General features: G+C 40.3%; 1 protein-coding gene across 1 annotated transcript; it reads left to right on the forward strand.

Moving 5' to 3' along the window:
- Positions 1-17,778: 17,778 nt before the first annotated feature.
- On the forward strand, positions 17,779-49,899 carry LOC129101183 (protein crumbs homolog 1-like). The gene is made up of 13 exons (XM_054610860.1): positions 17,779-17,848; positions 25,510-26,205; positions 27,923-28,118; positions 30,273-30,412; positions 32,457-32,642; positions 32,744-32,857; positions 37,228-38,184; positions 38,968-39,509; positions 40,813-40,978; positions 43,070-43,931; positions 45,772-45,888; positions 46,152-46,278; positions 46,959-49,899. The coding sequence occupies exons 1-13, from the start codon at positions 17,779-17,781 to the stop codon at positions 47,178-47,180; spliced, it is 4,395 nt and encodes a 1,464-aa protein (XP_054466835.1). The 3' UTR covers positions 47,181-49,899.
- The last annotated feature ends 22,190 nt before the right edge of the window (positions 49,900-72,089 follow it).

Consider the following 72,089-nt stretch of genomic DNA (forward strand, 5'->3'; position numbering starts at 1 on the left):
AACCTGTTGCCCCTGCGACCGGGCCCCGGATAAGCAGAAGATAATCTATGGAAATATTTTGCCAGCTCTGATGAGTCTCTATTATTGCTGTAACTTTCAGACGGTACGGTCAGAATTCTGCGTAAAGAACATTAAAGTATGGATCCATCCTGATTGTATAAATGGTTCAGACTGCTGCTGGTGATGGTTTAATGGCATGAAGGATATTATGTTGGTACATTTTGGGCCCCTTAGTACCAGTTGAGTATTGTTTAAATGCTACAGCCTATTTGAGTATTGTTGCTGACCATGTTCATCTTATATTGGCTACTTCCAGCACAATAACGCACCATGTCACAAAGCTCAAATCATCTAAAACTTGTTTCCTATTTCCTGAACATGACAATGAGTTCACTTTACTCAACAGTCACCAGATCTCAATCCTATAGAGTACCTTTTGGATGTGGTGCAAAGACTCTCAAAAGGTACTAAGGGGCCCAAAATGTGCCAAGAAATATGATGAATGAGCAGGATGGATCCATGCTGATACAAATTCTGACCCTACCAAATAAATGTTGCTGCAGGAATCAAGACTCATCAGACAAGGAAACGTTTTTCCAGACTTCTATTGTCCAAAATTGGAGATATTGTGCCAACTGTAGCCTTAGTTTTCTGATGCTGGCCTACAGGAGTAGATCAGCAGTTCCTAAAAATACTTAAACCAGCCCATGAGGCACTAACAACTATTCCATGTTCAAAGTCCTTTACATGTGTTAATTATTTGGCTGAGGTGTATAATCATTTGGATGATTGCATACGTGGAAAAATATGTTAATTCCATCAATCAATGTTAACACATTATCCCACTGGTCACTGGTTTTCTCTACTTTTCAATGATTAAAAAAAATAATGGTGTTAAATTAAAAGAGTTACTTAGTAAAAATTATGGGGAAAAATGGGATTAAATGGGTTAGTGGATGTGATATATTTTCTCAATTATGTAAAAAATTACCAAATATAGCTATGATATGTATCCGACAGGCTTTGAATTGGTGTTTGAGATGAGTGAGCATCTGTGGGGGCAGCTCTGATTAGCATAACAAAGACTACATTACCAGAAAAATGCTAGCTAGCTAGCTTGTTTAGTAAGGTACATATGTAATTCACGTTAACAACTGTGGTATAAATTCGAATGCTAACTTGGGCTTGGAATAATGTCACATCGATACTTGTAAAAAAGTGCCATCATTATATTACTTGTGTCATGCTGTCTTAATGTCAGTAAGGAGTCTATTAAGAGAAAATCATTAATCAACATTTTAAAGCTTAATAAATATAAAATGTTTATTATCCTAAATGCATTCATTTTCCTGATGATACTGCTTGTACCTGCACAGTTAAGCCCTCATTCATTCATATACAAAGTGTGAGGTTGTTGAAACTAATGTTAAACCCAGTGAGCTCCTCCAACACATAAGAATCTGACTTCCATGAATCCACAGGAAGTTCAAGGAGGCACCATGCCTTTCTATCTCCAGTTCCTGACTGTGCTGCTAAATATCTGTTAACTGCCTGGTTAGTTTTTCCATTGTGGCTGCAGTGAGACAAAATAACTATGTTATGCAACCTTTATTTACAGTGATCCACTTGAAATTAAGATATATTTTGCAAGAGAGACCTGAGTACAGCAGAAAAACAAACATAGCGAGACAAAACAAAATGACAAGTACATACAGAGATCATAACCAGCCAAACAAAAGCTTAGCATTAGAGACAATCATGGACATCTTTAAATAGGTTTGAACATTTAAAAGTGAAGCGCAAATTAAAGAATACAATCTAATTTCAGATTAGAGGGGGGGGCAAATGTAGTGTTTGTGACATTACCTATAGTTAATGGACAACTGAAAGTCTTAGTTAAGATTTGATTAGTGCATTTAGAAGATATTAAGCTTCTAAATTGTTGTAGAGAGACAAAGTCTCAGTATCCCACTAATAACACTGCCATTTAATTCCACAGCCAAGATCAAGAAATTTGGGTTCGAACAACACCCTAATACACATTTCCATGTTATAATGTCCTTGGCACACTCAGGACTTTTTCATCTCTGTTAAGTTTGACACTATTCTTTCTTGTTGTTTTTGCTTTCATACGTTACTGGACATGTAAATATCATGTTTGCAAGAGACAGTCTGACCAACACGTACAGTGTACACTGTTTTTTTTACATCAATGAACTCACAAGGCAGTCCCCATGAGCGTAGAAACAGAGTTCATAGAAAGGTCATTCAGTTAGAAGCCTTCAATGTCAATGTCTTCCCACTATTGGAATCAAAAACTACAACATGGAAAATTACAAAAATCTTGTAAAACATCAGGATGCTTACATTCAAGTTAAGCAATACATCTATACAAAGACTTACACCTTTACAAAATAAAAAATCATGTTTAAAGCTTGACTGACATAATTTGACACATTAAATAACCATTATTAAAAGTATATCTGGATTACTTTCTTCTTGCTGATACTTCCAGGTCTACAGGAGACAGAGGTGAGGACAAACCAGTTGCTGAGGCGTGTTTCTGTTGCCTATTACCAGGAATTGGAGTCCAAACTGCAGCCAGCATTCAGGCCTGTGTCTGCTTGATCAGACATGAGACATTGCAGAGAGACAAAGTCTCAGTATCCCACTAATAACACTGCCGTTTAATTCCACAGCCAAGATGAAGAAATTTGGGTTTGAACAACACCCTAATACATATTTCCATGTTATAATGTCCTTGGCACACTCAGGACTGAACAATTACCAAACAAGACCACAGCTGTAACCAGGATGTTAGAAATATTGAGGACCTTAGTCCAAATGGTCACCAGTACATCCCCATTCCCAAACTCATCACCATAAAAATAATACAAATAATTTCAGTTACTTATGAATGTACATTTGGGTAGTGTATTCATTGCATTATGTAATGGTCATGGCTTTTATTTGAAAAGCAATAGGTAACAATAGTTTCATAATTAACCTATATTAACCCACAAATTCCCAGATTATGACCTTGTGTCCTCAATACTAGCTTTTACTGGTCGTAACTAATTATGTAGCTGCTCAAGAAGCTGTTTTTTATCTTGACTTTATGTTAGTAAAGGAGCCAGTTTTAACAATATATTTAAAATACTTTATTTATATAGCACCTTTAAAGTGTGTCGTTCCACACTAACTCTCCAAGTTATATCATACTTGCCACTGAAGAAATAGTCCTTATGAAAACTGTTATGTTATTGTTATCCACAGTAATGACACTTTTTTGCTGGCTTTTTAACACGACAGGAGAGAGGGACTCTGCTGCTTTACTCAGACTGCTGGTGGTGAGATAACAGAAACTACAGCGCTAAAAACAAAAAACAACACCACTGCCTGTGTATGTGCCATGAGACTATGTGGCTCTGTGTGACTTTCAGCCCTGCCAGTTTGACTACTCACGCTTCTGCCCCAACATTACTGAAACACCATCAAGAGCACAGGTGAGATGAGATGACAGTGATGATGCATTGTCATAAACTTCACTGTAACTGGAACCAAATGATTACATGTTGCTAGCATTTTGGTAGAATATTTGAGTGTGTTGCAAATGGTGTGTGCCATGGGTTCAGTTAGAGTTCTAATACAGAGACTCACACTGAGTGATCTGGTAGGGACCGACTCCTTTCACTTTATCTTAAAGGAAAACTTCTACCAACCAGTTGAACTCGACAGATTCAATAAATGATACTTTTGACAGTCAACATTTCTCTCATAGAATAGGCCTACTAAGAGTACAGGGATTGCTAAGCACACACACGCACACATGCCTGTGCGCTGTACACACTTCAAACTGAAAAGAAAGTGTTAAGCTATGAAAAGTGTGTAAATTACAACACACACACACACACACACACACACACACACACACACACACACACACACACACACACACACACACACACACACACACACACACACACACACACACTGATGTTTTCTGAGAACCGCAGCACAGGAAAAGCAGGCAAATCAGATTAAGAACAATGCATAAACCTATGAATTCATAAACATATGGACCTCTGAGCTGCCAGTCAAGTGTTAAACTCCTACAGTGATCTGCTTTAATATAAGTGGGACATGTAAAGGTATTGTACCTAATTTCAGATCAGAGTACGTTTTCCCCCAATTTAGGAAAACAAAACTTCCTGGAGAAACAGAGAATGTGCTTAACTTAATTTATCGCAGAAGAAGAACACAGTACAGAGGTTATACATAAGTATAAGAATCCTCAATCAGATGTACAAATTTGAAATGTTTTCCAATAATTGTCCAAGTTTAGGTGTTCTCCTGCATCTGTTGGGGCCTCCAGCCCCCTCAGCATCCATCAAACACTGATCCTGTCCGGTGTCCAGTTCTCAATACAGAATTCAGAGCACATCCATCGCCTCAACATGCCTCTCAACTTAGCAACTGCTAAGCTGGCGGCTAGAAGCAAACAGTGCTAACATAAGCAACAATGCTGTCTGAGTGGGCACTGGAGGGTCGGGACAGGGTTATCAGCTGTAAACACTATATAAGCGCAGTGCAGACCGGCAGCCCTCGTGGAGGACGGCTAAAAGTTAAAATATTTCAAATTTGGACGGTTATGCTGTCTTTCGTTACCAATGCCAGTATTCTCTGCCAGCCTCACCTAATTTTACCGTCCTGCTCTCGTCCACTATCAGGACATCCAGGTTTGTGGTCTACTTGCTTCCTGATTCCATGTATATTCAGCATTACTCCATTATATCTTTTCATTGTGTAGCCAGCAGTGTGCGGCCTAGGACTTAAGTTCAGCTGTGATTAAGACCTCACATGCACTTCACTGCTCCACAAATATGTGTATGTGTGTGTGTGTGTGTGTGTGTGTGTGTGTGTGTGTGTGTGTGTGTGTGTGTGTGTGTGCAGCATGTGTTGGCCTGCTGCCGGGAAAACCAGACTAGATGGAAGAGCTTGAATGCAACAGACACAACACATAACCACCATCGCCATCTGGTGAGCAGCTCTGTGAGTCACAGCCTGGTGTCCTCTTGCATGGTTAGCGCCCTCCAGTGGAACAGCCAGGTTAAGGAGCTGCAGTCGGCTTCCAGCAGGATGAGAGCCGCAAGTCACATCTCTGTGCTGGTGACCGGTAGCCTGTACATGGTGGGAGGAGGTCTGAAACATCTGAAACATTCACTACACTCATAAAGGATCAAAAATCAACATCATTGTAATCTGTCCAAGAACATACTATGGTCTGTGTATCTGATATTTTCTCCTCTGTTGTTATCTATAATGGCCTTAAGTTACAGCAGTTACTTAATGTTATCATTTCTATAATATTCCTATCTGGAGATATCATCTGTTAACCTCAACAGTTCTTTTGTACTTTATGTATTGTTTATCCTCTGTGGTTTCACTTTATACAGTAGTAATATATTTAAAAAATGTATATATTTATCCATCATCATCATCATCATCATCAGCAGCAGCAGCAGCAGCAGCAGCATCATCATCATAATCATTAATAAAGTCTGTGCTCGAGTTCATCCCAAAGGTGTGTTGGATGGAGTTGGGGTCAGGGTTTTCTTGTCATCATTCACCCATTCACACCCATTCATACACTGATGACAGGCGACCATGCAAGGTGCCACCTGCCCATCAGGACTAAAAAACATTCATACCTATTCAAACAGCAGAGCCTGGGATCAAACTGCCGATCCTCTGTCCCTATCTCCGTTATATTTGTTTATTTTTCAACTTCTGAAAATAAACACAACTAAAACTTAACTAAACACTTTGTTCAGTCTGACCATGACCTAAATGTTGCAGCAGAGGCTGAGATATTCTGCCCTTTTAGTCCATGTTATAGGCTGAGCTCCAAAAACACTGGTTCCTACATTTCCCATAATGCCACTCAGTGTGATGGTCTCATTAGGATATTTTCCCCAGATATACTGAAGACATTACACTGTTCTTACAAGTGTTTTAACAGGCTGACTAATGCTCCCTGACAAGTAAATGGACCTTTACGTGTAAAATAAGCTGAGTTCTCCTTAAAGTTAAGATAAACTTTAGATACCTAATTTATTTGTCATTTATGTTCTGTTGCATTACATATAAACATATAGCACTGTCTTAAGACAGTATATAACAACTGCCACAAAGAGTATAATACAGTAAAATGGATGCAACTCTACAACAAAAACATGTCTGGTCTGTCCTCTGTCCCCTGCTGTGAATTCCTAGTAGTGATGTCTGAGCTAGGCTGAGAGACAGACACAATCTTAAAAACCACATGGAATGCAATGTTTTACTATTATATTTACCTTCCTAATATTACTGGAGGATGTCTGCTTTGATCCTTCCCAGCTTTGTTCAAATCCCTTTCATTACTTCAGCATTTGAGGGAGCATACTTCAGACCAGGTTTGGGTGATGAAGGGTTAACAGAGGATGTTTTCAAAGGTTGTGGGGCCCACCAGGGGGCCACTGCTGGGAGCAGCTGTCTTTCTGGCTTATTAGCCCCTTATCAAGATTACTACAGACAGGAGGCCAGAGAACAGGACAACAGATTGAGTCCTGACAATCTCGTAATATCATATAGAGAAAATATCATTATAGAAGAGTCAGCTGTTTGTCTGAACCACAGACATTCTCATGTTGAACCTGGAGGTTAAGCTCTACATATGCTTGTTTATTGGAAACAAGTAGATAGTACAGTAGATAGTTGCAGACTCCAGTCGAGCATGGATGACATCTTAATCAGAGCCAGAAGAGGACAAAGACCCCCACAAAGACAGGTAGTGCGAAAGGCCCCAGTTGGCGTGTAAATCACTTTATTGTGCTAATCAGGTATTAGAGACAGCCGGAGCAATTAGTGAGTCACAACAGAGATTTGTATTGGCGAGCCACTGTCAGGCAACAACATTACTCCCTCAATGAGAAACCTCAGGGATTTGGTCATGCATCTTGTGCCGTTACTCTTCAATATGCTTGAACAGGCCAGAATCCTCTTACCTCTTACTCCCACTATCCACACTAATTCTCAGTGGAGGACGTGGACTGCTGTGTTACAGTTATCACAGCCTCTTATCATGGCCTTAGCTGTCAGACTGCTGCATTGAAACTCTCCTTTATAAGTGACATTCATACGGTCACCTGCGGTATGCCGGTACATTTAGAGAAGAAAAAAAGATGGAAATAGGCCCATGAATTCAGTTTGCACATCTTTTTATTTGCAGAATATAATTAGGAACTATTAATGGCCTTAAAGAATCCCACGGCCTGATCTGGACATCTGTACTGCTCTGATTTCCATAGAATTTTGTACAGATATTCATGGACCCTCTCCTCTAGTGCCATAGGACCACATATAAATTCTGCCTTGTAAATACCTTTGCCTTTAACTTCCACAACCCCAGTTTGTAACACAGGCTTTCTGTAATTGATTTGTAGTCTCCAAGCCCATGCCATGCCAAGATAGCCTTGAAGACATCTCAGACTTGACTAAGCGCCTCCAAAGTCACAGAAGACATTATTAATATTGTTTATTGTTTAGCAATGTTTAGATGTATAATTGGTGAAATGCCCTTTTATTTCATGACACCGGTCTTGTGCCTGTAGGTTACTTATTAATCAGACATGAGACGTGTTGAGGGGGGGCTGGGCTAGGTTACTCTTCCTCAGCTGATGGATCTTGATGCCCAGTGGCGTGAGTTATTGGCAACTGGTGTGCTTGGTTGAAGGTATTCATATTTTCAACTCTCCACATGTATGATTTTGGGGTGCTGTGTGGCCTAACAACAACTCTTGGAGACCATGGTAGGTTGCCAGGATACTTTTGCATCCTCATCTTGTTTCCAGGTCACAAGGTGGGAAACAGGAATCTTGTTCTCTTGAAGTAGTGGTGTTTTTTTCTTGATGTGCTTCTATCCCACAGACGCTTGATGTGTTTAGGATTCCATGCGGTGGGGAAAGAAGTGCTTTAGCAGTTTGCAGTTTATTTTATGGTATTCTGCCCATGAGGAGCTGGGCTGGTCGCAGACCCACTGATTACAGGGTTAGGGTTATATATATATATATAAAACACCAAAAGAAAATCAATATATTTATACTTACACCTAAAACCTAATACCTACACACACAAACACAACTTTTTTGCATAGCGTCCAAACTACTCTAACCCTAACCCTATGCCAAAAAAGAAGGCGTTTGAAATCAGTACCAACTGAGGCTGAGTCGTAGTGTGGACAGGCGCAGAACCAGAGACCTTTGAAAACCATGACGTAGACACCAATGTTCGCTATTTGACTGGGTCACAACAGTCATGACGTGTCCTTCCCTGATTCATCCCGCCGCCTGAAGAAGACAGCCCTGACTAGCGATCGACTACCAGGTTAATTCAACATGGACAACAGATTACAAGCGTACGTGACCTTGTTGTTTATAAGACAGAACTCTTGTGATTTAAAATTGTCAATTGACACACAACAGCTGTTGTATTTGAGGAAGCAGGAGAACCAGTTTAAAACAGTGCCTTACAATCCGATGGTGTGATGGAGCCTTCTCATTGCAGCGTGTCATGTTCAGCAATCCTCAGCAGAATCTTCCTGACCTTTCTCTACATTTACCGAGTTTATTGCACGCTTCCTACTCACAGCCATCCAGTGGTTTGGTTTTTTTAAGGAGCATTCTGACCCTTTAGCTGGACAATACCCTGTGTTGTGTTGCCCAAATTGTACCACGATTTTGACAGAACTCTACCTTGCTATCCGATCAACGTGTCCCACCATCCTGAACACTGTTTGTCTGTGATGTCGGAGAGGGGACATAAGCAGGTCTGTTTGTATTGCCGGAACTGACATAATGATTTTGCATTGATCATATATACAACTACTCACTCAGAGGAAGACGCAACTAGTGCGCCGCATAACAATATGTTACATGGCCACCCTCAGATCTTAACATCTTTTCACCTGGTGTCTTCAAGTAAAGCAAAACTAAGTTTTTATGGCTTTATTACAATCAGGTGTTATAAACATTAACCTCTAGTGCAATGTGCTGTTTGTTTTTCAAGTCTGATGTGACACTTTTTTAATTAACTGTTCAGCATTTTTAAATAGGGACTATTTATTATTTACTACAACATCACTGCTGAGCACAAGTGTTTCTGGCCCAGTCAGCAGGAACAAATGTTGGTATTGTTCCTTTCTGCAGACCACAGATACATTAAATGTTGTTCTTTCTCCATTAGGTCAGAGCTAGTGGCATAGTATATCAAGTTATTTAGAGTATCGTGGTATGAAAGTTACATAACATTGTTATGTTATTATTTTAACATAAACCAACAACTTTTTTTCAAACGATAACCAACTAGTTTTGTTGCCCAAATCTAACCAATCGTTAACCATGTGTCAATGTGTGTTCTTTCAGGCGTGATACATAACTGATATGAAATGTATATATGGAATATATTTTTGGTTCAGAAATGTAGACTTTTGACGGATCCGTGGTTTGTTGAAACATACAATGCAAACATTTTTTCTGGCGACCGGGTTTAGTATTTCTCTTTGTCCACCTCAATTTATTTCAGGCTCAGCGTTTCAAACAGGCAACTTATTCAAATGCATCAAAATAAATACATATATTTAGTTTAGTACAGAGCTGAGCTGTTGTGGACATGTGACCATTTAAACATGGAGGTTAGTAATGATGGATGGATGTTTGAATGCCTCCCTATCTGAGCTCTATCAGCATTCTTTGTTGGCAGAGTTTAGAAGAGGGGGAGTGAGGGGTGAAGTTAAGGGTCACAAGGCAATTGGAGCTCTTTTGAGATGCCATTGTTGAGGAGGGTCAGACAGGAATGGATGTTAAGATGTGCAGGGGAAGGAAATGTGTGTGTGTGTGTGTGTGTGTGTGTGTGTGTGTGTGTGTGTGTGTGTGTGAGAGTGAGAGAGAGAGAGAGAGAGAGAGAGAGAGAGAGGATGAGATGGAGTACCCACAGCAAATCTCCTGTCTGGAGCTTTATAAGGAACCCCATAAATTATAAACAGCCCAGCCCCTCCTCACTCAAGGGAAAGAGAGAAATGTAAGCTGGAACTGTTCTCGAAGAAAAAAACAGAATGAGAGGAATCACACTGTTACACCACACTCTCTTCAAAATAATTATTAACCTTTTATTCCAGGTGCTTTAATGTCGCATATACCTGACATGTTACCTGAGTGTTATTTGTACATTAGCATACTGTTGTGGGCAGTTAAACAAAGCACCTCAGTGGGCAATGACTGGCTGTCATAAACCTCTGATACCTTTCAATGGCAGAATTAGCATTTGCAGCCCATTAGCAGACAGCTGCTGCTCTTCCCACTGCTTGTAAAATACCACCAACAGTGTTTTCTCTGTATCTGCTTTGAACAAGTGGAACAGACAGACACAATAACAAGTGCATGTTCATCTCCAAGATTGCAAAAACGCAGTTTAATAATGTGTTATTTATTTGGACTATGATTGTATATGTCTAAACTCCGTATCAATGCACTATGCATGGTGTGAGGTTAACCTTTGTGACGTTCTAATTTTAAAATAAATATATATCATAGATAAGGCTAGTATTATTCTATTTTTTTCCTTATTTCAAAGATAAATAAAAATAAATAAATAAATGACTTAGATCTTTGATAATATTAGATCAAAGATCTAAGTCAACAATGTGTGTGTCCATATCTCATATCTTTTTCTACCCTGACTGTGGCATTCAGTTCCAAACCCATCAGCTTAACTGAAGATGTAAAACCTTAAAACGGGTCACCCAGTGACACAAGGAGGCTCATTGATGTGTTTTAATGAAGCTCTATGACTCAGAGGAAGAAGAGAGATCCGGCTGTGATACACAATACTTGGAGGTTCAATTCATTGTTGGTTGGAGTATCAGCAGCCTAAGTCCTGCTGAATCTGATGATTCTGAATCTATTATATCCTCTAAATTGTTTGTCAGTGTTTTCCTAAATCGATACATTTGTTTTCACAAAAACTAATTGGTTATTTAAAGGGAAAATCATAACCATTGTTTAAGGAAAGTAATGTTGACTGTTGGTAGGTGATGGGATGCGAAACATAACCTCTGCAATGCTGGTTACAATTTTAATATCAAGCAATGACAAAAGAACTTGAGATTGTGCAATGAAAAAGTTAAAACGACAACAACAAAAGTCAGAATATAACAGTTCATAGTTGTATTCTTCAACACAGTTTTAGATGTTTGTGATAATAATAATAATAACTTTATTTATATAGCACCTTTAAAAACAGACAAGGCAGCAAAGCAAGACAATTAAACAAAATAAATAAAATAAATAAAATAAATAAAGATAAAATATTATATTCAAATAAAATAAGATAGTAAAACCAATAATAAAACGAAACATTAAAGCGACGACGTCACATAAAAGCCATTCTGTAAAAATGTGTTTTAAGAAGTGATTTAAAAGAGATTACTGATTTTGTGAGCCTTATCTCCTCAGGAAGGTCATTCCAAAGCCGAGGGGTCCTGATGACAAAAGCACGGTCGCCTTTAGTTTTCAGCCTCGACTTTGGATCAGCCAGAAGGGCCCCACCTCAGGATCTAAGGCTGCGAGCTGGTTCATACGGGGTCAACATTACTAATACAGTATATATGTTGGGGCCAGACCCAGACGTGCTTTAAAAGTGATCAGTAAAATCTTAAAATCAATTCTAAAACGAACAGGGAGCCGATGAAGAGAAGCCCGGATTGGGGTGATATGATGTCGCCTGTTAAAACCAGTAAGAAGCCTAGCTGCTGTGTTCTGAACTAGTTGGAGGCAAGAGAGTGACTTGTGGTTGATGCCAGAGAGGAGGGAATTACAGTAGTCCAGTCTTGAAAAGATAAATGCATGGATGATTTTTTCCAGGTCAGGGTGAGTGAGGATTAGTTTTATTTTGGAGATGGTTCTGATTTGAAGGAAACAGGACTGGACTATTTTTGTGATGTGGGGTCTCAAACTGAAGTCGGAATCAAATAGAACTCCTAAGTTTCTTGCAGTGGATTTTATAAATACAGAATGAGGACCAAGGGCACTTACAATAGGATTGATGGGGTTTGGAGGACTAAATAAAATGATATCTGATTTGGAATTATTGAGTTTGTTTGTGCCATCCAACCGTTGATATCGTTAAGACAGTCTAAAATAGCAGCTTGGCTTCTTGGGTCGTCGGGTCTCAGTGGAAGGTATATCTGTGTGTCGTCAGACATTGTGACGTTGGATGATTTGACCTAGTGGGAGCATGTATATAGAAAATAAAATTGGACCTAAAATAGAACCTTGCGATACACCACAGGTAATGTTAGAAGTATAAGATGAGTAAATACCTATGGTGACCGAGTGGGTTCTGTCTGAGAGGTAAGAATAAAACCAACAGCGATACAAGTTTAAAAATGCTAAAATAACTCAAGAATATCCCTACTGACATGTAAAACACGGTCTGGGGGAGCAATTTGTTGCCTGATGTCCTGTACTCTGTTTGTAAAGAAGTTTAAAACCCCCTCACACACCTCTTGTGAGGCATCAGTAAAATGACAGGGGGAGGGGGTGACCATTGAGTCAATTATCTTAAATAAAAGTCTTGGATTTGAGTGGTTTGCTGAAATTTAATTTGAGAAGAAAGAAGTTCTTGCTTCTTTAACTGCCACTTGATAGTTCTTCAGCGCATCTTTCCAAATCTCATAAAATACATGTAAGCCTGTTTTTTCCATTTACGTTCCTTACTCCTACAGTCTCTCTTTCAATCTTGGGTGGCTTCGTTTAGCCAGGGCTATGGGGTTGTATTCAACCTTCTGTTTTTCATGGGGGCAACAGAGTCCAGGACGTTCTGACAGGTGTGATTAAAAAGGGAGTCCAGCTCCTCTAAGTGAAGATGAGGATTAAAGGCAGTTAAAAAAGCAGTTAAAAAGCAGTTAAAAGACAGAGAGTTAAAAACCCGGTGGCGGACAGGTGAAGTGTCAGTAACTGGTAGAGGATGGAGTAAATCCACATTGAATAAAACCGCTTTGTGATCAGACACACAGATATCCTTCGTCTCAAAGTAGTCAGGGCAGAGACCACTGTAAATGACCAGGTTGAGAGTGTGACCCTTTGAGTGTGTGGGCTCCTGTATAGCCTGAGTCAGGTTAAAAGATTCCAGGTTATCCATTAAATATGTGACAAAAGTCTATGAAGGGCAGCAGACATGTATGTTAAAATCACATAAAATAAGAATTTTGTCATACTTTGATTTCACATGGGAAAGTAACTCCGGAAACTCTTGGATAAAAACACTGTTAGCCCTGGGTGGTCTGTAGATTATTAAAATGATCACTGGATCCTTAGATGTTTACTATAAAACCAAGATGTTCAAATTATGTAAAAGAGCTATGTAAAATGTTTCTGTAGATAACAGCAACAGTGATGTTGTTAACCTATTAACTAAATTGTCCTGTTGCACTCTGTAAACCTCTCTGTATTTCCATACAGTGCAGGTGTAAAAGAGGAGGGAGTGTTGGCATCCTGTGAGCTGTTTTAACAGGTGTGAAGTTGATAATTCCTTGTGACTGTATTTTGTATTGTAAGCATGTTTGTTTACCCACACAGATCAGTTCCAGCTGATCCCTCTGAACACTGCTCCGTGTGACACCATGGATAAACAGCAATGACAGAATGGGTTGTGGTCTTGAGAACATGCACCCATGACCCTTGTAGATTATGAAAGTTCCTTATCTTCAGTGATGTTCTGCCAGTGACAGAGAGGTGATTATTAATTGTAGACAATCAATCAGTATGCTGGCCCTATTAGTACAATGACAAAATTGAAAATTAATTTGATTGATATTCTGAAAGTGGAAAGTGAGTCACCCTGGAAGTTTTGATCACGTGTTTAAAGAAATCTTAATATACTCAGTATTGGATTAACTTTAATTACAAAGATAAACCATGCGAGGCTGATCATTTTATTACCATAATTATGAATTTTCAGTTTCTGTAAAGATTAGGAGGGATCCTGTAGGTAAAATACAAAAATACATCAGATAGTTCAGCATCAAAGACTTTGTTGATTAAAGGTGCTTAAAAAATAATGCAGAGCATAACTATCGCCTCCATATGGCTCTCAACATGGCGAGGGCCTTGCCAGCATCTCACAGCTAAAGGTTCTAACAACACTAGGAGTGCAAACGACAGCGAACAGTGCCAAAAGAGCTAACAGTGTTTTCCTGAGGGGCCTCCAGAGGGTCAGGACGGTGTAGTCAGCTGTAAGGGCCATATGAGTGCAGTGCACAACGGCAGAGCTATGCTAACAAAGCACAGAGATGCTCCGATTACAACACACACAGAGGGAGAGCGACTCCAAATATGAATCATGATTATAAATCATGATTCATATTTCATGATTATAAATCATCTAGCCCGGTGATTGAACCCTAACACGTTTCCTCTGGCCAGGAGATGTCACTGAGCATTTCCTGCCTCACACATCCAGATCTAATGATCTAGATCTGCTGGTGGCTAGTCTGCTGGTCAAAGCTCCACCACTCCCGTCTCTCCAGTGGAGGAACAGAGTCTGACAGTAGCTTCTAATCATGGCCGGTTAGCTCTCACTACTAAGCAGCATTACGTTGCTGTCCATGCTACACTGAATGGTGGTCCATCCATCTACCTCGGCTCCCTTGACCCCTGCGTCACACACTGTGTATCGACAAGGCCACGTGGGGACCAAAGGACTTGCAGTGTTGAAGTTGGTGCAATGAGGCCAGATAACCCTATAACAACAAACTTTACAATTTGTTCAGTTTACTTTTGGCAGGGTTTATATTACTGAATGCTCTGTGCTATTGCAACCACATTTGGTGGACATGTGTAGATATGATGGTTGAATGACCATGGCAAATTTGATGTTCTGTGGCAAATAGCTATATAAAACCATAAGTCAAGGAAATTCTGTCTGTCTCTATGTGTGTAAATATGTTCTTCCATTTATGTGTTTATATGTGTATTTGTGTTTATGTGTGGAGGCAACAAGTGATGAGCGGTTCAACAACCGGGGCCAAGTAATGGCTCTGAACAAGCCCTGAAGTGTTTTTTTAGATATGTTTGGAGGGAGGGTTCTTCTCGCAGGATTTGCAGGTGTAGTTACCCAACAAAACACTTCCAATAACTCTATTCAGATTGTCGGCCTGGAGACATAACACATTATGATCATGACACAGATCAATGGCATCTTAGTATAAAGACAAACCCTTCATTGTAAAATATCAACTCCTACTACAATCTATTGTAACATAAAGAGATGCAGTAAACAAAACTGTCAAATTCATTGCCAGTAAACATGCTAGTAGAATAGCTCACTAGCAGTGGTGTTAGCTCTTCTACCCCCATGCAGGCCGTAGCGGTCTCCAGTAAATCATAGATGTGGCTGGTTATTCAGAGGTCTGGAACAGGCCACTACTCCTATATTTACAATGTCCTCTATATGTTGTGTCATAAGACCGATGAATAGAGGGATCCACAAATCTACAGTGAGATGAGTGCAAAAAAACATGGCAGCACAGTATATGTTTAAGACATTTGTAGCTCACTTTTCCTTTACAGAAGGACGTACAGATAAACAGAGACTGACTGAGGCTCTATGTCAGCCTGCTGTCTATTTCACTATTGTGCTGCTGCTTTAATGCTCAGCAGTCACTGAGGAATGTGGAGCTGCTGTGACTCACTGCTTTACACATTTGAATGTTGCTTGTTGAACCCCCCCCACCCACACACACACACACACACACACCCACAAACCCCCCCACCCCGTCGCTGAGTGTTTAATTAAACTTTTTGGGATTGTTGTGAATGCAGCAGTTTGGAGTTAAGCCTGACGCTGGGATAAGGGCCTGGGGATGCAGTTGGGGGTGGGAGTGCGTGTGGGAGATGGAGTGGGGGTGAGTAAGGCATTGCTGGGTAAGCTCGCTCTACCCCTACTCCCAAAGGTGGGGGTGGAAGTTGAGTGGACTTGGGAGAAAAAATCCATTGATCCACAAATAGCACTTGAAAGCGTAAAATTAGAGTAAGTCATTGAAAATGTATTTTCGTTTAACTCCCTACAAAACGTAAAACTTCCTAAAAAATGCCAGGGAATCTCCTCCAAAATATGTCAGGAAAAACCATCTCGTGGTATATAAAAAATGTTGAGCCCTCCAGGTTTTACAAAAAACATCTTAAAGTAAAAAATACAAAATCATGATTTATAGTTATTACAGTTTATGTAAATTACGTTACTTGGTTAGTGGTCAAATCTCTATATATTCTAAAAGTACCAATCAAGATTGCTATTAGGGTGGAGGACAGTTGAATTAACCCTTTATTAAAGGTATGATAAGTCGGCACACTGTCAGTTGTTTTAAATACGGCATTCAAAGTCACCATTCCTCTACGAGCTAGAGAGAAAGAGAGAGAGACAGAGAGAAAGAGAGGGAACAGAAGAGAGAGAGAGAGAGAGAGTGACTGAGGAAAAAATGGGAGCGAGAGAAAGAGAGGGAGAGAGAGAGGAGAGAATAGGAGAGAGAGAGGGCGAGAGAGAGAAAGAGATAGAGAGAAGGGGAGAGAGAGAGAGAGGGGGGACAGAGAGATAGAGAGATAGAGAGAGAAAGACTTGTTAGAAGACCTAGCTGTGAGTCAGAGGAATAAAGGGTTATTTCCTGAAGTACCAGATAATCACATCTTCATCTCCTTACAAACCTGCAAGAAGGCCTGTATATCTTCACCGCCACACATTTCTAGTGGCTCGTTCAATTTGATTTGTAATTCATCTCTTATTTGATATATCTCAAATATTATTTCTCCACTAAATCATCTAATAGATATTTGGATTGATTTGGATTTTAATTTTAATTTTCAAGGCAAAATTTTGTACATATTTCTTTAAGCATCTTAAGTCATCAAAATAGAAAATGTTGAGAACTGAAACAATTAGTTGATTAATCGATTGCCATCAAGTTTTGATAATTATCGCTCTGCATCTTGAAATTTTATTGCAAAAGTTTTTTGTTTTTTTTCGTGTTATGATGTCAATAAACTGAATATCCTTTTTGTTTGGATTCGCAGCTACAGTATGATGACATCACCATGGACTCAGTAATTTCTGACATTTTACTGACAAAGCAATTCCTCTATTAATCAGGAACATAATCAGCCACTTGAAGTGATCATGACAAGTTATTAGTTGTAAGTTGCAGCCCTAAAAATATCAACGTGTATCTCTCTGACTGATTGGTGTCACTTTAAATTTAAATGCATGTGTGTGCAATGAGATGTTCCCAAAAACATGTCCATGCAAAAACAAACAAACAACGTAATTATGTAAATAATATCAGTAAAAATGATTGAGCGGTTTAGAGTGACCCAATCAGTGAGCCAGTGTTGAATGAGTCCAATCCAGTACTCCAGCTCAGGTCTTCCTCCCCTCACTCTCCACTGGGGTGATTACTCTGCTTTACTCCAGCCCAGCTTGGTCTCCAGAGAGACTCACACACACTCCAAAACACACATTCACGCACACTCAGACCAAGAGTCCCCCTGGTCAGGCATGTAGGTGCTGGAGCTCTCTCTCAGCAGCTAACTTGGAGCAGCCTGGATGGAGCTCTGCGGTGTGCTGTATGGAGAACCTGTGGCCTGACAGCATCGCTCTACACTGACTGAAACCTCAGCATCCCGTTTTACCATGGAGTTTGGAAGAGTTTGGTCCAGATACCAGAGGACGGTGCTGATCACCATGATGATGTTCAAACTGGGTAAGGCTTCAACCTGTCCAGTTTGCTACGACCGCAGCAATAATATCACATCACCTCAATAGACACGTGTGCCAAACATTTGAGAAAGAACTTTAAGGCACTTTTTAGAGGAAAAACGAACTAGTTACAATTCGATCCACAATTGTGACTCTATGCGTTGCTGGTGTGAAGGGTATAGTATGTGTGCTAGATTTCAATATGTGTGCACATGCATGGCCATGTATTGATATGTGTGTTTAGAGCCAATACAGGGCCATACTGGAGAAGTAAACGATGGTTTGCTAACCCTTTATTTTATGGTTCTGTACTTTTATCATTTCCATCAAGGTTCCTGGAACAAACCATGTTTCTCTAAATGTAAGCAACATATAACCAATAATCACTTCTAAATAATATGCTCTAATTAATTGATAGCGTTACCTGTCGGGTCTTTTAGTTGTGCACATCAGGTCAATCTTGCAGTTGCACAAATAGAGAAAAAAATAACAGGAGTAATAAAACTCCAATCATGATTGAACTATGATATATTTTACCTGTAATTAGTAGCAAATACCAAAGTTCTTTCCAGGAAACCTGCTGGGAAATTAATTGGAAATGATGCATCCATAAGATGAGGCTTTACTGGTAGTTTTCCTATTTATTAAGTAACATAATCAAAGATTGGTGTTAATTGCAAAGCAAGAAATCCATCTTTTAACATCCTCGTTTGATAAACACTATAGTGTAATTACAACTAATAATAATAATACAATTACAACTTGTTGTAATTACAACAAGTGCTGTAGTCAGTGATTCCTGTTTTTAATTTGTAGTTTGAGACATATCACCAATCACAACTCCATGGTTCTTAACTTGACAGGATCTAAGTAGCTTCCTTATGACTCCCTCACTATTGTGATGAATCTGGAGCTGGTACTGGGGTGTGTGTGTGTGTGTGTGTGTGTGTGTGTGTGTGTGTCTGAGTGTGTGTGTGTGTCTGTGTGTGTGTGTTGGGAGGGGGGTCATTGGTCGACCCCCAACTTTATGAAACCCTTTTGACCCATTTTTCCCGCGACCTTTGTGTGAAGCGTCTGAAGCTCGTTTAAACGGTGGTGGACCAGCAGCTGGGATTGGCTGATGGGTGCATTGTGGAAGATCACCATGGTAACGAGCTGAGCGTCCGGCTGCACAGCTACACAGCTTTTTTTTTGTCTTTGCTCTGAATGGAAGGAGGGATGGGTATTAAGGAGCACGGCGAGAGACCTGGCACTCTGAGCCCTTAAGGATTTAAAGCAAAAGACAGCAGCCAGAAGCAGAAACGGGACACAGAGTACATGTGATGATGAACAGGAGGTTAACAGGGATGTAAGATGCAGGGTTTGCCCAGTACGACTACAGACTTAACTTTAAAGAAAAGTTTAAAAAAGCATTTACACCAGTTTACTGAGAGGGAGCAGCTGAAAAAGTTGAGCAGGATAGGGATTTCAGTGGAAAAGGTCACACATAGGAAGGACGACCGCTTTAATGTAACTGTAATGTAAGACTGGACAACAGCACTTTAAGAAACCAGCAGAAGAAGCATCCTATTTGGACATCTTGAGGGCTGCCATCCCCAGATGATACACACGGAGGAGATAACCGCATTCTTGGCTTTTAAATTAAAAAATGTGACTAAGTCGAGGAGGATTTGATCCAATGAGGGTTAGGAACTGGTGCCCCAAGAAGTTGAAAAAAGTTTCAAAATCACTGGGAGGAGCAAGCTGAAAACTAACTTCCTATAAATTGCTCTTTTCTCTTAATACCAGAGTAAACACACAGTGAAGAGCTTCATGACTAGACCTATGACTAAGAAAACAAAGAAAACAAAACACATATTGGCCCGCAAACTACACCAAAAACCCTGTGTTAGAAATGTAGCAGTCTTTGCAGCAGATCACACAGGAGACAAAAGCATGTGCGTCTCTGACTCAGTGTGTAACTGTGACTGATTCAGAGAGGATTTGTGCATTCTCTTTGTATAAAGCAAAGCAACCACCTGCTGAGAAGCCTTTGGAGCACAAAGATGAACTGAGGCAGAGCTGCTAGTCTCTTGTGGTGATTCAATAAAATTCCTCTGAGCCCAACTTGTGCGTTAGACAGGGGCTTCCCATTCTCTGTGATACATAGCGTTGCTCCTTCCTCCGCCCTGCAGCCAGACTCTCTGTTGATTTTGGGTTGCTTTATTTGTGACTCGGGGTAAACCCCTTCTCTCCTGCTTTTTGCACTTGTCAAGAACGAAAAAGTCCTATCTCATTTAAGAGTTGCTTTATCTCATTAGAATTGGCTTTTTTTAAGACATGCAGAGACTCATAAAAAGTCTAAATTGTCTTATTAACATATGTCCTTTCAGCATAACATATACTTACTTTCATTAACTAAATTTCTCAGAATTTCTTGCGAGAATACTCCGCAAAAACAAAAAACTGCTATGTGTTTTGGGAGGTAACTCTGGTTAAGTTAAGACTGACGTTTTGCTTGGGGTGTTCCAATTTCAAAACGTTTGTTTTCCCAAATCAAAAACACATATGTCTAAGATAAGCGCTGGTAAAATAAGCTGAGTAGGGTGCATGAGCGAGAGAGGGAAGTGGATGAGTCCAACACCCAGCGATCTTTCACCCAGGAGTCATCTGTTTATTCGTCATGTGAAACCAGAAATCAACGCCAGGTACATGCGTACTTACCCTACCCAACTCTACTTCATTACCAACATTTCTGCAGTTATTTTAACCCAAACAATGATCTTTTCCAAAAACCTTACCAAGTAGTTTGTTGCCTAAACCTAACTGAGTTATTTCCGGTGAAGAAGTATATTTTGAATATACTGTAAGCATGAAACGAGCAGAAATTGACAGGTGTTGCAGGCTCTTGTGGGAAAAGACCAAAAAATTAGGAGTAACTTTTTGTTGGATATCATATGAATGACATTTGAATGAGGACACGTTGAAATAATCCAGAATAATATGTTGAATGCTCGAGTGACCCCTTTAAAAACTAGCTCCTCATACTGAAGTTGGAATTCATGCCTGTCCTACTTTTAGCCCAGAATTTCCTTTTTAGCACTGATACAAATATTTTGCATAATATATGTTTGTATTTCTTTTCAACATCACACATTTTTATAGGGATTATTTTACATATTTCTGCTCCAGAAGTGATAAATAAGCATTGACTGGAAGTTCACCCAGTCATCTTGACATCACACATCGGCTTGTGGAGTGCCCTTGAGTTTGACATTTTGGCTGTCACCATCTTTCCAGTCTGGATTTTTTTCTTTTGAGAAGGTGGAGCTAAGAATAACCGAACTCTGAATAAGACATTTTTAGGTGACCATAATGTTACAATTAACTTGAACACTGTGAAAGGGTTAAAGTTGTTACGAAATTGTTATACGAAATAAACATCTCAAACATCAAACTCCCAGACTGGACAATGCTGTGGTAGAGACCTGTCAATCACAAATGTATAATTACTGTAAATGAAGTTGGGGTTGATGTTCCTGAACCTGGGAAATGTCTCGCTCTGTTCATACTTAGATGAACAGCTTAACTTTTTTGGAATCAGGTTGGTTTTCCTGCTTTTCAATTGGTTTTAAGATTCATTTTAGAGTAAGATTTTTAAAAACCTGCAGATACATTTAATATAACAAGGAGTTGAAGCAATGTTAAACCACACCCTCTCTGAGGAGACTCTGGGAGGTCTCTGGAGAGCAGTTGATCCTGACAATCCTTCTGCCTGCTAACAGTCAGAGGCTCTGCTCTGCGTTATTGTTGAACTGAGATGCTGGTACCACTCAGTGCCAGGAATCACCTCGTCTGGCCATAACCATGATCTATGAAGTGCTCAGTAATGGGGGGAGGGGCTAGGAAGAGCTGTTATCAGCTCCCTGGAATGTGTGAAGGGTTGATTGGGTTTGGATGGAAGGGTGAAGAGTGAGGAGACCCTCACTGTCTCTGTCAGCCCGCTGTGAGATTACAGGCAGCGCAGGTTAAAGGGCATGGTTCTGACTGAGTTCAGATTTACATGCCAGTGCAGGAAAAGATCTTGGCCCTCTTTGACTAGGGAGGAGAAAAAGAACAACAATGCGGAAAAGTAAGTGGGAGCCAACAGAGGGAGGTAAAAGAGGGAGGTGATGCAAGACAGAGGAAATGACACTTCTGAAAAAGACATCACAGCTGGAGGTTGAGATAAGGAGGAAGAAACATGCTGAAATATACCACCTTTACCATCACACCTGGGTCAATTAACACTTTCTGTAGCATTTACGAGGGATTTACTGCATTAACATCCTTTACAGAAAAAAATAGTTTTCCTATTGCTGAGAAAACTTGGTTCTTAGAAAATAAATCACAGTATGCAATGTTATTGTCAATGTATGTTCACACTTCCAAATAAATTCATGTTGAATTCTCATCACTGTTCCATGTTCAGAAGTGTCACATGCTCTACAAACGCGTGTAGTAAAATGAAAGGCAAGATGGTGGTGCAGTACAGACGTAGCAGCTTTGTGCTTCTCACCGCCTCGTGTTGTTTTCTAAAGGCTGTGACACTGATCTCAGACCTGTTCTTAGTCTGATGAGACTGATGTGCTGCCACACTGCACCTGTACTGGACTGATGCTGCTGCTGCTGCTGATGGTTACACAGTGGTTAGTTGTATTCTATCATGTATTGTTCTCATATTGCTTATATTTTTGTACTGATTCAGATTCAGCCTTTTTTATTGCTAATATTTATACAGATATCATGCCATATGTATCACTTATAAATATGTGTGATGTATTTTAATACAATGCATCCCCATTTGAGGTTGAGGCTACTGCAGTTGTATTATTCTTGCACAATGACAATAAAGTTCTTGAATTGAATTGTGTATAAAAAGCCACACCTACATGTGTGGGCTGCAGGGAGAACTGCAGGGAATCTGTTATACTGAGAGAAAGATCATTTTCAACAGTATGCTCATTTTCTTATTGGTGACCTGTTGACAATCCAATCTAAGTGGGTAGATATGGAGTCCCGAGTGTGCCACTGGAATAATCATTTTCTATGCTACAGGAAAACAGCTGGCCAGTATTGGCTTGTCAGTTGGTTGGTCCACCACTTTGGCCCAAACCTGCAAAACAATAACATGTGAACATTGTGAATGTGAACATTTTAGCATGGAGATGTTAGCATTAAGCTCAGAGTTACACTGTGCCTAACGACTGATGTGACTGTGGACTGGACTAATGTGACTGGAAAGTTACAGAGTTATAGAACTTTTCGATGCAGCCGCCCTAATCCGATGTCTGACAGAGTACACACACACAATACTCAAAGAGAGGCTAAGGTGGCTGTAGACTCCTGTATGTCTTTATAACAAAGAGAGCTGTTTCTAAATTTAAATTTAAAACAAAAACAAACCCTTAAAAGGGTTGATTAAGAAATTGATTAAGTCATTGCTAATTTTACAAAAAAAGACTACAATTATTCCAGGGGCACATGTTGTACTCTAAGGTAACCTCTTTCAGAATCGTTGGTCTATTTGCAGTCATCACAAATTCACTAAATAGGGTCTGATTGCTCCTCCTGCACCTCATTCTGACAGTGTAGACATCAGTTTACAGGTTATTTACACTATGCAGGTCGCTTTTTACCAGAACAGAAGAAGAACAGCTGTTGTCTGGATCTATCAGAAATGGAAAGCAACCACATGGTAGGAGGAGATGTGAGAGACTGTTGTGAGGAGGAAGACTTGATGTTAGAGCTGATGAAGGTGATCACAGATGCATGTGAGAGGAACTGGGGGCGTTAAAGTGGAGGCAGTGGGAAATGAGAGATGTAGGTGATACACATTGTTACTGGGATGTTTTTGTTGAGGACTGGCTAGCAGAGGTACACATTGTTGATGATTTTACCCAAAGCCCCCTATCATTCCATGCATTTCTTATTACAGGTGCTTATGGTGCAAATCTAGCACCTTGTATTGAGACACAGTGGGGAAAAGGTCAGACTTGGCCTGGTGGACACACAAAGTGGAGAGAGATGAATTTCATAGCCAGACTATTTAACTTTTGAAAACAATAACTGACACAATCTACCTCTTCCAATTGAAAAACTGAATTTATAATCGATAAAATCCACCCTTAGTCAATACACTCAGGGGTTTTGCTGCTACAGCATTACTTGATCTGGTATGAGCATTAGCTAATGGTGTCTTAAAGGGCCAGCATCTAGCACTTTGGGGTTTATTGGCAGAGATGGACTTAATATTCATTACAATGTTTTCATTAGTGTATAATCATCTGTAACTACAAATCAATGTGTTTTCATTAGCTAAGAATTAGCCCTTATATCTACATAGGGAACAAGTCCTCTTCACACAGTCCACCATGTAGCACCCCATGTTTCTACAGTAGTCCAGAATTGACAACACTTGCTCTGGTGAGAGCCTTTCGTGCTTTTACGTTACCTCAAGGCCACCGTAGTTCTCTACACGCTTGAGAAACTGCCATAAGGTGTCCCGCAGAGTGTTAAACTGTGGTACAGCCAGCCGCCGTCTGACTTCTGTTGCTCCCAAAGTAGAGTTATTATGGTATGGATGGTTTCTGAGCGAGGCCAACAGGGTTACCATGGTTTTGACCTTGACTCACATTACGCCAGTCTTGTAAAGGGAGAAGTGAGCAGAGAGGTAATTGGTTAGTTGTGATCTGGAACCACAACTTTAGATGGCACCAAATTCTACACACTAAACCTTTAAGTAAACAGGTCATACCCCTCCAGAAAGTATGTTATACTCCTGCTCGTCGCCAATTCTCTCTCAACCGAATCACCTTATAATGATGTCTTAATTATCAGATACCTTCAGTACAAAGTTGACATTATGTTGTGGGGCAGCTCCTCGTTCATCCTTGGGAGACCATCAGGTGTTAAGTCAGATCCATATTTCTTGGTTGCACAATTGTTGGTTATATCAAATGGTCAGATAATTGGGAATCATAGGCAGCATGAACATCATTTTTGATTAGAGTTGTAATACACCACTGTATAATCCAGAGGATAATGCAGCTAAAGGTCATAAAGAAAAGGCAGTGTACTCTGTTTGCCAACAGGTTTTCATTTCACTTACAGAATATTGAAGTACTCATTCAACGCTGTGTAACTTCAAAGCAGGCTTTTTAAGTAAGTCCCATTTTATATTCATGGGGACATTTTGATTCAACAAAATGTAAAGACGTAATCTGTGAGTTTATGCTTTTTTTTGGAGATAAGCGCTCACACTAGTTTGGTGTTTTAGTAGTACTTTAGTGAGTACTTAATTAAGGTCGCTTGTCAATTAAAAGGTGTACCGTGATCTTTTAAAGGCACTCTTGTGTTTACCATTGTTGCTAACATCATGTCAGTCCATTTACCATTTACTATCATCATCATCACCTTTGTGTGGCAGACGGGAGTCAAGAGGCTATTTGCATAGCCAAATGGGGCTTCAACATGAATTCAATTTGGGGTTGACAAAAGTAAATAAGCAATATTCAAATGTTTGGTAGAAGGATACTACCTCTCTCCATCCCTGTTTAGGAATTAGTCTTGTGAGAAAGACAGATTTTATTTAAAGAAAAGTGTTTCGTATTGCATCTTTAATTGCAATTTTGTCTTCCATTCCAGGCTTACTGTGCACAGCTGCAGCAGACGCCTGTTTGTCATCTCCCTGCAACAATAATGCCACATGTGTTGACCACCTGGGTCACTATGTGTGCCTTTGCCCCAAAGGACCAATATGGTACATGGGCAAAAACTGTGACGAGCTGTATGACGCCTGCATCAAGGCACCTTGTACCAACTGTACCAGCATACCTGGGACTGATGAGTTCACCTGCCACTGTCCGGACGGCTTCACAGGGCTCAACTGCACTCAGGATGTAGATGAATGTCAGAGCAACCCCTGCGAAGGTATCCAGTCCCATTGTGTCAATGGAGTCAATGGCTATTCCTGCCACTGCCCCCTGGGACTGGGAGGGGAGGACTGCCAGAATAACGTTACCACTTGTTCAGACATAACATGCCAGAATGCTGGCACCTGTACGGATGTCCCTGACATTGGGCACAGGTGCCAGTGTGCTGCTGGTTACCAAGGGAGGAACTGTGAGGAGAACATAGATGAATGCCAGTCTGAGCCCTGTCAGAATGGAGCCATCTGTAAAGACGGGGTTAACACCTACCAGTGTTTCTGTGTGCCTGGATTTCAAGGCTACCACTGCGACTTGGACATCAACGAGTGTGCTTCCCAACCCTGTCAATACAATGGCACATGTCTGGATGAGGTGGATCACTACAGGTGTGACTGCGCTCCAGGCTTCAAAGGTAAGCTACTTTTTTAGTAATCTGGGTTAAGATTGGCTGGGATATTGAAATCAGGAATTCATGTTAAGGATCAGAGATTCTTGTTAAAAATCTGACATTTGATATGAATATATTTGACCATTAAACAACTATCCAGCTCTGCTGCATAGACTCTCATTAATGGTTTCAGATGTTCTCCATGTTCAGACTGGTTTAGTGGATCTGGAGCTCGTCCTGGTTAAATGTTGTGTAATAGTGGTACTCGTTACCCAGAGAGGTTGGAAGGAGATATAGGATTCTTAAATGTTACGTTTCTACGTGAAAACCGTGGAGCTAGCATTAGCAGAGTAGGTTAGTACATAAAACAGTGTTAGCTCTTCTATGCTACGCTAGCTACTGAAGGATTACTGAATGTATACACAATTTTGACAGTGAATAAAGAGAAACAGTGTTGTTCCTCAATTTCATTGTCTTGTCTGGATCACAGGTGATGTGGACGTTCACTTTTACACTTTAGCTTCTATCTTTAACTTTTAAACTTGTTTTCATCCTGTTTATATCCTTCAAACAGATAAAGTACACCCTTCTGTCTGCTTCTGTCTGTAATAGCATTTGAGTTTTTCCCAAAATGACACATTATTTATTAATTGATTGCCGTTAGTGACAGCTTTACGGAGTAGCAGTGGGGGAGGGGCTTAGCTTAGGGTCAATTATGAGAAACAGTAGTATTTTACATTTAAACGCAAGGCTGGAATACCAAGAGGGTAAACATGGCCACAGAACCCAAGGCCTGTGACCCTCAGGGGTTGGGTTAAAAGGCCATTTCAATGTGTGCAAATCAATTTGCGTTAATTTTGTCGATTTGATTAAAAACCAAATTCAGTGCATATTACTTCATAAATGTGTGTACAATCTAATTGATAATACTAACTGAGACGCAACAAAACCTGTGGTAAGATAGTGCTCAAGAGTCAGGGTTATGCTTGTATTTGTCATTTCAACTTTGAATTGGGTCCATATTGGACGTTTCAGTGCCAATAAGAATGTTCAGTGCAAATACAGGAAGTAGTGTGGCCTTTAGGGAAAGGCAGGAAGTAAGAGTATGTAGGCCAGGGTGGTGGATAAGTGTGTAGCACATTTGACCAGCGTGCATCTCTTGTCAGATGCCTTAATTTATGCTTCCCTTAATTTTTTTACTATAACCACAGTCTATTCCATAGCTATACTTAATTTACCATGACCACTATATTTCCCTTAACTTAACCATACTGTTGTTTAGTTGTTCCAAATTGAAACGCAAATCTTCCGATTGGAAAATGCTCAACTTCTGATCTACAGCCAGACTTTTATGGTAGCCATTCTTTTATCTAGTAATTTGTGGCCGCATTCAATGGCAACACTGAGTATGTGTTGTCACTGAATCAGCCCACCTGATTCAGTTGAAAATAATTAAATTCTTTGGTGTAGATTTTATTTTAGTCAGTACAGAAATATGCTTAAATGTTTTCATCTTTGCCTACAGAGTAAGATGGGTTGAGTTTTATACCAGTAACTATATGAACAGTAGTTGCATGGCTCTGTTTAAGTAGCATTAGTCTGTGTTGCTGTAGTCCGTCAGCAGTGGAGCTCTTGGCAGCCTCAGTGTTATTGTGTTGTATCTGTACCTGTGCTAAGATAATTAGGTACGTTGCCAATCTCAGTCCTTGGCCCGCTGCCATCCCCGCTCTGTGCCCTGCAGGGATTAATTGCGAGGTGGAGATCGATGAGTGCGAGGTGCTTCCTTGCCAGAACGGCGCCACCTGCCAAGACCACGTCGCCACATACACGTGTGAGTGCATGGCCGGTTTCCAGGGCCAAGACTGTGAGGTCAACATTGATGAATGTGCCAGCATTCCCTGTTGGAATCAGGGCAACTGCATAGATGGGGTCAACAGGTAGGATCACATTCAAACACATGGTAACACTGTCTGCACACACACACATACAATTTTACTATAGTTACAATGATTTGGGTTTTTGAAATGCAATATAGTTGAGAACAGCGTGGTCGACCACCAATACATACACATAGACCTAAGTAAATGTAAGTAGAATCCCAATTTAGCTATAAATGAGGTCTGACCAACAGACCAATGATGTTTGAGTTTTCATGTAACAAGATGAAGACCTATACTGGTGACAGATTCGTCAGCAGGTGGGATGTTAATTATGATTTTATATTAGAAAGAAGAAGGAGCTAGTGGCCTTTGAAAAAAATGTCAAAAGATGAAATGAGCTTTTTTCATCATAAATCTGTAGGCAAATGAAAATGATTTAACTTTTTAAAAGATTTCTCTTTGTAAGGTTTAGTGGTGAAAAATGTCGGGTGAACAGTTAAGGATGCAGTTTCTCTATAAAACAGTTACAAGGTCTAATGCACAGCTGTGAAATGTATAGAGGACATTTGTGATTAACTTTGCATTCTGAGATGTGTGTTTGTGTGACATTTTTATTGGTCCTATGTCCAGCTGCACCTATGGTGGCCTTTTATTCATTGATCTATCAATTGTCTTGACATTGTTTTTGAAATTCTGGCTGTTCCACTGAAATATGTGTCTGTTTGTGTACTGGTATTAGTACTGGTGTTAGTACTGGTGTAAGTACTGGTGCTAGTACTGGTATAAGTACTGGTATTAGTACTGGTGTTAGTACTGGTGTAAGTACTGGTGCTAGTACTGGTATAAGTACTGGTGTTAGTACTGGTGCTAGTACTGGTGTTAGTACTGGGTTTAGTACTGGTGTTAGTACTGGTGAAAGTACTGGTGCTAGTACTGGTATTAGTACTGTTTTTTGTACTGATGTTAGTACTGGTGCTAGTTATGGTGTTAGTACTGGTATAAGTACTGGTATATAAGTACTGGTGTTAGTACTGGTGTTAGTACTGGTATTAGTACTGGTGTAAGTACTGGTGCTAGTACCAGTGTTAGTACTGGTTTTAGTAAGTGCTAGTACTGGTATTGATAGTGGTTTTAGTACTGGTACTGGTGTTAGTACTGGTTTTACTACTGTGGATGTTGAAAGTTCTCTAATCACCGAAGATCAAAATGCAGTGAAAGTGGTTAACAAGTTGTCTCTAGAGCAGAAGTCTGGTAAAAGGTGTCACTCTACAACCACACAGAAACTAAACAATAAACAAATATTAGATGAAACTTGTCACCGTGTTTCTTATGATGATTTGGTTTAAAGTCAAGGTCTTCTCTGTGCGTTTTCAGAATGAAGCTTCCATTAATCTTTATCTTCATGTTAGAGTAGTTTTTTTCTGCCATGCAATCCAGAATTATGCATTTGATGAGACTTTTATGGAATCTGATCAAATGCTTAATTATATCAAGGTTACAATCATACATTAAGTTAGACTGGAGGTAGTATGTGATTATAGTGTGAATACTATTTCTATATGACTACACTCAGCCTTTCTCTGTGATCATATTGTTAGTGTGTTGTGACAGCCTGAGGCTGCATGGCAGACATTAAAGTTGACCAGGGATAAGAATTAATCCACTTACTGTCGGCCATTGTGATGAGTCATTAGACGGATAGAGGTGCTGAGAATACCAGGTAGAAACGCTGATTAGAGCAGGACAGAGTGAGGACGCTGTATTTAACACTTATGAACAAGAAAACTGATGTAAAATGGTCTGTAAAACCGGAGATCATAGAGCAGGTTTGGACAGAAGATGAATTGGTCAGAGGCCACCCAGCTGATTATCAGTTTACCATTTCTGTGGAGCTTTTCAGATTTATTTTCACGAGTGCCACAACATTCTCCTCTGTCTATTTAAAATATCTTTAAATACGATTCTAATATCTTTAAATATTGAAAGAGAGACTGTAACTTTTGAAAGAATAATTTGTACATTCTCGCTGTGATAAATAATAATAAGAATTCATGAGAAACAACACACCCCTGCTCATTTCAACACACTGAGGGGGTATGTTACTTGGTCCTGTATTGGCCACTAGTGGCCACAGTGGCCCAAAAAATGAAATAGCTTGCATTCCTTTTCTTCACTATAAATCCCTTTTGACTTGAATTGTCTCTCCTGCAGCTATGAGTGTGACTGTGAGGGCACCGGCTTTGTAGGCGACCACTGTGATCAGGATATTCTTGAATGTGCGTCCGACCCTTGCCAGCATGGAGCCACCTGTTTGGAGAGGATCAACTACTACAAGTGTCTCTGCTGGCCAGGTACACCATCACTCTGTGCACCAGCTCTACACCTGTTATCACCCACAGTTCAGTGCACGTTATCATACTGTTATATGAGCCATTACACTCAACACAACATCATCACAGTGTGAACAATGTGTTGAGAAGTTTACAAAGTACTACTCAGTTTTCAAAGTGAACGAAGGAGCTGGATGATCTGACCCTTAAGTTTAGAGCACAAGACGGGGCTGAAGAGAGGGCTGTGCTTTGCAACATGCAGCATTTATGCTAGAGCTTTAGAAACACAGCAGATTGAAATCCTTCATTCTGTGATGGATTATGAAAAGTAATACATGAGCTCACTGAGAGAGAGAGAGAGAGAGAGAGAGAGAGAGAGAGAGAGAGAGAGAGAGAGAGAGAGAGAGAGAGAGAGAGAGAGGTGCATGTCATAATTGTGTTTTATGTGCAGATTTTGTAGGTGGATTTAAAGACCTAAAGACTAGGTTCAGACTTTTCACACAATAGTCACATATCATGTATTGTATGCTGGCAGAGCTTTTATGCTGCAATCCATTGTCCTTGGAACTTGAAATAAAAACAACCTCCGTCACTGAAAAGTGCAATGGAGTTTTCATTCAACCCGCGTTGTGGCGGCTGTGGTTGAGAGGTGGAGCGGGTTGTCTTCAAATCAGAGATCAGAGTATGAATATGTTTGAATTGGTGAATAACAACATGTAGTGTAATGCGTTTTCAGTGGTATGAAGACTAAAGGGGCGCTACACAAATGCAAGTCCATTTACCATTTGTGTTGTAAATTGTGCTCTCACTTTTACATTCAGTAGATTTGTGCTCCTTGCAAGCATGTGGTACGAGTCTGCTCCTCCCGTCTCTTTTGTTCCTGAGGATCATTCAAATGTTTTAAATAAGATGATTACAAATATTCCAGTCCCTCTTGTTTATTTTCTCTGCTCTGTAGTTGCTAATTTAAAGATGATTACTTTATACACTTTTATGTTTCCAGAGGAGAGGCACTGGTACACATTTAGATTGGAAGTTGAGTATACCGACCGGTTGGTTCGCAATCTGCAACCTGAGTCCTACACACTAGCCATTTACAGAATCGGCTCGTTCTGACGACATGCACGTTTTCAGCTTGCTTTATTCAGACATATTCAGGCAAAATGTTTATCATGCACTGATCACTTATGAAATTTGTGTCTATTTTGCTTCATGTTTTCTTTCAGACTAGAAATACAAATGTAGGTGTTTATTTTACTACTTGGTCTGTTTGCTTCTGCAGAATTCTCTTAAATTCACCAACAGTAAGCATTATTTGATGCTTCATTTGAATATTTAAATATAACTTTTCATAGACTTTGTTATACAAAAAAATAATAATGTTTATGTAAGTAATCAACTGGGAAAGTTAAATTCTTTACCCTATTCACCTGTAGTGTCTTCAAAATGTATGTCAAGGCCGTTTTCTCTAAATGAGTTTTTTCTCTGACTCTGAGCCAGGAATCTCCTTCAGTAGCTCTTACATACACCAAACTTTAAAGTTTTATCTATATTCTAAAGGTTTTTACAGAGGGGCTTGTTCATATATATCAAACATAGTCTGATTTATACAACATTGTATTACTAAAAACATGTAATTATTATGTCTGTTGACAGTATTTATATTTATTATTCTGTTTTATGGAGTGACACAAAGAGATATCTCAAACTCTCTCTGTAAAAACCTTTGAATCTAATATGTCACCAAAATGACACAATCATTTTGAACCTGGCTTTATGTGGCATTGTAACTGGCAATGTTCACATTTCTGTTATTTATGCAAATATGTAAAGATTTTATAAGATCTCGTCTACATATTTAAACATAAAATCTCAGAAAACTAGTAATAAAAAAATAATTGCATTTATATGAGTAATCAAAGGGGAAGTTTCAAGGTGATATTTATTATTTTCATTTATTATTTAAAGTTTTACAGCACCTGTAGCGTCTCCAGTTAACGTACTTATGGGCATGTGAGTATTGTATTGACTCATCCTTTAAACATTTGTATTGATGGGTGTCCAGGTTATGATGGAGAGAACTGCCAGTTGGATATGGATGAGTGTGAGCAGCAGCCCTGTGAAAACGGGGGCGAGTGTTTCCAGCGCTCTGATATCCTGAACTACGGTGCGCTACCTGAATTCAGCAAAGCCAATTTCAGCTATGAAGAGGCAGCCGGGTTCATCTGCCGCTGTCTGCCAGGATTCACTGGTAAGCTAGTTATAAAGCCTGTTGTTTCCGCTGTTTGGCCTTATTAACTCACAATGAAGTGATGAGGATATATGAATGTCATTAATGTGTTCCGTTGGCAGGAGACAGCTGCTCAGTCAATGTGGACGAATGTGAGTCTTCTCCGTGTCAGCATGGAGGAACCTGTCAGGATCTGGTCAGCTCTTATCAATGTGTGTGTCCAGACGGCTTCACAGGTAGGAGAAACCTCTTATCTGCTCGTCTACTCTTATCTCCTAACTAAAGTGAATTGCTCTTCCTCCAGAGACTCCCCACAGAGTAGTGTCCTGTCCCTGTCCCTGTTCATCCTCACTGCCTCACTGTGAGCGTGTTTAGCTGAGAAGTTCCGACAAACATCACTTTAACAGGTTGTTGTTAAGATGAACCTCGGGGCCAGATCAGTATCATAATGGATGAATGCACACAGAAGGATTCACAAATGTATATCAAGATTTATAAATATTAAATCATACCCTTGTGGGTGCAAGCTCATGTAAAAAAGCAGGAAATCTATTTGTCTACAGATAAATCCCTGTTAAAAAAAATACATTTGTGAAGACCAAACCCAAACTGTAGTTCAACAGTAACTTAGCATCTCCCTTGGAACACATATCATTCTATTCTATTATTTAAAACAAAAACTATTTGTGTGCATCAGAAATATATTTGTGAACCATATATTTTCATATATGTATTTTTTTTTTCATTTATAAAGAAAGATAACTATTTTCGTGTTAATTGAAAAAAAAATGTCTGTGAAAAGAGTCATTTACAGGGCTGCACGGTGGTGTGGTGGCTAGCACTGTCGATTCACAGCAGGAGGGGCCTGGGTTCAATTCCCGGGCTAGATGGCCTTCTGTGTGGAGTTTGCATCTTCACCCCGTGTCAACAAGGGTTCTCTCCGGGTTCTCCGGCTTCGTCACACAGTCCAAAGACATGCAGCTTAGGTTAATTGAAGACTCTAAAGGTGTGGATGTGAGTGTGAATGGTTGTCTGTCTCTATGTGTCAGCCCTGTGATAGTCTGGAGACCTGTCCATGTGAACCCTGCCTTCTACCAATGTCAGCTGGGATCGGCTCCCCGCGACCCTGACCAGGATAAGCGGTTTTAAGATAATGGATGGATGGAGTCATTTATATATAAATCCTGATAGACTTTTTGAATACCTCTTAGGTGTTCATTCATTATGATGACCACTTGGTCAATAATACTGAGACCACATGTGAGAAGAACTGTGTCCTGACAGCACTACGTAATAATTCTAAGCAGGTTATGAGTCTGTTGTGTTTCACACTGGAAACGTAACCAAACAAAGCCTACTGAAAATGGTCAGTAAGAATACTATTAACAAAGGAAGTGGAGGAGCCTCTCATAGCTGGAAAATTGTAATGAATTTCAGGTGGTGAGTAGACAGAGACATCTTGACATTAGAAAAGAAGTGTGAAGCTTGCTGGTAAAATCCATAGTAGTGGTCATTTGACAAGTCCTCCTTGTCAAATGACCATTTTGGCAAGGCCTTTGTCCTTTTTAACAAAACACCTATCTCTGGTAAAAGACACAGGGTTCTGAAATGTTTCTAAGGTGTTTGTTATTAGATCATTAAAAGTGATTATTCAATCAACAGAAGTTTCATCAACAACAATCTCTTGAATTATTTCCGATGGTATTATTCTTTTATTGCAGATTTTTTTTATAGATTATAGCACCAGAGACTCAGATAGATCAATAGTGAAAATGACCATGCTACATTCAAACAGCGGTGCTTGTCTTTCCTCACACAGACATCTTATTTCATTTTGTTGGACTTTTAGATTCTGTTCATGGCACGTTGAAATCTCTTTTAAAGTAATAACAAGTGATGGGTTGATAGTAATCATGTTTTTTGTGTAAAAAGAACTTCCCTATGGCGGACAAGACTGACTGTCCTCAGTAGACAGTGTCAGCCAACAACCTTCACACCAAGTCTACAGCTCTCCTTGGCCATACAATAAAGGGTTAATCTTCCTCCTGCTGATCATTCCTCATGGCCAGCCAAGGTATTAATTCCCCATTAGTGGAGATTTGTCCCTGCATCACTCAGAACAGGAAGAACAGCACCAAAAACTGACCTTGAAATGCACAATCTGGATTTAGAAGTTAGGAATTCAGCCAGACGCTCTCATCAACAAACTGAGAGGCTAATTTAATCCACTAACGGTAACATGCGATGGGGAGGCCACAACAGAGCAGAGATAGGAGGGCAGAGGGGGCATATGGTATGGAGGAGCAGAAAACAACAAAGCCAATAAAAGGTGCCATATGTCAGGCGTCCACCCTGGGTATTAAACGGGGGTCTCCTATGATATTTGTCAGGGGGAGGGGAGATTACAGAAAAGCTTCTTAGGAGCCTAATTAAAGCCTGATGGAAAAAAAAGACGATGAAAAACCTTGTGAGCAAAACAAGGGCCTTTTTCCAAATGATCAGCGCTTCATTTTTCTGGAATGCTAACTGTAAACTTCACTCTTGTGCAACAGCAGGCAAAGAGGGAAACTCCATGTGGCTCAAAAACATGATCCTGTTAACTTTGAATGGCACATGTGCAAGAGGTTGACTTTCCTCATGCATGAGGGGGTCGTCACTGTAACTGACCGTTAAGATGGTGGAGATGAACCCTCCTCAGTGGACTTGGGCCATGCTTATAGTTTTTGAAAGCTGATGAAGGGCATTTGGATTACAATGTCTGTGTAAGGGTTATCAATTTTGTCATGTATTATGAGTAATGAGTTTCACTATGTGGCTTACTTAGGTTGGCTCATCACGTTGTGAGCAACAGGTGTAAGCTTTTAAAGCTTGATTTAGTCAATTAAAGATCATATGACAATTATGAGTTACAAGCATTACTCATATCTGAATCTCCAGACTTTCACCTCTTAGCTCTTTTTATTGTCAATATATTTTAAACCCAATGCATTTGCTGGTTCTCTTAGAAGGTTACTTTTAAATGTCTTTCAAAGTCCTTTGAAAAATTAATTTATATCACCAGAACTGGTAATAATGTGACTATTGCCTCAATGGAATAGAATGAAGACAGGGAGGATACATGTAAGAATAGTTTGACTAAAGCACATTCTGTCTCAGATTTTTTTGTAAAATTAAACATATAATTCAAACATAACATTTAACCAAAAATTAAATCTAAAACTTTCCAACCGTTATTTAATAATTCACTGACAGAATTATTGGCAATAAATCCAATGTGCTAAAATCAGACACAATGGTTGAATAGACTGATAAACTGCTATGCAAACGTTAATACAAGTTCAACATGGGCTCCATGTAACGGTCCAGACGTGCTCACGCCTGAAACCTTGAACCTGCAGCACCTCCTGCAGGTCTATTCTAGCAGCTCTAGTTGGCATCCACAGGCCAGCACATGGAGCAGGGAGGGGATTCAGCACTGCATTCCTCACGTCAAACACTGACAGGAGCCAGCTGGAGGCTGGAGGCTTACCGCTCTGCATGGGCTGGGCTGCAGACAAGAGAGGAGCCGGGGGAGTGAGGGAGGGATTCAGGGAGGAATGGAGGAGGGAGAAAGAGAGGGAGGTAAAGAAAAGGTGGGCAGGGCTGCCCTCTAATCACTTCTGCCTGTCTGCATAGTACAGAGTGGAGGAGTGGAAGCATTTCTGTTTTGTAAGCCAAAGAGCGAGAGAGAGAGAGAGAGAGAGAGAGAGAGAGAGAGAGAGAGAGAGAGAGAGAGAGAGAGAGGTTGTGTCACTTCTGTCATCCAGCAGTGTGAGGAGTGTGTTGGTGGTTGACTCAGTGGATCATGGGGGGAAGCAGGTTGATGCTGCTGCTGCTCTGCTGCTGCTGTGGGCTCTGGGGGCTGACAGGTACAGTGTGGTACAGCACTTTAATTCTACATTAACAAAAAAGTTGCTTGCTTGTGTATCTGGGTGGAGTCCTGGCACAGAGAGGACGGACAGCTTAAGGGTTCCTTTGGTGTAGAGTATGTTAAAGGACTATGTTAATGCAAGTTGACTGCTGCTGCCAAGGATTAATGTTGAATGCAGCTTGATTAGGTGGCTGTGACTACTGAAACCAGGCAGGTAGACTGGAATTCTGGCACAGGGTGTGTGTGTAGGTGTGTGTGTGTGTGTTTGTGAGTGTGGCACAAGATTGTCTGACAAGCCTGTAGTTCATTATTTCGATGTCTAGCTGATACAATCAGTAGGACAGACACTGTTTTAATTGTTTTAGGGAAATCTGTGCAAATATATTTCTTCTCTAATTGTGCAATTAATGTTTTTTCCTCCCATCATGACACTAATGGAAAAATTCATGTATGCCTCGACCAAACCTGGCTGTTCATCTGTATGCGTGTACGCTAAGCTCTGTATCTAATTACGTCATTTACTGTACGGTGTTTGACTTTCCAGGCTCCCTTTACATTCCCCCTGATTAAATAACAACATTTATGTGGTTAAATAATTAGAAAATATGACTTCAAATACAATCCATGTGAAGGATGTGTTGCATCAGTGTTGTTAAAGGAAGTAGTTGCACTAAACGTGAGTGTCTCTCCATGCAGGCGTACACTGTGAGGTGGACATCAACGAATGTGACAGCGATCCCTGCAAGAATGGCGCCACGTGTGAAGATGCTGCCAACTCCTATAGGTGTCACTGCCCCGAGCAAGAGCCGGGCATGGAGCCTTGGGGTGGGCGAGACTGTGACGTCGGCCTGGTCGGCTGCCAGCAGCACCAGTGTCAACACCAAGCAGGTTGCATCCCCGTGCTGACCGATGATGGAGAGCACAGCTACACCTGCCTGTGTCCCCCTGGCTGGACTGGAGAACGTTGCAATACCTCCACCACCTTTTCCTTCAACTCTGAGGGCTACGTCCACATGCAGCTGCCTGTTTCCAAAAACAGGACGAAACGAGAAACCAAGGACCAAGACAATCACGGGCTCCACATGCAGCTCCGATTCAAGAGCACTCTGGCCGACATGGTGCTTTACTACCGGGGCACCACGGAGCGCTTCGTCTCCCTGGAGCTTGTTGGAGGCTACCTTCAGGCCAGGGTGAAGTCAGGGAAGGTACTGCAGGTAATTTACCCTGGCCTAGTCAATGATGGTGAGTGGTACCAGGCCACTGTGACAATGGATGAGAGGCTGGTTCTGGTTGTAAAAGGACCCGGCTGTGAGGAAGACTGCTTGGTGAAAAATGAGGGCTACAACCATCTGATCTTCCTCCAGCTCAGCTCCTTTCAACAGCTGTATGTTGGAGGGGCACCGCAGGAATATTTAGCCCAGACGTCCAGCGGCAGGGGGTTCATTGGCTGCATGGAAGACCTTCAAGTTGACCACAAGCTGCTTCTGCCTCAGGACCTCATCAGAGAGGAGAACCAGGGCTTGGAATTAGGATGCAGTAAAAAAGATTGGTGTCAAGATGACCCATGCATGCAACGTGGGCAGTGTGTGGACATGTGGGTCCGTCCCAGCTGTCAGTGTCATCGGCCCTACTATGGAGACAGCTGTGAGAAAGGTGAGAGTGCTTACGTACCTCATAGGTTGGCATCGTTGACTTTCAAACATTTCAATTTTCCACTGGATAGAGTAATTTGTGGCTGGCGATCAGAGCGCGGTTCTCCAGGACTATGTGTAGGAGGAACTGTAGGAATACTTCTGTAGGTGGGATTCTTTTGTATCCCACTCAAAGTTTTGGGGAGGATATGACACATCAAAGTGTATGAATTAAATATAATCTCCCTCCTAACGAGCACTCAACAAACACTTTGTCTGGGCAAAGCTGCCTATATCAAAGTCAGAGTTTCTTTAGCTCCTCCACTGTGTAATAGAGTTAGCTCTTACTGCTGTTTGGAGCTGCTATCATGCCAATGTGCATGATGTGTTAAATAAGTTCTCCAGCAAACTAGTATTGCACTGGCATAAAGATGACAAACAAAGAATGGTAATTCAAAGTGTTTTATATAAAAAAAATCCAATCAATGCAGTGCAAGTCAAGATATCCTGACAGGGGCACGGAATAATCCACTGCTCATGATGCAACTTAACCGTTTATCTTCCTGGTAAATGCCTTTCTTTTCAAAACTAATGTTAATAAATTGGGCTGTTGATGCCCTAGCCGAGTACACAAGTGTCTTAAAACGCTCCTCCAAAAACGAATTAGCCATCTCTGATATTTCATGAGGAACTGAGTGCTGTATATTCAAATATACCAGAAAAAGTATTGCTGATATAGGCTTAGCATGTACCAGTGTGTTGGGGTAAGATACTGATAACTTTGTGCTCCTCACCCCAACCTCAGAGTATCCATCCTGGACCTTCGGCCATGAGAACACCACCAGCTACGTCGGCTTCAACATCACAGAAACTCATGGGGACAACTTCACCATCTCCTTCTTAATGCGCTCCCTCAAACACAACGGTCTGCTTCTGCAGCTCTGTCGAGAAGGAAAGCCCTACCTGACCATCTATCTGAAGGAGGGTACTGTTGCTATTTACAGCCCTCACACCACACTGCTGTCGGAGGCTAAATTCGTTACTGACGGCAACAATAATTTGGTGACTTTAAAGGTGCAGTATGGCCATGTGGTTTTCCCCAAAGCAGGGAATCACCGCGCATTAGGAAACGTTAGTATAGAGGCTGGGGATGTGGCGTTTGTGGGAGGGCTCCCTGCGGATAAGAGCATGAATGCCTGGGGTGGATATGTCAAGGGCTGCCTGCAGGACATTCGGCTGGACCACAGGCATCTGACCACTGAGGATCATCTGCAGGGGGTGGAAGTTTACCTGGCAAGCACAGAGGAGAATGTGCTGCCAGGATGCCATAGTGATGACACATGCAAGGTAAGAGTGACATTTATTGTCTGTTTTATGATTATCACTTCAACTACAGAATAGACAACAATTAGTAGAAATGTATGCTCCCCTCAAGGTCATGTGAAGTTTACGAAAAGGCTTAACTGATGTTGGGTTTAGTAATGTTGCTGATATTCTTTTAGTTGCGTTCAATTAAGATTAAAATGTGACTATTTTATACACTGTGACAAGATTCTTTAAGGGTAGCATGGTTCATTTCAAACAACATTTGGGTCATTTTGAACCAACTGCTAAACTACTACTCAGATGTTGCTTCCATCTCTGTTATTTATCTGTTATTTCTACTATTCTCTCCAGCACATTTGTCTACTACTGCTGCTTCTGCTACCACTACCGCTTCTACAGGCAATACAGCTACTGTTAAAGCTTCTGTAAAAGTGATAGAGGGAAAGTCAATGCATTAATGTGGAATCTGCATAATTTGTTGCATTAGAAATAACGATGTCTTACCCTTTGACCTTGAAGTAGTGATGAGTTGTACCCTACGCTACTTCCCACAGTGAGGCTGTAATGCACATTGTAGACTGATGGTATCGGATAATTAGATTTATCAGATTTTTGGGGAAACCTACAGTAAGGTTAGGTCTGGTTTATGTAAAACAATCAGGATTTGCTCGACAGTAAGTGCTGTTTGTCTACAGGCTCAGCTATACTCCGACTCAGCTGTTCTTTGAAATAGCTTACTAAAGACAGAATGAGAGTATACAACTACAGGATGTCAACATATTTTGTTAGCATTACCATAAAATAGTAGCTAAGGCTAACGGGAATGGCAAGTCAAGATCACCAAAGTCAATTGAACTCATTCTCTGGGTCTGTTCCAACTTTAATTAAAAGGTTTTGAGAATTTTCAGTTTGGACCAAAGTGATGGACTGACCAACCAATATCGCCATCTCTTTGGTCATTTTATGTAATCAAGCAAAAGATTCCATGGCATCTAACATCTCAAAGAATGACAGAGCTGTCTGGCTAATGCTCAGTTTTAAGAAAAAGACCCAGTAAACACTATTATATGTGGCCAGTGTGTAGCCAGTAAGTAGCCAGTGTGTAACACCGACCCGCTTAATGTGTTAGCACCTTGCAGTGCTGTCTGATAGCTGGGCTGTTCTGTATTGCCTCAAACCTATTAACATTGATCTGGTTGTGAATTCCTTTAATCTGCAAGTTAGCGCTCTATCCTCTCTGCAGCTTTTACCAATGCCGTCGCATCAGGTGAGACACTTGACAAGTGATCATCTAATCCATCCATCTGTTTTTGTTTGTGCACAGGATCAGCCCTGTTTCAATGGTGGACAGTGTCAGGTTACTTGGAATGACTTCAAGTGTACCTGTTCCATTAAATACTCTGGCCGACTGTGCGAGACACGTTTGTGGTGCGTCGACAACCCTTGTTTTGACGGAGTTCGCTGTGTGGACCTACAGGATGGTTATGAGTGTAAGTAATCCTTTGACAGTGATCATCGCCTGCTTTATCAAGTCAGGTCAGGTCAAGTTTGTTTGTTCAGCTCTTAATTTCCTAATTAGATTTACAGTCTTGAAAAGTGTTTGAAGGGCCGTTTAAGGACAACCTGCCAACTTTAGACCCTCACTACCATCAAAGGAAAAACTTTAGTACAAGAGAGGAAAGAAACTCCATGACCTCAAGAGTCTGACTGCAAGAAGTGCTGAGAAGACATATTAGCAATGCAGAAACAACAAACTGATTTTTCCAATTATCAGAAATAATATCATCAATAATAACAAAAATACACTGTATTTGTGTAACACCTTCATACGAGAAATGCAGCACAAAGTGCTCTACAGGCAGCTAGACTGAACATAACAAAGACAAAAAACAAACTTCAGTGCAGGTGATTTGAGATTAGGCATCTCAGCCAGAAACAAACATGGACCCACCAAATATCCAGTTTGACACAAACTCACAACAGGTCTTGATTACAACAGAATAATCTTCAGCCACCTCAGAAGATCTTCCCTCGGCTGTAACCTCACTGCAGGTCTTATCTGTGTCAGGTACATCCAGAAAACTGACCCGGAAAAAAAAATGTGAAAATATTGGCAGCATGCAAATATACATCAGTAAATGCATAAAATCAGTTAAAATTCAACATGTTAAAGGATTTCTGCAGTGTAATTAAGATGAAAAATAAAACACTTGATGAACTTGAAAGGTGCTCTCGGTAGAGTGCAGATCTACTAGGCCCTGTTTTAGAAAGCAGGTTGAAAACTCTGAGTGAGTTAACCCTGAGATAAGGGGAACTCTGGGATCTCAGTTCCAGAAAGAGAGGTGACTTAAACAAACACATTCTATTCTATTCTATTGTTCTATATATATTTTTTTAAATCTTCAAAAATATTTTTTATCACTCATATGTTTCAAATCCCACACCCCAAGTTTGTACTGATAACTGATAAATGATGACATCATCAGAGTTTCACAGCCTGAGTGACTTACCATGACAAGTTACTTATAAACATTGCTGTTACTTCATGGCATTTGTTCCTGCTCCACCAGCTGTGACAGCCAACTGGCAAACATATCTTTGAGTGCAGCATACAGAAGACGGACACCCAAACTGAGTCTGTAAAATGAAATGCAATAAAATCAAGATAGAAACACTTATATGCAATAAAAAAGTAATATTATTATACAGATAGAAACATATGATAATATTATTCCTCGAAGCCTCCCACTAGCAACACGTAACGAATTATACAGACCATCAGGGAAAAAGTAAGATATATATTCAAAAATATGATATGTAATTCATGCCCAATGCTGCTCAGAGTGATCTCAGTCAACAGCACGAGGTCTCTCCTTCTCCTCATGGCAGTGTCTCTCTCGCTGCAACAACACAATCACTAAGCTTCATCAAAACGATGTGGTGTAACGCCACAAACCAGTGGAGGATGTCATCTGGTGACTTTTAGTGACTGTTAGAGCTAGAGCTAGCTAGTTTCATCGGAAAAGAGTTGTCAACAATACATTTTATTTTCTACAGTTACTTAAGTTAAGTTGTATCTTAAGTTGTCTTTAATTGGTCCACTGTGGAGCCTTCACTTTCCGGTCGTACTGGGTGGCAGACAGAACTAAAAAGCTAAAGTGAGGCTTAAATGGAACAAATCTTAACACTGCTGGTGTCATCATCGTACTGTTTTTGCATTGTGCATTTAGTTCATAATGATTAGTAAAAGCAAAACACCTATCTATTGCCAATTAAGTTTGATATTTTGACCTACTTCTGGAAAGCAAGAGAGCTCTGCTCAACCATTGTAAATTGTACAAAGCAACTAAGATGAGCCCAACAACAATGGTTCCACATATCTCAACCGTACCTGAAGAAGTACTTCAAGGAGTACTTCAGGGGACGGAGGATCAGTCAGTGGTTTTCCAATCAATTCATCAATCCCACAACATCTCAAATAGAATCTTAACACACTGAGTTTTGAATCAACATGTAACTTGCACACAGTCCTTGGTTTCAGTAACTTTTTAAAAGCTACTCATCATCTTCTCGTCACACAGGTTTAACTGAAGCCATTTTTCAGGACAACGCTCTTCAGTATGTTGCCAGCAGCTCCCTGCTGAGCCCGGTAACCAACATCACCTTGGATATTCGGACACGGGACGAAGACGGGATCTTGTTGCGGGCCGTCAGCAGAGCAGAAGTCTTCTGCTTGGGTCTTCTCAACTCCTCCCTGCTGGTCAAACTAGACAGCGGGGCAAGTTCAGAGCTCCTGGCCTTCACAAGTGACAGGGCCATCGCAGACGGAGCCTGGCATCAAATCCAGCTGGCTATGGTCGATCCCGAGCAGTTAGCATCCCGCTGGCGCATCACTGTTGACGGGCAGAGAGTTGGTGGCAGCTTTGGGGTTGGAGGCAACCTCAACTTTCTCAATGACACCAAAATCTGGCTGGCCGAGAATTACACTGGATGTTTAGGGGAGGTGAGAGTGGGTGGAGTCTACCTGCCGCTTATAAATGTACCAGAAGCCCCTCAGAAGAGCCAATTCTCCAGACTGGGTGGGCATGAGCCAATAATAGGATGCCAAGGTGCACCGATTTGTGATTCCCAGCCCTGCCTTAACCAGGGTGTATGCCAGGACCAGTTTAATGAGTTTAACTGCAGCTGCAGTGCAGGATGGGAGGGGGAGCTTTGTGAGATGGAGGTTAATGAGTGTTCTTCACGTCCCTGTGTCCACGGTACATGTAAAGACCTTCTAGCAGACTACCAGTGTGACTGTGAGCCTGGATACACAGGGAAAGACTGTCAGGAAGAGGTGGATAACTGTCGTGAGTTCCACTGCGTGAATGGAGGAACCTGCATGGACACGGTGGGAGCTCACACATGTTCATGTCCTACTGGCTACGTCGGCAAACGCTGCCAGTGAGTACCGACCCCCTCTACAGTACATATTAGGTTTTATAGATTTTGCTCATAATCATGAGAATTACCATTCGGTAATGTAATGACATCATTTTCTGAAAACATCCTGTCTGGAAGACAGTTTTAGTTGTGTAGACATGTAAGTGATCAGCTCTTCTATTAGGGATATGTACATGATGCATGGAGGATACTAAATAAACCAAAAGCTTTGTGTAGCATTTAGGGGGAACTATTGGCGGAAATGGAATATCACATAATATGTTGTCTTTAGTGTATAATCACCTGAAAATATGAATTGTTGTGATTTTGGTAACTTGGAATTAGCTTTATATATTGACATACAGAGAAAGTCCTCTTCACAGAGCCGGCCGCCGTGTTTCTACAGGAGCCCAGAAGTAACATCCAAAAACTGGCTCGAGATTGCTCCCTACATGCTTGGCCAACGAGAGAAGTTTGAGTTTGTTGCAATCTGCAACCTCAGAGCTAGTTGCTGCCAAATCCTACACATCGGCCTTTTAAATGCATTTTTTTTTTGGGACATAATAACTCATTTTAAAGTTGATATGTCTGAATGGCCTATTTACACAGCAGCAGACACAAGTCGTGTTTACCCTAATGAATGCCATTGTGCTCTCATAGCTCTGTTCTTCGCCAACTCCTGAGAAAATAAATCAGACTCATCAGCTGCTAAATGCTCCAATATGGTCATCAGCTAGAGGAAAATGGGACCTTTGTCTGCCATTTGGTACTAGACAGCTAATGCACAGCAGGCTTCTCAGTAATTTTTCATTGTAGACAGCTGCCTGCTGCTGGAAACAAAGGTGATAATAGCTGAGTGACTGAACCAAAACAGTAAAGTTGGGAGCTGTAAAACCAAAACAATGAGCTTAAAGAAGCTAAAAGGCTGAGCTGAAGAGTTGGGGATAATTATCTGTGGCTTTATCACTAAACCCAGTGATGGATCCAGGTCCATGCTAACCTCCTGTTAGCCTACAAAAATATGTCATCCCTGCAGCACTCTATTACACACAGTCTTGAGACATTAAAATGTTTAAAATCTGAAAATATTGATGATATTGATTGATGATAAGTGCAAAGTGTCTATCTTGACAAACTAAACAGTTTTATTGCTCCACAAAGCTGGTTTTATGTTCATGGCATTCGATGATTCTTTCTTATCAGGTATTACTGCTGAAAAATATTAGTGAATTAGATTCAAACATAAATTCAAAGGCCCCCAGAGAGCACAGACCTCTACCAAGGCCAAACACATGGTCAAATTTTATATATATGACATATAGAGCATTGATATAGCAGTAAACCACCATTTGCTATGTAAAGATATAGAGGAGTAATGTCTACCTGAGCAGAGAATGAAGGCGCTTTCCCTCTGTGTGTGTTGTTAACAGAGCTTCTTCTCTCTCTGTTTTGGTAGTCGGGCCGGCCACACTTACATATTAGTGCATGGTAGTCCCTCACTTCCTGTCCCACTGGCTAAGTAGTAGCCACCATGGTGGAAGCCTAGCCCCCACCTTCCAGTTCCGTCCCAGGTTAAAGTTGTTAGCTCTGTCAGCTCTGTTTCTATTATTAGCACTGTTAGTGCCGTTATCCGAGTTGTAATTGGTCAGTTTATCTCTGAAAAGGGAAAGCTTGATTTGATGTAGCACAAGCCACTTTCAATGCAAAGTGCCAAATCACACCCAATGGTGGAATAAGGGCCATTATGATTCTTGGATTAATTGTTAAATTCTTAGTTTCACCTCCTGCGTTTGGGTAACCTACAAGTATAACTACCAAATCATATAATTGAGTATAAAGAGTATGTGTGTGTGTCCAATAGGTGGCGTTTTCCTCCAGTGGCATGTGATGCATACACAGAGTGTCTTAATGGAGGGGTCTGTATAGGAGGTAACTCTGGAGGCAACTGCACCTGTAAGCCGGGATACACTGGTGCCAGGTGAGAGCAGCACACTGCACATTCCTCACCACTCACACACACCTGCTGCTCAGGGGAAAGTGTGTCTGAACCACATCCAAGTGTAAAGGTCAGGAGAGAGAGAGAGAGAGTGTGTGTGTGTGTGTGTGTGTGTGTGTGTGTGTGTGTGTGTGTGTGTGTGTGTGTGTGTGTGTGTGTGTGTGTGTGTGTAGGTGTGTGTGTGTGTGTGTGAGATGCTGCTCTGTCAGTCGGCGTTGTGTTAAAACCCTTCTGATGTGTTTCAGGTGTGAGACAGAAATAGACGAGTGTGAGTCCAGCCCTTGTCTCAACGGGGCCACCTGTCTGGACAGACTCAACCACTTCCAGTGTGTGTGTGTGCTGGGTTTCAGTGGCACATTGTGTGGGAGAAACGTAAGTGACGGACCGGTATTCACACTGACTCTGGCTTTGAGCCAACATATGTGCTATATTCGAAGAGGGTAATGGGTTAAGATTCAAGTAACCTTCAGCTGCCACAGAAGCCATGAGAGGAAACAACACAGACATACAGAAACAAAATAAAGCAAAACAGCATTACTTTATGTTGATCCCATATTCAATTGTCCCAGTTGATTGTAAACCTCTGCAGATTGGTAACATTTCAGGATTGCTGAAATAGCACTAAAGGTTATAGAATTGTTCCAACACAAAAGGGAACCATGTAAACTTTTAAATTACAATTGATACATGAAAATAACTAGAATAAAGTAATATCTTTGTACAACTAAAGGTTAAAAGTCAGAATACTTGTTGATTCATAACATGTTTTTTAGATAACATATAACATATTAACATGTATAACTGCAGACACAATGGCTCAACACAAAATAAGTTTAGATGTTAATAAATTGATTTTTGTCCAGATTCTGTCATGATAGAGGAAAATTAAATAGGCAAACCAAATGTTTATAACTTTTATAACAAATTATGAATTGACCACTGATAAACCCATTAGTTAGAATGTTTAAACATTTTCTAATAAGTGCCATATTAGAAATGGAATGGTCAAGGAATGGTCATGTATAACTACATTCTGTCTTGTCCTCTTGCAGAAACAGGAGCAGAAGGAGCGAATCCCCTGGCTGGTGGTGATCATCCCTCTCATCACCATGTGTGTGTTACTGGCCATACTAGTGGTGTTTTGCCTCATCATGACAGCACGGAAGAAGCGTCAGTCAGAGGGCACCTACAGCCCCAGCTCACAGGAAGTGGCTGGTGCCAGGCTGGAGATGGGCAGTGTCCTTAAAGTGCCCCCAGAGGAGAGGCTGATCTGAGACCTGCAGCCCCGCCTCACTGCCTCACATCCAGTGGATGTATCTATGTAAAGGGCAGAGAGAACATGTGCTCTGCAGTGTCACACTAATGGCATTCCTGACCTACAAAGAAGCAATGGAGGATCAATCATTGACTGATCCTCCACCGTGGAAAACTACTGACCTCGATGTCTGACAGATGGACAGGTAAAGACCAGCAGCTGAGAGAGACAGTCTCCTGTTTAAAGACTTAAGAAAAGCCCAAAACCTGTGGGTCTAAAGGAATGTATTCACACAGGCTGAAACTCTCTGACACCCTCCATACAGTCAACTAAGGCCAAGCAATTCATAATTTATGCTTCAACAAAGCAAAACATTCAAAACCTTCTTCTGCCAGTTCCACTGCTGATGCTCTTTTCATGGAAAGGGAAAGAGGCATGTGCAGAGGGAGAGGAAACATTTAAAACCAATTCTGTCAAACTACAGAGTTTAATTTGAGTATAAACTGCACAATACTATTATGGCGTCCTATCTTCACCAACATGCCCCTTGTAGTAGTATTAAATGACACATACATGGAGGCCTCTGTTTTACATTCCTTTTCTTTTGGAGATAGACACTAATTTAAATCCTGGGTTCATCTTGTTAGAGGTCCCGTGGTAATGCTAGTCCTATGACTTCATCTCTTCTGCCATGATAGATTTGTCCCCTCCCCTTCCACATTAAGCAGCAGTTGCAAAAATCAGCTGAAGAAGGAATGCATTTTTGATTCAAACCTCATGGTCTCTTTTGCTGAATCAGAATATTGGAATTCGTACAATTTTTAAGTTGAAGGCAGTACTCCCTATCATGTGACTGCAGGTTTTCATTCACTCAGTTACTGAGTCATTTCTCCCTATTTAAGCTGCCGCAGTCTGTGAGGGAAGAGGACATCACTGCAGCCTCTGCAGGAGTCAAACACTGTTTTGTTAATATTTGCTGTATTATATTGTCAATGTGCACTATACAGGCTAACCACTCTGCTGTTTGTTTGACACTGTGTAAGTATGCTGTGAGTGTTTTATCCAAGTTGTTGTGTTGTAAATATTGTGCTGCAAAACTTCCAAGTCACTGTATTTTTCCTTTTTTCAATATTTTCAAGAGGGAACCGTATTTAATTGTAAGGTAGGAATCCTATTGGTTTGGTCTCAGGTGTCATCACTATTTGTGGAAATACATAAAGAGCATTTTTTTCTTATTCGCTTTCTTTCCAAGAGTAAGATAAGAAAATAAAGAGTCAAAGTATGGAGTGTAGGCAGGATGTGGTTAGCCTAGCTTAGCATAAAAAGGTTTGAGCAGAGAAACAGCTAGCCTGGCTCCGTCCAAAATTTCACCAACTAAAACCTCTAATACTCACTGATTAACACATTATATTTCCTTCTTTTTAAAACAGAGTGAGTAACGTGACTAACGACTTACCTTACTAACGGGACTAACAACCAACGTTACTCAAGTGACTACCAACTCAAGTGACTAAGGACCTTAAGTGGCTAATGACGCACCTAACTAACGAGTCAGGCGTCGAAATGTCACAATTGCTTTTAGTTTCGCATGAGACAAAAACAGCAGTCTCCTGGATGTTATTCCTTTGTTTGTTTGACCACACTTCCAGACTGCCCTAAGCTCCTGTCATCCACTTATACTGCAGACGGGGTTTACAATGGAGTCAGTTGAAAGCCTGGTGCATTGCATACAGCCGTTAAAGGAGGCGTTTGTGCATTGATTTCCTGTTCCAAGGGGAACAGGGCAACTGATTGTATTTGATGAGTATCCAGAGACAACTGGTTGAAATCAAGTTCCAGCACCCAACTCCCCCTAAAACCACAGTTGTCCCTTTATGGTTGTCTCAGATTAATTAAATAAGATACATGTTGAGCACTTCACAGGTGTTTTTAGCCATATTTCTACACTTTGGACAGAGCCATGCAAGCTGTTGCACCCTGCTTCCAGTCTCTATGCTAAGCTAGGCTAAGCACATCGCAAACCTAGCCTCCTACTGAAAGAGACTGATATAAATCTCTTCATCTGACTGTCAGAAAGAAAGTCAATAAGTGTATTTCCTCAAAGCTTGAACTATTTATCTAAGTTGTCTTATGTATAAAACATTGTCAAGTCACCATTTTCCATACTCTAATCCTATGGAGCTGTTTCATACAAACCTGTATTCTAGCTTTGGGATAATGTTTCACAAATATACTTAACAGACGGCCCTTTTATACTTATAGACCCTTAAAGTAATTTAAACATTACTTTTTTGATTTAAGAATTCTTACTTAACTCAGATTTAGGCATGAAGTTCTAATACCACTGTACTCATATTTGTACTCCAGGAAGTCCCACTGCTCACTTGCCTTTCATTCTGTACCCACCGGTGCTGCTAACTTTACTGAACTTCACCAGGATGCTTTTAACTAAAGGTGCTGATGTGATATCAATTCAGACTGACCCACTGTACCGGTTTCATGTCAATAAAAATAGAACAGTTTCTGAAAGGGAACTGGCATGCAAGTCCCCGCTGAATATGAATTAGAAAGACTCTGGTCATAACTACTGATTGTAGTAATAAATTAACTTTTAAATGGGTGAAACGTAAGACGATTTGTAATGAATTTAAGGTCATCTTGCCTTGTTCAACTGACCCAATATTGCTCACATGTGGCTGATTAGAGACATTATCATGCCAAAAGTATGTCCACATACTTATGCGTAATTTTGCTCTGAGGCTCTTTTTAGATGTTTGGTCCAGGTGCTTCATTTCCATTGAAGGGAAATCTTAATGATGGAGCGGTTTGTGTTTGTCCCCTTCCTGTTTCAATATGACAATGTTCTGTGTAAAAAGCCAGCTCCATTAAAAAAATCATTCACAATTTAGTGTGGAAGGACTTGACTGGCCTGCACATCGCCCTGACCTCAACCCTATCCAACACCTTTGGGCTGAACTGGAACTCGGATTGTGGGCCAGACCTGATCACCCAGCTTCAGTGTTGGATCTCACTAAGACTACATCCACACTACTACGTTTCCATTCAAAACCGGGGTTTTAAAACAAAAACGATCTTAGTCCACACTGGCTTTTCAGCACTGTCCTAGAAAGTATTTTTGTCCATACTGACATTCCTTTAAACAAATATCACATGACTATTCACGTACAATGGGCATGCAGGCGACGGAGTAAACAGGAAGTAGACTGGTTGCTTAGTTACAGAAAATATGAGTATTATTTATTATACTCTTTAACAATTAAAGTCATGCTTGATACTTTATCCTCTATAATCTTCCTCTTTATACTCACAGAGACAAACATTGTGGGAAAAAAAAGTTTTATTTTCTCACACACATCATATTTGCTTTAATATTTATACTTACAAATCAAAGTTTACAAAGATTACAGATCAATAAATTTGGACAACTCCCTTCTTTTTTGGTTTCGTTGTTGTGCACTGTCACACTCGTAGCTCTGCCGGGCGGCCCTGTTGTACTGGAGGGCATTTATGCTTTTGTTAGTTTACAGTTTCTTTGTTAACTTCACAATAGTTGGCAGAACAAAATAAGCATTTATAAGAAAAGGAAAGTCCTCCTCAAAGTTGCAAACCAGGACTTCAAACGTCCGCTCCCTAGTGCTAGCAAATTAATCACCGGTAGACCTGGCTGTTTGTTTTTTTCTGGAAATGGGTCACGTGATAGGGGTGTCACGAATCAGGGAAGGATAGGTCAAACCTGCTCAGACCCAATCAGGTAGTGGACACGGGTGTCTATGTCATCGTTTCCAAGCTTATGCGGTTCGGTCTGTCCACACTAGGAGGTAAACTATGTTGAATACACTTCCTGTAAGTCGCTTTGGATAAAAGCGTCTGCTAAATGACTGTAATGTAATGTAATGTAATGTAAACCCAGAGTCTCCAAACTTATCCTTCCTCGGAAGCGTTTCTAAACTCCTCTGGTTTTGGTGCTCTAAAACTCTGGCCTAGAGTGGACACTCAGTGTAAACTTAGCAAAAGATATGCGTTTTAAAATGAAAATGTTGTAGTGTGGACATGGACTTATTCTCTTTAGGCAAAACAGGAGGAAATCCCTGTAGCATGGTCAACATATGGTGGAAAGCCTGAAACCAGGGTAAAGGCTTTTACAGTTTTTTGCAATTACTAAAACAAAATGTCTGAAACTAGGGCCCTCTTTGTTGAAACTCTTTACACAGAAACCAAAGACATATACACAAAATACACAACATCTATACAAAACAACCTTTACTAAAGATGTAATAGTTACTATACTGTATTGTAAACAAATTGTGTTTTCACAGGTGCATTCTGGATGCAGGTGATTGAGTGTCGTATTTCAATGGCAGTGTTTAGTAAACAACGCATATAGGCTTTTCATTTCAAATGACATGTCTAATGTAGATAACCGTAGTTATTTGCAAAAAGTGTGTTTTAAGATTTTAAACGTATAGTTTTAAACAGACGGATGTGTTTATGATTCAGCATACCTGATCAACAGTTGAGCTACATGAGTTAATAACTGTGTCACTAGTACCAGGTTTTATGTCTTGGCATCTGCAAAAAAAGTATGACGGCACATCAATGCCCATAATGTTATAATACAGATGTAATGTTGACATACAGTGGGTACGGAAAGTATTCAGACCCCTTTAAATTTTTCACCCTTTGTTTCATTGCAGCCATTTGCTAAAATCGAAAAAGTTCATTTTTTTTCGCATTAATGTACACTCAGCAACCCATCTTGACAGAAAAAAACAGAAATGTAGAAATTTTTGCAAATTTATTAAAAAAGAAAAACTGAAATATCACATGGTCATAAGTATTCAGACCCTTTGCTCAGTATTGAGTAGAAGCACCCTTTTGAGCTAGTACAGCCATGAGTCGTCTTGGGAATGATGCAACAAGTTTCTCACACCTGGATTTGGGGATCCTCTGCCATTCTTCCTTGCAGATCCTCTCCAGTTCTGTCAGGTTGGATGGTGAACGTTGGTGGACAGCCATTTTCAGGTCTCTCCAGAGATGCTCAATTGGGTTTAGGTCAGGGCTCTGGCTGGGCCAGTCAAGAATGGTCACAGACTTGTTCCGAAGCCACTCCTTTGTTATTTTAGCTGTGTGCTTCGGGTCATTGTCTTGTTGGAAGGTGAACCTTCGGCCCAGTCTGAGGTCCTGAGCACTCTGGAGGAGGTTTTCTTCCAGGATATCTCTGTACTTGGCCGCATTCATCTTTCCTTCAATTGCAACCAGTCGTCCTGTCCCTGCAGCTGAAAAACACCCCCATAGCATGATGCTGCCACCACCATGTTTCACTGTTGGGATTGTATTGGGCAGGTGATGAGCAGTGCCTGGTTTTCTCCACACATACCGCTTAGAATTAACGCCAAAAAGTTCAATCTTGGTCTCATCAGACCAGAGAATCTTATTTCTCATAGTTTGGGAGTCCTCCATGTGTTTTTTGGCAAACTCTATGCGGGCTTTCATATGTCTTGCACTGAGGAGAGGCTTCCGTCGGGCCACTCTGCCATAAAGCCCCGACTGGTGGAGGGCTGCAGTGATAGTTGACTTTGTGGAACTTTCTCCCATCTCCCTACTGCATCTCTGGAGCTCAGCCACAGTGATCTTTGGGTTCTTCTTTACCTCTCTCACCAAGGCTCTTCTCCCACGATTGCTCAGTTTGGCTGGATGGCCAGGTCTAGGAAGAGTTCTGGTCATCCCATACTTCTTCCATTTAAGGATTATGGAGGCCACTGTGCTCTTAGGAACCTTGAGTGCTGCAGAAATTATTTTGTAACCTTGGCCAGATCTGTGCCTTGCCACAATTCTGTCTCTGAGCTCCTTGGGCAGTTCCTTCGACCTCATGATTCTCATTTGTTCTGACATGCACTGTGAGCTGTAAGGTCTTATATAGACAGGTGTGTGCCTTTCCTAATCAAGTCCAATCAGTTTAATTAAACACAGCTGGACTCCAATGAAGGAGTAGAACCATCTCAAGGAGGATCAGAAGAAATGGACAGCATGTGAGTTAAATATGAGTGTCACAGCAAAGGGTCTAAATACTTATGACCATGTGATATTTCAGATTTTCTTTTTTAATAAATTTGCAAAAATTTCTACATTTCTGGTTTTTTCTGTCAAGATGGGTTGCTGAGTGTACATTAATGGGAAAAAAAATGAACTTTTTCGATTTTAGCAAATGGCTGCAATGAAACAAAGAGTGAAAAATTTAAAGGGGTCTGAATACTTTCCGTACCCACTGTACTTGTGGCAATCAACTGTATGGATTCTGTTATGATGGTCTCCAAGTCTCTGATGTATAAATGCATGTTAGAAGATGAATACCCAGAGGGAAGGGAACTGATTTCCTCAAATATGTTCTCCAGCTGAGACTCTGATGTAGCCTCACGTTCATTCAGATCCACAAGTATTCCACATATCAACACTGACCTGAGACCCATGGCTGTAAAATGATACCCTTCCCAACTTGAGAATAATTTGTACCCGATCCAACTATTCCTGGCTTGGGTCTCAATTCTTCAGAGCTGAGTGGACCAAAGACTCACCCCCTGGTATATTTATGAGATGCAATTTTTGTACCTATTGCAGATAGCAATATGGCTGTAGCTTAGGCTTATGTCGTTTATCCATGTGAAAATGGGGTATTGTTTTTAATCAGGGTTTACAAGTAACCATAGGAAAACAATGGATATACAGTACATTAAAACCTGCTCTACCAGTACACTGCTGCTTATCTCACTGAGTATGAGAATGCAGGGCTGTTGTCATTCCTACTGGATACTCTGAAGGTTTAATAAAGGTCAGAAAACACTCAATGCAGGGAACGTAGGGGTGTGCATAGGATGAGATGATAGTATGTGCCTTCATGTTCTCCTGCATCCATGGAACACAGAATCCTGTGGTCTGTTTTTTCATGCTACTCATTCCGACAGATGAAAGCCTCTGTGAAGACTGTATTTTAATGGAGAGGTCAATGACAGAAACCTCACTGTGAGAAGTTTGCTCAAACAGTCAAATGTTGGTTAAAAGCATTATGATATTGGAGAGTCATACAGTGATACACAAGGACGGATACATATCCCTATACACAGAATGCTAGTGATTATACACTGGAGTTGTTTTAACTGAAGCTGTACCATGTATAGCACACTTTAGATCAGTACATGAGGAGTTCTATTCCAGAATGTGATATATTCACTTTAGGAAATAAAATGCATTCAGTTAGTGAGTGATACTAATGGGTCAGGATTTACTGTAATTCACTATCTAGAATATCTCATTTTGAAATAAAACTCTGTTCTCAGAATAGTTGTCTATATGAAGGTATTTCATGATTTATGTACATTTTGTGCATAAAGTGGGAAACGGTGCTTTAGTTGGAATCAAAGTTGACAGGTATGAAATGTGTCTTACACAAGGACAAATAAAACATAAAGGAAATGTATAATCTGGATGGATGTTTTCCTTTTGAAAAAAAACACTGTTTTCTTGTCACGTTCAGTTTTTTACATTACCAACCGTAAAAAAAAATGAATGTATACACAATTAAACAAGGTAAAACATTTTAGGTAGAAGAGGTAAGTGGTGTCTTATAATAAAGAGATCAATAAAAAAATATGTCTTGTATCTACATTTTTGAATCCACCTCCTAAATAGTTACTCATTACAAACTCTTATCTGGTATGTCAGCAACTCACACGTTTATGCATCACCAAAATGAAGTATTAACTGTTGCACTGAGCAAAATGGCTAAATTGCAAACAACAACACTGATACTGACAGAGCTTGTATTGGTCTTAACTTGGGGAGAAAAAAAACAAATTCATCATTCATATAAAGATCATCGATACAACCTTCTCTCGAGACAAGAAAACCTCCATCAAGCAAGGACGGAGCAAATTAATGATTACGCAACACTGTTTACAGTTCTGAACATATTTGTTCAAACTGAAATATATTATTTCACCTTTAGAAAAAATACATGGATTACCAGTAATAAATGATGCAAAAAAACCTGCTATAAAAATAGATTAGTTAAACTATTGAACCCCCTGAACAGTCCCTCTCCTACCCCCTCCTTTTTTAAAAGACTTCCCCCCACTCTCTGTCTCTCTTTGAAGCTATAATGGTGCATTCTTTTGTGTCTCTGAGCGGCTCCCACCCAGGCTGGCTGATGGCTTGGTCAGTCCTTCTCCTCCCTAATGATGGCAAGTGAAGCATCCTCCTCCTCCTCCTCCCTGATCCCACAGTGTGGGGGTGGAGGAGCCAGGAATGCTGGCATGAAAAAATCAAAACTAAAGAACACACACAGTCACAGTCATTTACTCAGTGAAGAGTGTTATAATTTTAAAAAAGAGTTCCCTCCTTATCTTCTAAAAGCACTTCTACATAACACATTATGTGTCTTAATTGCAACTGAGCAACTTGAGTTTGTCTGTTTGGTCTAGAGGATGTTTTCATCAATCAGTTTCAAAATGATCAAGCCTCTTGGATGTGTAACCAAATTCAGGGCTAAGAGATATCCAGTGCAACGTTTCTTCATAAAACGGTTTGTATGCTAACTTTTGAAAAGTTCCTCATTTTTTGTGCCTTTTCCTACGAAAGCAAGCAACACTTTTCCATATCCGCTCCTTACATGTACACAGTCTTTTCAAAATAAACTACCACCGTCACCCGAAACAATTCAGTTACGTTTAGGCAACAGAACTACTTAGTTAAGTTTAAAAATAGATCATTTGGGCGACTGTGGCTCAGATCGTAGAGCGGGTTGCCCGTCAATCAGAAGATCAGCGATTCGATCCCCTGCTCCTTTAGTCCATTTCAATGTGTCCTTGGGCAAGACACTTAACACCAAATTGCTCCCACAGGATGTGCCATCAGTGTTTGAATGGGTATGAATGGTAATTGATGTTAAAGCGCTTTAAGTGGTCTGGAGACTAAAAAAGAGATATACAAGTAGAAATCCATTTACCATTACCATTTACCATTTGATTAAAATAACTATGGAAGTAACGTTAATGAAGTAATCAAGTTACCTGACAAAAAAAATCAAAACATGACGCAAACAATTAATGTTGACCTCTCGTTTCACATGGGGGACAAACAGCGGCCTCCTGGAGGAAAAAAACACCTGTTTTTTGGACAGGTCATATAATCATTGTATAAGCCCATTGATAGGCATACATAAACGATACAGATACCGGTTCTGTCATGTGATGCCATAGGACCCAAAAAGACTCTTTCCCACAGACCTACACTGGGAAACAGCCGACTTTAAATCAGCGGATCATTTTTTTAAGGTGAATGAAATGTCCAGTACGAACACTTGAAAAGCCTTATTTCAATCATTAGATCCTAAAAGATAACTTTTTGTTTAAGGAAACTCTAGTGTGCTTGATTTATGTTCTAGTTCCATGTTTCCATGTTTCTACAGCAGCCCAGAATGGACAAACCAAACACTGGCTCTAGAGAGGGCTGTCCCCAGATTTTTACGTTCAAGTGCATTTATTTGGTGGCCCTGTTGCACGAATGCACCGATTAGAAGACGACAATAAGCAGAAGAAGAACTGACATCCTGCATTTTGACAAATGGAGGATAAATATGCATTTGTGAGCATTGTTGAGGAGAACATGACTATGGTCGCAAAACAAATATTCTGGTTAAAGACGTGCTGTATATGCCAAATGTTATCATTACTTTTGTTTGAATTTCAGATCCGTCCCATTAGAAACAGCTTGTTTAGGTGGAATTCCAAGCCTCTACTGAAGTTTGGGATGCAAGCTGGAGACTTTCAGCATCCACCCACATTTTGTTGACTGACAACAAAAGGTTGTACTTTTGTTCAAATGTATGAACATTTGGATGGTGAACAGGAACACCTTCTCCATTCAGGATACTTACTGTGTCAACACAGTAAAAGACTTCTGGGAAGAGAAGAGGACTGAGGCCCTAGGTGGCCTTCAAGGGAAACATGTTCTAGTCCTACGCGCTAGCTTAAACTTTACCATGTGATACACGTTGGCAGAAATGATTTACCAGGCTAATGTGCACAGTACTGCAGCTACACCACCATGGAATATGAAACTAAGGAGATGATTCATGTTGGCTCCCTAGACAAGCGGCAGTCGTCATGGAGAATGAGTCTTTTATCGAGACAGTGGACAAACTTTCATCAGAGATAAGGCTAGTGGAGATCTCCACAGATGATCATGCCCTTATACGAAAGTACTCATTATATATAGTGTATGAACACGTGATGATCAAATATTGTAGTAATAAATGGTTTTCCATTTCACAGATCAAGAGGAAGGCAGATACAAGGCCCTTGGAATTCATCACAGTCTGGACAATATGTTAGTTTAATAATGTTAATTATTAAGTGACTATACCTTACATCTGGGATATTTAACCATGTGACATTGATGGCCGTTTTGATTTTAATCAAGGACAACAAAAATGTATTCCAATGATTAGCTCCTCCTCTCTGGCTGAAGGTGTGTTAATCAATGAAATCATCCGGCGTGATATATGGCCTCTCCTCAAGGCAGCAAAAATCAAAGGACAGTCCATTCTCCTCAACTGGCTGAGAGACATCCTAAACCAGTCTGATTGTTGTAAGACAGCAGATACAAATGAGCAGTTTACACATGGTTTAGATATATCTTTTTCACTTAGTATGTTCATTTATTTGCATATGAAGGACATTTTAAATGTGCTGTCTTGTTTTTTGCAGGCACTATCATTTACCATGTGTGTGACATTCACACCTGGGCTATGGGAAGCCAACATGGGCAGCTGGAAGAAACACCTGGAAAAGAGTCGTCAGAGGGATGTATGTAAGTATCCCCACCGCAGGTAAAGTGTGCCTATATGTTTCTCACAGATTTGTGCTTACTTTCTTTTATTATAAAGTTAAATACTGTGAAAAACACAAACACATAACACACCTATATAGGTGTGTGTGTGTTTATTTTGTTTAGTAAGATTCACTGCAGACCTCCTGTCATTCTAGAACCATGAGGAATTACAGCAAGCGCAGAGTTCGTGCAATTTCCACCAGAACCGACCGAGCTTCAACAGGATGGCCAACATTTTAACTTACTTAATATTTATATTAATAATAATAATAATTGATTGTACTTGTATAGCGCTTTTCTAGTCTTCCAACCACTCAAAGCGCTTTGACATTACTAATCAATCACCCATTCACACCCATTCATACACTGATGACAGGGGCTACCATGCAAGGTGCCACCTGCACATCAGGACCCTAACTAACATTCATACACATACATACACCGCAGAACAGCCTGCGGGAGCAATTTGGGGTTAAGTGTCTTGCCCAAAGACACATCGACATGGACTGCCGGAGCCAGGGATCGAACCGCCGATCCTCCGATTGGAGGACGACCCTGCTCTCCACTGATATTAAGTGTCATTATTGTAAGTGTTGTTTTTTACATTCCTTTTTTAGTTCACACAAGTACAGCTGTCCCCTGTAATGATTATATACACTGCTACAATGTGAAGTGGTGAAATGACAATACAACGAATACTGTCGTACTTATTGAATGAGTACATGTTTATATGTATATCATTGAAATAAATAAAGCACGTGTATCTGATGATCATCTTTACTTTGATTTCAAACTTCAAACTGACAAATATGAATATTAGACAAGGAATATACAAAAAATATTTTTTTATTGTAGAGCAAATTTAAAAGTATAAGAATGAATAATTGATTATTCACATGAACAAGGATAAGAAATGATTAAACCATCTAAAATAGTGCAGATACATTGCTTTAGTTTTGATGTGTTGATGATGAAAAGGCAGGTGCGAGGATTTATCAGTATGTATCAGTATGCCAAAGGCCTGGGATGAGACTCAGAGGCCAGGTGTGAAAGCAGCATAGTGTCCTTGAGGATCAGGGAACTTGTCCCTGATCCTCAATCAGCAGCTGGGGATGACAAGACAGCCCCTACAGTTACCACGTGTCAAAGATGAGGCAGGGCCTGTGCTGATGCTTCATCAGGGCATCAGAAAGTAGCCTTGGCTGTCTCATCAGCAGTCAGGTGGGGAGCTGCCTGTGCTTCCACAGTCTTGTACAAGTCCCTGAAAAAAAGAAAAAGGAAAAAAAGATCTCTGAGACAGATATTGGCACCAATAAAATCAAATATCATGTCATAATCATTAAACATTTTAAATATGCTCCTGAAAAACTGTTGCTTTTAAATAATGAATTGTGATGTGTAAAATATGTAAGCCTTACCATTTCTCCTTTACTTTAACCTCTACTTTAACTAACGACTCTCACCGCTGACCAACACACAGTGTGTGCTAGTTAGTTTTTCAGTTAGTCTTTCAGTTATGACAGGCTGTTGCGTTACAAGGACTAATCTCAAATTCAGACATATTTCATTTTTTTCCAACCTTCAAACATAGTTTTCATTTTGTCATCAACTGCACTTTATGCCACTAAAATGTAAAGGAACAAGTCAACATACAACAGTGAATGTATCTACTAAAAACTATTGTGTTTGTATCACAGCCTGATCTCTTCTTCCTCGGAGCCATAGAGCTCCATTAAAAACACCTCAATGAGCCTCACTGTCTCACTGGGTGATATGTTCCTTTATCACCATGAACACACACACTGGTTTATTTTGACTCAATCCCACACACACCCTCCTACTGCCACCACTACTCACTAGAGCAACATATGTAGATTAATCCGCTGCTGAAAATAGTCCCTAACAATAACAAATAGTCCCCTCTTTCATGCTGTTTTAGTAACATTTGATAAAAACTAGTGACCAGTTGTTTTAGGAAATAACTGAGCCTTTAAAACAAATCTAAACTATATATGTGTTAGCTGTTTTTAAAGATTTAACACATCAGCAGTAAAAAATTACCGACAGGATGGGGGGGCAGAAAGTAGAGAGAGACCGACTAACACATAGTTTTGGTCTTTTAATGGGATTTGCTTTAAACAGCATATTGTAAAACACAAACCATATATTAATTTTGCCTCTAAGGTTTTAGTTTAATAGCTTTTGGTCCTGATGGACCTGCCTGTGTAGCTTACTTTTACACAAAAGGTTGTATTTTACTCTCTTGCTATATTCTACTTATTTATATATAGGTCTAATCTTTTTTGGGTGTCTTATTTTATATTTTTTTGTGGTGTTTATCACTTTAATTTTCTACTCTTTTAAAGATGGCAACACCCAACTCCCAATATTTTGGAAAGAGCAAAAATAACGTAACTTTCTGTAAGAGCTTCAGACTTTCATTTTGATTATTATTTGTTTACCATCAATTTTTTTTATCCATGAATCATCATCTTTATTTCTCTACATTTGTATCATTGAGAAAGATGTAGCTTCTGTTGTATTGTGATGCACGGTGTTACCCTGGTTTAAAAACCTTTATTAGATCAACTTACAGCCTCCTGTCACCACTCTAACATGTCAGCCCTGTCCCACATGTCCTTCAGATGCACTGATATATGCTGACAATTTTCTCTACATATAAACTTCATTATAGACTCTCCCACCCTGGCCCTCAGAGTGGGGTGCATGGTGCACCCTGTCTCCCTCCCACCCTGGTGCACCTCCTCCTCCACCCATCTGCCCCTCGCTCTCCCTGACTGGATGGCTGGCTGGCAAGTGACAGGACTGACAGACGAGGCCTGTTCCCGGGTTAGTATCTTGTCGGCGGGGAGCGAAGCCTCCCGGCGGTGTCAGCCATCATAGTGCCAGCTCCAGGTCTAATGAGGGAAACTGCCGCCTCGGCATTCTCTCCCCGGTGTCAGGAATTGGCCGACAAATCAGCAGTGCATCACGGGCCCAGCACAAATGATATGTTGACAAATGCAGATATTTCACTTTTAATTGACACTAAGAGACAGAGATGATCCGGCTGCCAGGGCTTCTGAGGAGACAAGGACAAGACAAGATGGGAGAGAGATATATGGAGAGGGAGAGAGTGAGAGCAGGGACGGGGGAGAGGGAGGGGGGGTTAAAACTGTGTTAGAGAAAAGAAGATAATGGAAGAGGCCTTGGAAGATGTTTAATATTTGCGCAGGGTGTCATTTTTTCTGTGTGTTATGGTTGAGAGGGAGAAGAAGGGGGGCTGAGATTAGAGGTGTGTGTTTCTGAGACTTGTCAACGCTGACAGCTGCTGTATTATACGGCAGCCTCACAGCCTACTGACTCCTCTAAACCCTGACAACAGTGCCTATTCATTTAGCCAGGTGGGCTTTCTCTGTAAAGTCCCCTATCTCAACTCTGCCTGACAAAAGCTGGATCAGGAAACACTTGATATTCCTCTATGTATTTGCTCTTATTGTCTGCTTGCCGATTCATTTTTTTGGGCTATAAAGTCTTTTCTTTAATAAGTCACACCATTCTTCATAAACTACAATATGCATACAAGAAAACCTTTTTATTATGTCATACATTATGTCCAGCTTGCATTAGCCTGCACACTACAAGTACATAATGTATAACCAGACCCAGTATGCTGTGGTGACAGTTTCAAACTATACTAGTAACTAAAATAAAAAATACTAGCTAACATCATTTATTTTTTGGTCATATTTTCAGACTTTCAGGTATACAGCTAAATTCATAGATTATTGGTTGAGTATACCTTGTGTCATTCGATCCACATAATTCATAGGACACTTTATACAGTAGCTTGCATTTTATGAGAAAGGTTTGCTAACTTTAAAAATCTTTTTAGGTTTGGCGAGCATATCCATGAAAAACGGATGCTTTTCAGTGATCGTATGGTCTTTACACTTCGTTCTTAATTGTGCTAAAAGGGATCTTTGGCTTCCGGACAGTGATGTAACATCTGATTCAGGGCTACATTTTTGTGTAATATGCATATTTGTCCTTAATCTAGGCTTTGGCAGGATATTTTCTGACCACTTTCTTCAAAATTGGATAAAAAATCACTTCTGATGATGTTAAAATAACAACATAAACTAAGTTATTCTGGTGTAATTTCCTCCAAAGGACATCTTCTCACTTAGGCTATTCTCTGCCATTCTAATCAAGTAGTTCCACAGTCGCCTGCTTTGCAAACATGGGAGGTAATCAATGAACCCTCACAGCTGTGTACTAAACCTTTGTGTTATATTTGACTAACAGTAAAATTGTATAAGCGTTTCACTGCGCCATTTTTATGACGTCCTTATGGAGGCAAAACTGCTATTCCTTCTTAATACCCTTAGTTACCATTTAATTAGGCAAAATGTAAAGTAGAATACAACAATGCTGCACTAAACATGAGACTTCTCTTTTTTCTGACATTGAGACAAAGAGGTGTTGATTCAACACGATTCTAATCTATTGTATTGGACTGCATTTCATTAATTTGGCCTAACCCCAACCCTCATTCACATCATAAACAGTGTTTATGTTAGAGAACTCTGAAGAGGACCTAACACTGAATATAAAGAGTGAAGAATATAACAGTATACAATTCAATGCAGTCCAATATAATAACACCATTGACTGCATGCTCAAAAACTTTTGATTGGACTTTTGGGCATTTGGCTTTAATTGGCAGTATAAAATAGAGGACGATAGAAAATGTGAGGGGAGAATAAAGACAGAGGAGGATGACAGCCAGGTGTCCGTCCATACTCTTATTATAAAAGGTCTTTCTCACAGCAGACATTTTGACTTGTCATATTAGAAAAACACAGGTGCTGCTCATAATAATGATGGCTCTGTTCTATTAAAGTGTCCTAGTGCTTCATGACAGTGTGACAGTGAGCCAGCAAGAATCATACCAGGACCCAGAAACATAAGCAGTTAAATGGAATTCAGCCATAATTTAATTGATTATTTACACCTGCGTTTCCTCCTATGATATGTCAATATGTCAACAGGGCCTATGTTAATCAGAGGGGAACCAAATAAACTCCCATGTCTTTAAAGCATTTAGTTTGACTTACATTATATTAAATAGTACGGTTTAAATATATACTGTATTTAAATCCAGTATACCCCCGTGAAGTAGAAATAGGGAAAAAAGGGAAAATCAATATTTTGAAATTGAAACAAATGTTGCCAAAACTTTGTGGACAGCAGCTATTACCACTAAAATACTACTTTGGTGTATTTCCTAACTAAAGCTCCATGTGTGACAAAAGTACTGAAATGCTGACAGGCTGAACCATTTTGTACTGCAGAATGTCTTCCTTTCAGTGAACTTGAAGAGTAAAGACTTTAAAACAGCATAAGAATGAGACCAAATCACAGCAAAGGTATGCACACACTGTGTTTTTGCCAGTAGATGTATTTTTCCTACTGTTACAACATAGTTCCCCACTGTTAGCAACATGCTAACTTTCTGTCCTGCCAGTTTTATGATGTTATGCAGTTGTCTGAGAACATACACACACAAGTCAATAACAACTTTAGTCCTCTTTTATGCCTAACATAAATCTAAATCTATCAACTAGCCAGAATAGATTACCTCTGCAGTTATTCAAAATGTGTGTGTGTCAGCACATTTTGGTGGCCTGCACTAATTTATACCAACCATGGCCTCCAGTTTAAATGGAAATCTTTCTGCAAAGCTTGCTTTAACAAGGTTCTGCAGCATTTGTTTTAGTTGTCAAATGTGTTAAACATGCCCTATTATGCTCTTTTTCAGGTGCATATTTTTATCTCAAGTTACAGTTAAAACATGTCTACATGCGATAATGCTCATAATCCGCCTTGTTTTTCTCATCCTGGCTTTTCTGCAGCACCCCTTCTCACCCTCTCTCTGAAACGCTCCGTTGTAGCGCTTGCTCCTCCCTCCAGAAAGCAAAGTCTGCTCTGATTGGTCAGCTAGATGTGATGGTCAACGTTTTGCATGCGTCGGAAATGTCCCGCCCCTTACAGACAGAATTCAGCCCCGTCTTCCAGAGTGGTTCTAAACACTGTTGAAGCTGTCCTCGGCGAAATGCAGCAAACACAACATTAGGTTTTCGTTGTACTGCCCTGGCAAAGTGTTAAAAATGAAATGTAGCAACTTTTTCTTCATTTCATCTGCCTTCTGAAGACCAAACAAAGGACATTTCCCGAGCACAGCGTCTTCTCGACATGACGGCCACAAAAAAAACTCCTCCTCTGGAGCTTCAGCTCCATCTCTCTCTTTTGTTGTTTGAGGGCCAAACTAGCAGGAAGGAGTATTACATCACTTCCGTAACATTATGACCTCATAAAGTTACAGAAGTGAAGGAGAGAATTCAATGGAGCCGTTTCAGGCAGCTCAGGAGATTCTGAGGGGGAGGGTAACTCCTTTTAGGCGTGGACTTCAGGTTTTACACTCTATGGACCTTTTACATGTACAAAAATATATATAGCACATTAAAGGAGAGGGAAAAAGTGGAAAAGCATTATGGGGCCACTTTAAAATTACGTTCCATCATCACGAAAACACCCCCCCGGAGCCACACAACCTCCTCTCCACCATGGAGACCTGGAAGAGGACACACAAACACACAAGAGGTCATTCACCCATTAATGAGAATGAAACACGCACTGAGAGAGGAGAGGGGGAAGAGGCTGAATCTTTAGGAGGATCAGACATCTGGAATGAGGTAATGACAGCCAGGAGAGAGTGAGAGAGAGAGGGAGAGAGACAGACTAGAGAGAGAGAGAGAGAGAAGAGAGAGAGAGAGAGAGAGAGAGAGAGAGAGAGACTATAGAGAGAGAGAGAGAGATTAGAGAGAGAGAGAGAGAGAGAGAGATGCACCTCTTCCTAAAATATAAATATTTCAATGAAACAAGGAACACCTATTTTGAAATATATAATCCCAGATTTTATATGAACTCTCTTATCACAACCTGAGGGACAGGAGATGTTCCACACACACACACACACACACACACACACACACACACACACACACACACACACACACACACACACACACACACACACACACACACACACACACACACACACACACAACTGGCAGAGAGAGAGAGAGAGTTACAGTATGCTGGTGTGCAGGACAGACATTTACATATACAGTGAGTACAAGGCTGGAAGGATTCATTAAGACTGACAGATGAATTATGGTAACAGGTACAAGATAAAATAAGATAAGATAAAATAAAATAAGATAATCCTTTCTTAGTAAAAAACAAGATCAAAACAAGTATTATAAATAAGTAAATAAGTAATCACGCAGTAAAGAATAATAAATAAGTAAAAAACTTTGAAAAAAACCCTGAAGTAATCAGATAATAAAGCAAAGATGAGTTTTAAGGTTGGACCTAAAGGCAGTCAGACTGTCTGATGTCAGAAGGAAGAATATTCCAGAGGAAGTGGGCAAGATTAGAATATTCTCAGTCATGGAAAGCATTTTATAGTTTGATCTGACATGGATAGGGAGCCAATGAGAGTGGCAAACTGGTGTTAAATGGTAACATGTTCTAGTTCTGAAGATTCTAGCTGCAGTCTTCTGAACCATTTGAGTAATTTTATTAAAAGCATGCAGCAGTCCTGACAACAAAACGTTACAATAATCAGGTGTGGATGTCATGAAGTTGTGAATTATGATCTCTGCTTCAGCCATGTTTGAAAAACCCTACGCTTTGTGATTATTTAAGGTGCTAGTCAAAAGAGAGTGGGATTGAATATAACTCTAAACCTCCTGGCTGTCAGACGTCCACAGTCAGCTGGAGAAGCCTCCTTTAAAGGAAAGAACACACGAGTGGTTACATTGTCCCAGTGAACACATCCTCACAACTCATCAAATAGCAACGCTTGCTTTAGGTTAACCCTAACCCTAACCCTAAGCTTTAAACCTTGACGCTCTATGTACCCCTCTATGGCCAGTGTCCTCCTGGAACTCATAACCAAACCACATCAAAAATGAACCCACATTATCATCAATGACTTGGAAATTCTGAATGGTTTGTCAAGTTTCAGAAACAGGCCGTGGAGAAAGAACTCCAGGAATTCGGTATAGCACTTCCATAAAGTTGTGTTCCAAATGGAAGCAGCAGGGGTTAACCTGACTTTCAGCTGCTAGTATGGCTGGACCCTTCCTGTCACATTCTGGAGCCATCTAGTATCTACTGACTTATTGACTTGTTTATCATCAATTATTGAAGAGATAATTAAAAAATATGTTCTATTTTAAGGTAAATTCAGGCGAGACAAAAGCAAATTGTATTTGCTATTAGTGTTTCACATGCTCAATATGAGCACCTTCAAAAGTGACCCTCTCTTTTATCTTACTGATGGAAACCACCTACATCAGTTTTAGCGAAAAAAAAGAGTGGCTTTCCTCTGACTGTCCCTGATGCAGATCTATGTCATGACCACCAGAGAGCAGTCATCAGCTACAGCTCTAACTGAGCCAGACAAGCAGAGGGAGAACATCCAAGTTCCAACGTGTTTATTTCACATCCTTGGGCTTTGCTCATCAGATCAGTTTAAATAACTAACCCTCCAAGCTTCCACATCTCTCTCATGAATAAAGCTATGGCCCTTAGTGGTGCCTGCACTGTCTCCTGGCAACGCTAGACTGCTCTCTGAAGCTTAATACACAGTCACTCTGACAGACACACACGTGAAAACCCACAAACACACACACACACACACACAAAAAGCATGGGTAATAGTTGCGGGTCACAACAGAAACATCATTAGATATCCAGCTGTCAGCCACTTTCTTGGATTCTAAATTGGTCGAGTGGGTGAGAGTGATACAGCACAGCCGAATAATGACTCAATTGCATATTGTCTGATCTGTTAAAAAAAAACTGGTGTCTTCTCACCTTTAAGTGTCTGCTGGAAGTGAAGGCAGACATACTTAAAGTACTGCAGGAATCAAGTTGAGTCTGGGCTGAATCACTTGACTCAAGGGGTGTGTGTGTGTTTGGGGGTGGGGGGCCGCTTTCTCACGGAAGTATGAGTTTAAGAGAGTAAGTTTCACACCAAGGCAAGAGAGAGTATTTACTCTGCTGATGAATTTGTGGTTAATTGTGAGTGTTGGTGTGTATGACTATGTGGGGGGAATGTTAATGTGTACCCTTGGGTAGGGCTGATAGAGAGGGAGACATCCCTCATTAAAGTAATTAGACCTGCAGGAGAGGATCCCCCAGCCCAGGAATAGATATGAACTCCTCATACACACACACACACACACACACACACACACACACACACACACACACACACACACACACACACACACACACACACACACACACACACACACACACACACACAACTGTGAGGACCTCTAACACTCTAGACACTAAGACAAGCATGCTTCCACAAACACACCAATGCATGCATGCACACACTACTTTACACATGTGTCTTCAAACACATAACACACAACCTGATCTAGTTCTGATTTCACATCGTAGCTTTGTCTCAGACCTTTGCACATTAATCCTATGATATGCCTGAAAACAATGCCCAAGATTTTGGAAAAGACATTCAATACATTGTATGAAATCTGGCCCTGAACAACTCACCATATCTGGGAAACTCACAGTGTGAAGCATCAGTTCTAATGGCTAAAAGATAAAAGATATGTGCACAATAAGTCTGCTACAAAATCACACATATCATCTCCTACAGATGAAGAAGTAATTCACAGTTGCTTATTTTAGGACTGATAAATAAAACTAAAGAGCCAGCACATTGCCCTTTTTTCATGAAAGAGTTTGAGGAAGTTAAAGAAATTCCATAAAGCTGCTTCAGTTTCATCGTCATACTGGATGACTGCCACACCGGCATACAGTAGTGAAAAGTCATTAATACAAGTATTAGTATTATTATTATTATTATTATTAGTATAAGTATTTGCTCAATTACTGCATTTAAGTTCAATTTTGTAACACTTGTACTTCAGTGTTGCAATTTGAACCTATTTTATACTTCTACTTTACTAAGAAAATATTGTACTCTTTACTCCAATGGACAGACACATATAGGCTCTATTTTGCAGATTAAGATTTTACATAAACATGTATGATAAGCCTATAATATAATGCATTGCAAAGGGTGGTGCAGTGCCTCCAAAGAGACTCTGAACTTCTCATTAGATTTAATTTAAACGAAGATAGAGACAACATTACCCAATGAGCAACAAAAAGCAAAGATGAAAGATGAGTAAATTCACTCAGGAGGTCTTTTTGTTTGAATGAAGAGTTGTGTTTGTTGTTTAATGTGTCATAGTCACAATCATTTTACAGACATATAGTACTTTAACACATCCTCAAGTTTGCCATGTTTTATTTTTTCAGTATGGAAGCAGGTGTGGCTTAACTGTCAGGAGTCATTGTCGGAACAGAAGTATGACGTTTCTTTTGTCCGTCTACAATAATAACCAGCGTTTATCACGTCCCGTTCTGTGTTACAGCATTTATTAAAACCGCTGTGTGTTGTGTTTGATAAACAGAATGAGCCTGGGTAGGTGAGGGAGCAGTGTCTCTTTTGTCTGCACTGGTCCAATGAGGCGGACGGAGGAAGCAGAGCACTACATTTGTATCATCACAACTATGACGATGAATAAAAAAAAGAAAATTTTAGTTTTTCATGAAACTTACTTTCATGAAACTTATTTTTTATCAATAAAGTCTGAATCTGAATAACTGTTAAACTCTTAATATTTCTCTCACAGTTCACACTGTTTTACTTTTGAAAATGAAATAATGAAAATGAATGTAATATTTATTTTTGATAAGGATAAAGGCAATAATATGTTTTCACTTACATATTGATTGTTGAATCAAAGCAAGAACCATATAAACAATTCTAGTTACTTTTGACCCACACGTGCTACTTTAGTCTCAACTTGCTCAAGCGCAATGTCCGTTCAAAGTATAATTATACCAAAGTTATTCCACATCTGTATAGAATAACACCTGGTATATGAGAGAAGTTGATCCCCACCAAATTGGGTTCCTGTCTGTAACGTCATCTTTTAAAGTTAGGCTTATCTGAAAAGCGTTACTTTCGCACAGGTTCTCCCCTACTCTAATAAGTTCACCAATAGGTTAAAGTTATATTTTTTTGCTTGATGTCTCTTATATTATATTATTATTTGGCTAATAAAGCAGCAAATCATGTGCCTGTGTATAAGAGATCATAAAAAGGAAATATTGAGTGTCAACATGTTGCAGTGTCCTTAAGCTTTGATCATTCCAGTATAAATGTCCTCAGTCCCCGATCCCATCACAGACAGACACAGACCACATCCAGGTCTCTCCGATCACATGAAGACAATACAATTGGAAAAGTGGACAAATAGTCTCTTATTTTTCTGAGACGGTCTTATATCAGAGGACTCACTACCCCCTCAGCCCGCTGCACAGCTACCTGTTAACTGGTCTGTTAATATGAGCCGCTGCTAGCACTATTTGAAAGCCATAATGTTAACTTTAGGAGCCCATCACATGTTGTGGAGAACCAGCCGTCCCGTTTCATCCTGTCCTGCTGTGTCTTGTCTGTGACTGATCTGTCCCAGCTGCTGGGTGCTTGTGTAACATCTGCTCTCACATTTCTTCTCTGCTCTTGGATTTTTTTTTTTAGTGCAACAACCCTGTCAAAATTCCTCAACCAATAGAATGTCAGGTGTAGAGTTGGTCAATGAAATGATCATCCGTTTTGAGGGTGTGTTCTCCTTGTTTCTTAGAGCATCCCTGTTAGTTACTCTTTAACTTCAAGGTTTTATCATGTAACTACATGGCTTTCTTTACTGGTTTTGATATAAAACAAAAGTATACCAGCGCCCATACTTTTTATTTTACTGTAATTACAATGGCTACTATTACTATTCTCAACTCTGTTATTTTGCTGTATGCTAACAAGGATGTTTTCACTTGACTAGTGTAAATCAATGACCAACAACCAACTTGGCAGTAATAAGTTTTTTTTTTAGCAACTTTTTATGATCAAGCAAGAAACCATTGTAAAAGTTGGTTTCCTCAGTATCAACTAAAGGCACATAACATGTTTAGAGTTAACTCAGGTGTTAATGAAACATCACAGCTGAAGATTCCATCGAGTCTGCTGGACAGTACACACCTAGCAGAGGGATCAACAGTTGTGGGTGGTGTGCAGGGGACTAGATTCAGCCAGACTTTGCTCACAGCTGTATTATAGAGGAGCTGGTGGAGGGGGGGACTTGAAAGCCTAGCGCTGTTAGACTGTACTTGAGACAGAGGAATCCGGGGAGGAAGAGAACAACAGAGCTAATTAGCCAAGAGGAGCTGACAGAGCAGAGCCAAGTGTCTCAGCAGCATTCAGAGGGGGGGGGGCAGTGGTAAGGGCATGGGCATCAGAGTAACATTCATTTATTGGTGTGCAGGTGCTTTATTAAATATCACATATTGCACAAGCTCCTCATCAACTACACTGCAGTTTAGTACAGTTATACTGTAGGTATGAATGTGCTTCATTCTTATCAACGTAACTAACACCCAGTGGTTTAAATATGGTTAAAAGAGATCACTTAATAAATATTTGTCATAGCAATGTACAGGCACAAAATATTAGCAAAGTCATCACATCAGCAGCTTCAGCATCTTTCAAACAAGCGTGTGATGTAATCCAACCACATCCAACAAGACTCAAAGTTTGTATTTAATCAAAATGCCAATAGTTGAGATAATATTCCACTTCTATTAGGGGGAGGAGGGGGAGGGGAGAAAAAAAGAGAAAGAGCAAGATGGCAGACGGAGTCACGTGATTATGCCACGCAAGACTTAACAATGGCACGTGTGTGTGGGTTAGTTAGTAAAAGAAAAGAAAGCTCTCAAAGCAAAGTATATCCTCACCGCAGCAGTAAAGTACAGCAACAGTGAACACAACAAAGCTCAGCGGAATGGAACAGCACTATTACAGCAGCAACAAGCACAACAATCATGTGACTTGTGGCCATAACATGCTCTGTCGGCCGGTTAAGCGGCACACTGATCCTCTGCATATTGCAGCAGGAAAAAGCAGTGAATGTCCACTTGAATAGGAAGAGAGCAGTGCTTAGTTAACCTTCTCTTCCTTTGAAGACAAATCTTCCTTCTGCAGGTTAAAGTGGCGGAGCACGGTGACAAGTTATGGGTTTCTCAAAAACCTGTTCACAAAACAAAAACAAAGAACCGTCTATGTTTCAGAACTCTGAGATCAACATCTTTCCACACATGACGCATTTAGCAGTTCTAACTAGGGCTGTGACAAATGTCTTTTTCCTTTTTTTTTTTTACATTTGAAGTTTCTATTAAGGTTTTGGAATGAAACTATGAATGTCTGTCCTTATATACAACACTCTGGAGGTGTTGTAAATGTTTTGTTCATACAAGAAGTCTGAACCAATGCTACACAGCCACCGCAGGATTCTAATATCAGTGAAGCCTGATCTTTATCTGTAATGGTGCAGAAATACTGACTTACACACAATGAGTATACATGCAAAGAAACAAAGCTGCACAGCATTCTAATGTTGATTTGGAATTTAAAAGTCAGCATCCTGAATTAAGTTTATTCAATATAGCCCTAGAAAGAAATTCAAACTGTATTAGCATGTTTTACACACACATACTCTCTGCGGGATAATTATGTCATTTGAAACTTCTCTATCAGCCTGTTACAAATCAAACCACAGTAACAAAAAAATAGCATCGACACTGTCCTTGGTGCACAACCATATTTCTCTGTTTAACACATCCTACCCATAAAATCGTTTGTTTAAAAGATATATATATTTCTTGTTACTTTTAAAGTTGAGGGTTTTTGCAGAGTAAAACTAGCACTCTACAGCAGTATTAAACATGACCTCTCAAATGAGTGATAGAGAGAAGAATTTATTATATGTTTTAGCCAAGCACAGGTCTAAAA

This window comes from Anoplopoma fimbria, chromosome 13 (genome assembly GCF_027596085.1).
Source record: "Anoplopoma fimbria isolate UVic2021 breed Golden Eagle Sablefish chromosome 13, Afim_UVic_2022, whole genome shotgun sequence".
Classification (NCBI taxonomy): domain Eukaryota; kingdom Metazoa; phylum Chordata; class Actinopteri; order Perciformes; family Anoplopomatidae; genus Anoplopoma; species Anoplopoma fimbria.

What these genes read in the sequence shown, in the direction of transcription:
- LOC129101183 (XM_054610860.1), top strand. Translation starts at nt 17,779, where the DNA reads ATGGAGTTTGGAAGAGTTTGGTCCAGATACCAGAGGACGGTGCTGATC. An exon ending in CTGCGCTCCAGGCTTCAAAG is followed by an intron (nt 26,206 to 27,922) that starts GTAAGCTACTTT and finishes TGTGCCCTGCAG; the next exon opens with GGATTAATTGCGAGGTGGAG. An exon ending in GTGTCCAGACGGCTTCACAG is followed by an intron (nt 32,858 to 37,227) that starts GTAGGAGAAACC and finishes CTCTCCATGCAG; the next exon opens with GCGTACACTGTGAGGTGGAC.